This window comes from Hemitrygon akajei, chromosome 11 (genome assembly GCF_048418815.1).
Source record: "Hemitrygon akajei chromosome 11, sHemAka1.3, whole genome shotgun sequence".
NCBI classification, from domain to species: Eukaryota; Metazoa; Chordata; class Chondrichthyes; order Myliobatiformes; family Dasyatidae; genus Hemitrygon; species Hemitrygon akajei.
Window position 1 is genome coordinate 123,325,891 of NC_133134.1, and position 72,089 is coordinate 123,397,979.

Genomic DNA, 72,089 nt, shown 5'->3' on the forward strand with positions numbered 1-72,089 from the left:
TAATCAACATATGTTTTAACTAGAGAGAGTATGATACTGGATCTCCTATTTTGGAATGATACAACACAAGTGACAGAAATTTGTATAGGGGAATGCTTTGAATCTAGTGAGCATAATTCCATTAGTTTTAAGGTAATAAATTAAGAAGGATAAGACTATTGTCTGGTTGAGATTCCTAATTGGAGAAAGCTCAATTTTGCTTGCATCAGAAAGGAACTGACAGGTGTTGATTGGGATAGGTTGTTTTCTAGCAAAAGGATGCTTGGTAAGTGTGAGGTGTTTGCATGTACAGAGTTTGTATAAGACCAGAAGACTTAGAAGCAAAATTAGGCTATTCAGCTGCTGAGCCTTTTCCGCCATTCCATCATGGTGATCCCAGATCCTACTCAACCCCATACACCTGCCTTCTCGCCGTATCCACTGATGCCCTGCCCAATCAGGAAGCTATCAATTTCCACTTTAACTGTACCCATGGACTTGGCCTCCACTGTAGTCTGCGACAGAGCATTCCACAGATTCAGATTCACAGATTCACTTTTTAAAAACTTCCACCTTAGCCCTGTTCGAAAAGGTTACTCCTCAGTTTTGAAGCTGTGCCCTCTAGTTCTGGATACCCCCACCATAGGAAACATCCTTTCCACATCCACCCTATCTAGTCCTTACAGCATTCGGTAGGTCTCAATGAGATCCTCCCCACATAGCTGCCAAACACTCCTCATATGTTAACCCCTTCTTTTCTGGACTCATCCCCATGATACTCCTCTGGACTCTCTCCAATGACAACAAATACTTTCTGAGATATGTGACACAAATCTGTTGACAATACTCTAAATGTGACCTGACTAGTGTCTTATAAAGCCTCAGTATTATCTCCTTGCTCTGATATTCTATTCCCTTGAAATAAATGTCAACATTGCATTTGCTGCCTTTATTACAGACTCAACCTGCAAATTAACCTTCTCAGAGTCTTGCAGGAGGACTCCTAAGTCTTCTGCACCTCATGTTTGCATTTTCTCATTATTTAGATAATAGTCTGCACTATTGTTCCTTTTACCAAAATGCATTGTCATGCATTTCCCAACACTGTATTCCATCTGTCACTTTTTTTGCCCATTCTTCCTATTTGTCCAAGTCCTTCTGCAATCCATCACTTCCTCAGCACTACCTACCCCTCCACCTATCTTAATATCATAAGAACATAAGAAATAGGAGCAGAAGAAAGTCATCTGGCCTGTTGACCCTGCTCTGCCATTCAATAAGATCATGGCTAATCAGGCCATGGACTCACCTCCACCTACCTGCCTTTTCCCGATAACCCTTAATTCCCCTGTTATGCAAAATCTATCCAACCTTGTCTTAAATATATTTACTAAGGAAGCCTCCACTGCTTCATTGGGCAGAGAATTCCACAGTTTCCCCACTCTCTGAGAAAAGCAGTTCCTCCTCATCTCCATCCTAAATCCACTCCCCCAAATCTTAAGACTATGTCCCCTAGTTCTAGTCTTACCCACCAGTGGAAACAACTTTCCTGTCTCTATCGTATCTATCCCTTTCATAATTTTATATTTCTGTATGATCTCCTCTCATTCTTCTGAATTCCAGCGAGTATAGTCCCAGGAGTCTCAATCTCTCCTCATAGTCTAACCCCCTCATCTCTGGAAATCAACCTGGTGAACTTCTTCTGCAATGCCTCCAAAGTCAGTATGTCCTTCCACAAGTAAGGAGACCCGAACTGTAAGCATAATCTCCCTGCTCTTGAACTCAATCCCTCTAGCATTGAAGGCCAATATTGCATTTTCCTTCTTGATAGCCTGCTGCCCCTGCAAACCAACCTTTTGTTACATGCACAAGCACTCCCAAGTCCCTCTGCACATCAGCATGCTGCATTTTTTACTATTTAAATAATAATCTGCTCTTCCATTTATCCTTCCAAAGTGGATGAACTCATATTTACCAACATTGTACTCCATCTGCCAGATCTTTGCCTACTCACTTAATCTCTCTCTCTCTCTCTGCAGACTCTCCAAATATTCTGCACAATTTACTTTTCCATTAACTTAGTATCATCAGCAAACTTGGGTACACGATACTTGGTCCCCTCTTCCAGTTTGTTAATGTATATGATGAACAATAGTGGGCCCAGCACCAATCCCTGTGGAACATCACTCACCACTGATTGACAACCAGAGTAACACCCATGTATCCCAACTCTCTGCTTTCTATTAGTTAACCAATCCTCTGTCCATGCTAATACATCATCTCCAACCCTATACCTCCTTATTTTATTGATAAGATTTTTATGCAGCACCTTATCAAGTGCCTCTAGAATTCCAAGTTAATAACATCCATCTGTTCCCCTCTATCCTCTGCGCTCCTCAAAGAACTCCAGTAAACTTTGCAAATCTTCTGCAAACTTTGCCACAATGCCATCAACTTCATTATCTAAATCATTGACAAACAATGAAAAAGGTAGTGGTCTCAATACTGACCCATGAAGAACACCACTAGTCATTGACAGCCAAACAGAAAAGGCCCCCTTCAATCCCACTTGTTGTAATGTGAGTATTATTAAAAGTAAGTTAATGCTAATCGGGAAGCTGTTTGTTAAAAGAGGCTGGTTACGGGGTTGGCAGTGTTTGACTTCTGCTCTTTTTTACTTACGGTATGCATTGTATATAGATCCATCACCCAGGCCGTATGAGGGTCCTGAAAGCCTCTGTATTGTAAATATAATTTGCTGTTCCAGATAAAGATGTTCTTTTGGCCAGGAAATTGTCAAGTGGTCCTTTTTTTTTAAAAGTAGAAGTTACCACACCACTCACTGCCTCCGGCCTGTCAGCCATTCCTCCATCCAGTCCATCTTTTCTGTAACACTGTAGGATCTTATCTTGTTAAGCAGCCTTATGTGTGCACCTTATCAAATGCCTTCTGAAAATCCAAGTACATTACATCCACTGCCTTTCCTTTGTCCACCCTACTTGTTACTTCCTCAAAGATCTCTGACAGATTTGTCAGGCAAGATTTCCCCTTACAGATACCATGCTGACTTTGACTTGTATTGTTCTCCAAGTACCCTGAAACCACATCCTTAACAATAGACCAAGATTTTCCCAATCACTGGCTATAATTTCCTTTCTTTTGCCTTCCTCTCTTCTTAAAGAGCGGATTGACATTTGCAATTTTTCAGTTCTCCGGGACCATGCCAGCATCAGGTGTTCTTGAAAAATCATGACCAATGCATCTGCTATCTCTTCAGTGACCTCTCTCAGACTCTGGGATGAGTCCATCTGATCCAGGTGACTTATCCACCTTAAGAATTTGCCTAGCACTGTTTCCAATATAACAGCAATGGCATTCACTCCTGCTCCCTGACACTCTCGGACCTTTGGCACACTGCTAGTGTCTTCCACAATGAAGACTGATGCAAAGTACTCATTAAGTTCATCTGCCATTTCTTTGTCCCCCAATACAACCTCCCCAGCATCATGTTCTTATCAGAATAAAAGACAAAGCTAACAGATTTACAGAACCTTGGTTTTAAAAGAATATTGAGGCCCTGGTTAGGAAGAAAGAAGTGCATAGCAGGTACAGGCAGCAAAGAACAAATTGTTGTAACTGTGAGTGAAGCCACTGGAGAGACACAGCTGGTAGATATAAATTTCTTTATTCAGGACATACATGAGCTGACAGCTGTTGAAGTCACTCGTGGGACTCCTGCATATTACAACACATTTTTATATGTTAACAGGACAATTCTGTGGTTACAATGCTCTTGTAATGATTCTTTTGAGTTGTATGTAATTTTTCAAATCCTGGATCTTCCCACCAACACACCCACAATGAATGTTAGTTACTGTGGTCTCTGAGTTGTATTCATGCAATGGAATGTTGATTTCATTCATGCATTGGAGATCTCTCAAATCAATTAAACATTTCCTCATCTAAAATGCAGCGCCAGGATGACTATTGTTTTTAAAATTCAATCTGAAATCCATTTTTTTTGTTCTGAAGACAGGCTGCTATTGCAATTAGTATTTGCTATATACTTTAATTCCAGAATATTCTTCAAATGTCCCTCCTCTTGGCCCTCCTGAACAGTTTTTTTTCTCAGGAAAGACAAAATTTTGAGGATCCAATAACTAGGTCAGTAAAATGTCCCTGTACATTGGACCCCCTTCCCCAATCACCTATCATAACCCTATATATATATCTATCATCCCTAATGGTTACCCCACAAAACTCAAAGCAGAGATATTTCCAGAGATTTGACCAACTGTTTTTTAAAATGAAGCTTTGTCACTCGTATGCCTCTTCTTACTGCTGCCATCAGGAAGAAGGTACAGGAACCGCAGGATTCACAGCACCAGGTTCAGGAAAAGTTATTACTCCCCCCCCCCCCCCCCCCGACAATAGGGGATAAATTCACTGAACTTCATTTGCCCAATCATTAAACTGTTCTCACAACCTATGGACTCTACAGGGACTCCTTGGTTCATTCTTGATATATATATCTTGCTTGCTTATTTATTTATATTTCTGTTTTTGTTTTTGCACAGTTTGGTGTCTTTTACACAAAACTTGAACACCCAAGTTGGTCCGGTCATTCATTGATTCCATTGTGGTTACTATTCTATTATGTATTTATTGAGTACACCCACAAGAAAATGAATCTCAGGTTGTATATGGTAACATATACATCCTTTGGTAATAAATTTACTTTGTACTTTCTACTTTATGGTTGTTATTGAACTATAAAAATGCGTGCCTAATACCATTCACTAGCTTTGTGTCTTAGACCAGCCAAACCTCAAGTATATTTCTTGCCACTAACTTACCCAGTATTAGAGCCTTGAGGGTTGATTTGGAAAGTTGAAATGACCAGCCTTTTCCGCCATCCAAATGTGCATCTGCTCTGCACTAGGACTGAAATCCAACCATTTAGGCTTCCTAATAATTTGGGCTTAATATTAATGCCAGACTTGAGACAAAAGAGCAGTTCAATGACAGCTTGTGGCATTCAGTACGACAGTTTGCAGAGAAGCAGTAATGTAAATAAAACAATTATATAAGTGTGGTTAAACCAAACTGAAATTTTAAAAGCAAACTTGTTTTTTCACTCATTACCCAAAGCAGAATCAATGCCGAAATCAGATTAGCATTAATACCTGTGGCTGTTTAGGGTTTAGCTTAAGCTGAAATATAATTACTTTTATCATCTTAACATCATTTACACCACTCACTGTGCACGTTATTTAATACAGACTCAGTACAGTTCGTCATTGTTTTGATGCAATTCAAACTCCATTTAAATATACCCCGTCACTTTGTTTTATGCAAAAATTATTCAGTGTAAATTTCAACAGCTTGTTTTCTCTAAACACTTCAACTTAAGTTCATCACTCACTGAAAATAAAGGCATTTCTGAATAATTGGAATAAAGCAAAAAGAACCAAGTTAAATTCAGTATTGGAATCGTATGATGTTGCGCATGCAGACTCTACAGCTTTAAGAACTGATAACATTTATCACAGATATAATTACATTATTTTCTAGGCATACAGCAGATGCTCCTTGCAGTTTTTGTGGTGCTTTCAAATTTGTAATGCAAATTCCTTACAGTCATCCCCTGTGAAATAATATTAACACTGAGAACCATCTGTCTAGGAGCAGGCTTTTCGGCAGAAGTCTGATGCTGCTAAGGTGGTTTGCTCGCTTAGTCAATAGAAGAGACAGAAGTGGTGCTTCTTTGCAGAGCAACATGAATAAAAAGAGACTATTAAAACTGGAAAGCTAAATTATAGGTGATAACATTTCCATGGAACTCAGATGTTAACAGCAAGGGGGATGTTACTGAAATGTTCCATCAGTTTGGAAATGCTATTTTAATAATTCTAATTTCAGCACCTGAATTTGAAATAAAAGGTCTATTTATCATGTGATCATTCTATTCTCATCACTACTAATTGTGTTTTTTATATATTAAAGAGTATTTGAAGTTTTATTGCAGATTATTGGTGCAGAGAAAACTACTACAGCCTAAGTATGTCCTGTGTCAGAAAAATCTTTGTGGGTCACAACCAATTCAACCTAGAAGGCTGTGTCATCATTAGCATCTGTATTTATATGTCAGATGTGATACAGGATTTAACTATCAAGTAAAGCACTATTGCAGATCAGTAAATAAGAAGCAATAGTCCAGATGAATCTCAATATGAAACGTCAGTTGTCCATTTCCTTGCACTGATGTTCCTGGCCCACAAACTTTCTTCAGCTTCTTAATGCTGAAGGGGAGAAGGAAGCTGGGTTATGAAGCCTCATATGTCTCAGCTTGGATACTCTTATTGTAATGCCCATTGTTTGAGGATTTTTTTCTTGATGACCAAGTGTGTTTTGCTCAGGTGATCCAGTTTCTTCCAAGACCCAGAGACGTTGGTTGATTGGTTTATTGGCCACTATAATTTGTTCCTAAATTAATATAAGGGTTCATTATTTTCACTTGTGCCAGGATACAGTGAAAAACTTATCTGGTGTATTATTCATACCGATCAATTCATTACAATAGTATATTGAGGTGTTACAAGGTAAAGCAATAACAATAGAGAATAAAATGTTATAAAATGTACAGACAAATAGCAGTGCAGGAAGAAAATTGATGCCAAGTCATAAAGAGTTAGATTGTGAGGTCGTGTCTCCATTTTATTGCACCAGGAAACCATCCAATAGTCTTATAACAGTGGCACAGAAGCGGTCCTTCCTCCAAGTGGACCACAACTTTCTCCTACGGTTTGGAATCTTGCTCGCCTCAATGACCTGGAGAGCTATGTCGGTTGGAGTCAGGGCCTTGTGGTTTGGCTCTTGGTAGGGTCTTCCATGCCAAACAGGTCAAAGGGTAGAGGCTAGACTAAGAGTAGTGCATCCGTCCTCCTGGTTCTGGGGTTCCGCTCAGGGCTAGCAACCCCAACTGGTCAAAAGAAAATTATTACAAAATCAGCAAGGAAGAATGAATAAACTGATCTTGGGCTTCCAACTGGTACGAGCATCGATTATAATTGCTGCTTCGATGACAAACTCTGCCATCTTCATCAGGGTAGTTTGTCATCGAAGCATTGGTTATTATTGATGCCTGTACCCAACTGAAAGCCTGAGAAGGGTTTATTTGTCATTTATCATGAATAGGACTAGATCCTTTTTCAGCAATGAAGTATCCTTCTATGTCTATTTGTGATAGTATGGACAAACAAAGATGGAGGCCCTTCAGTGCTGCCCTAAATGCCAGTGGTGTAATGTTCAGTAAGAAGCAGTCCTTAAGCCTGGTGGTGCACTCTTTCAGGTTTTATCGTCTGCCCAATGGGAAAAGGAGAATCTTTAATTATGCTGGCTACTTTACTGGGTTCGTGAGAAGTGTAATAAAGTCTATGGAGAGGAGGCTGCTTTCTGTGATGTGCTGAGTTGTGATCTCAACTCTCTACAGTTGTGGTCACATCTAGAGCAGTTATCATACCAAGTAGTGATGAATCCAGATAGGTGCTTTCTATGGTGTGATAAAAATAGGTGAGGGCCTGAGGGGACATGCCAAATTTCTTTGGCCATTTGAGGAAGTAGAGGCACTGGTGAGTTTTCTTGCTCGTGGCATCAACGTGGTTTAACCAAAACAGGTGACTGGTGATGTTCACTTCTAGAAACTTGAAAATCTCGACCCACTTGACCCCATTTTATTAATGTAAATAGGAGCAAGTGCACAAACCTCCTTCCAGAACTCAATCTCTACTGTTTCAGGGCAGTAATGGAGGGTGAGTTTAATTTCCCCTATATTGATTGAGATATTTTGGAAACATTCTCCAAGTAGTATGTTTATGAATCTGACTGTACCTTGGAATCAAGTGTTAAATTGGGAAGAGGCAAGTGCTGTATTTGGCAGGAACTGAGGAGAGTAGATTGGGAGCAGTTATTATCGGATATGTTCACACCTGATGTGAAGGAGGTTGTTTAAATTCCAGTGAGTCATAATTCAGGACCAACACATGCCTGTAAGCAAGACAGATTAGGATGACAATTTTTGGGAACCTTGAATGGCAAAATATGTTACAAAATCTCCAATGCAAAATAATAGGTAAAGGAAGCATATGTTAGGTTAAGAAAACTGAAATTGAACAGGAGTTTTGAAGAAAATATGGGAATCATGAGAGAATTTACATAAGCAATTAGGAGAGTTACAAGGGGTCATGAAATATCATCGGTAAGACAATGCATTTTATAGATATATGAAAAACAAGAGGGCAATGAAGGTAGGAATACTCAAAGTCAAAGGAAGGAATTTACCAGAGAAAATGGGCAAGGAACTAAATGAGTATTTTGTATCATTATTCACTAAATAGAAGGACACAAGGTGGTAGTGAAATCAAGGAAGCCTATGTCAAAGTTCGAAGTAAATTTATTATCAAATTATATATATATAGCACCATAAAATAGCTTGAAATTAGTTTTCTTTCAGGCAGTTACAGGAAAATTAAAAACAACAAAATTTGAACAACTATGAATAGCAAATACTGATAAACAAAACTAATGTAAATAAATAATATTGAGAAGTAGAGCCCTTGAAAGTGATTCTACAAGTTGTGGCAAGACACACAAAATGCTGGAGAATTTCACAAAGGCAGGAAACATCTGTGGAAAGCGTACACTTGATATTTTGGGCCAAAACATCAACCGTACTCTTTTCCATAGATGCTGCCTCAGCTGCTGAGTTCCTTCTAGCAGTTCTGTGTGTGATACTTGAATTTCCAACATCTGCAGATGTTCTCTTGTTTGTGCTTGGATTATTACAGTACAAGTCATGGAGTCAGTTCAGCATTGATGTGAGTGAAGTTATCCATGCTGGTTTAGGAGCCTAATGATGGTAGGGTAATAGTTGTTCCTGAAGCTGGTGATATTAGGCCTAAAGCTCCTATACTTTCTGCTCAATGGAGGTAGCAAGAAGAGAGCATGGACTACATGATATCATTGATGATGGATGCTGTTTTCTTGTGGCAGTGCTCCTTGTAAATGTGCTCCAATGATTGGGAAGGCTTTACTTGTGATGGAGTGGACTGCATTCACTACTTTTTGGAGGTTTTTCCATTCCTAGGTTTTCATTTCTGGCCATGATAAAACCAGCTTGGATACTCTCCACTGTGTATCTGTAGAAGTTTGTGAAAGTTTTAGATGATATGCCAAATCTACACAAACTTGTAAGAAAGTAGAGGGGTTGCCACACCTGATTTGTGATGATACCTGCGTTCTGGTCCCAGGATAGATTCTCTGCTATGATAGTACCAAGGAATTAACAGTTACTAATTCTCTTCACCTCTAATCCCTTAATGTGGACTGGCCTATGGACCATTGGTTTCTTCCTCCTGTAGTCAATAATCAGCTCCTATTGAGTGAGGGATTGCTATTACGGCACCAATTAACCAGATTTTCAATCTCCTTCCTTTATGCAGATAGGTCACCACCTTTGATTCTGCCAACCACAGTGGTGTCATCAGCAAAGACAGGGGATGTATGGATATTGATGTCATGCAGGCTGAGGGGATATGGTATGACAGCATCGTCAGCACAGATGTTAAAGGCCGAAAGACCTCTTCATGATGTGCACGATGTTCTATATTCTACAGGTCAATCTAAAGGCAAATTTCTATTGCTGAACTGCTTCTAGACTGGAAAAAAACTGCCATGCTCAAAGCAGTTGGCTCTTCTCTGGAATTTAGATTCTCAAAACTCGAGCTTTAAAACAAATTTCACAAAAATGAGCAGCAAACAAACTAAGGAACATCAAAGTACATATTATGTGTCCTGCGGGCATTGAAAGGGAAATGAACTGTGGCAGAGCTGTGGGAAATATATTATTATCTGTCATCAGGTGGTGTCCCTTGTTCAGCATCCCAATTATATTACACTAGACTTGCCAGCAGAAGCAATAGTGTGATATCAGTTGTGTCATAACTGTCAGAAAACGGTGCAGATTTAGGAGTGCTTCTTAGCTCTAGTAATAACAAGAGCTGATATAGGTAACACCCCACAGCACAACATATCTATAAATCTTCACTGGCAATCCAGACAATCCATGTTATCATGTAGCTGTTTATCTGTCCTCACTTATTGATAGCCAGCTAAAACCACAAGGAGGGATACTATTCTGTTGACCTCAGACAGCAATCACCTTGTCTTGTGCATTAGTGCTCATTATTTTTTACATAGCTCTTAGACTGTGTGGCTAGGCATAGCTCAAATACCATTTATAAATACCATCTATAAATATTGGTAGAATCTCAGATGGACATGAGAGGGCGTACAGGAGTGAGATACACCAACTAGTGGAGTGCTGTCACAGTAAAGGCCTTGCACTCAATGTCAGTAAGATGAAGGAGTTGATTGTGGACTTCAGGAAGGATAAGACAAAGGAACACATACGAAACCTCAGAGGGATCAGAAGTGGAGAGAGTGAGCAATTTTAAGTTCCTGGGTGTCAAGATTTCTGAGGACCTAATCTGATCCCAACATATTGATGTAGTTATAAAGAAGGCAAGACAGAGACTATACTTCATTAGGAGTTTGAAGAGATTTGGCACGTCAACAAATACACTCAAAAACTTCTATAGATGTATCGTGGAGAGCATTCTGATAGGCTGCATCACTGCCTGGTATGGAGGGGCTACTGCACAGGACCAAAAGAAGCTGAAGAGGGTTGTAACTTTAGTCAGCTCCATCTTGGGTACTAGCCTACAAGGTACCCAGGACATCAAGGAGCAGTGTCTCAGAAAGGCAGTGTCCATTATTAAGGACCTCCAGCACCTAGGGCATGGCCTTTTCTCACTGATACCATCAGGTAGGAGATACAGAAGCCTGAAGGCACACACTCAGCGATTTAGGAACAGCTTCTTCCCCTCTGCCACCCGATTCCTAAATGGACATTGAACTCTTGGATACTACCTCACTTTTTAAATACAGGTATGTACTACTTGTTTTTTTGCATGATTTTTCATCTATTTAATATATGTATACTGTAATTTATTTTTCCTTTTCTATATTATGTATTGAACTGCTACTGCTAAGCTAACAAATTTCATGACACACGTCAGTGATAATAAACCCGATTCTGATTCTATAAACAAATCCCAAGTCCTCTTGCTATTATAATGTTTCATGAATAAAAGAAATGCAAATAGGCCAGTGAAGAAATAAAGCTACAATACAAGTTTGAGTGAAAGCCAACCAAAGTAGGAATGCAAGTTCTGTTGTATCACACTGTATCATCTACTGGCTGCAATAGAAATTTGAACATACAAGTTAGAAATTGTCATTGCTATACTCTGTGCTCTCGGTCTGTTCCTGTTCCAAGTGAATATGCCCCTGGGATGGGTTTAATTGTAGGGCCATCATTCACGTGATTATAATTCCTATTTCCACAATCTTTTCTAATCTTCTGCACTTCATTTGCAAACTTATTTTCTGCTTCTAGAATGATTTAAAGGAAAATCTTTGTCATGTTTATAAAAGGATGGAAGTTCACATATCCTGCAAGGAAACCAAAGATGTACTCTGGTTACATATTGGAATGATCATCAACAATTAGTGACTTGTACCTAATGTACATCAAGTTCTTTCAGCATTTCATGCACTGCTCAATGAGCAAGACAATATCCATGGAGGCAAATGGATAGTCCACGTTTCAGGCTGAATACCTTTCTCTGAACATATAAGGGGTCTCAAACTAAAATGCCAACTGTCCATTTAACTCTATACTTGCTGTCTGACAAACTAAGACCCTACAGAATCTTGTGTGGGTACCTCCTGTACCTAATTAAGTGACCACTGAGTGTATGTTTATGGTCTGCTGCTGCTGTAGCCCATCCACTTCAAGCTTCAATGTGTTGCTGTGCATTCAGAGATGTTCATCTTCACACTACCTTTGTAATATGTGGCAATTTGGGTTACAATCAGCTTCCTGTCAGCTTGAGCTGGTCTGGCCATTCTTTTCTGACCTCAGTAACAAGGCATTTTTGCCCACAGAACTGCTGCTCACTAGATGCTTTTGTTTTTTTTTATATATATATATATATATATATAAACAAAAGCATCTAGTGAGCAGCAGTTCACTAGATATAGGTGTGTACACCATTCTTTGCTCAATTTGCCATTAAGCATTCATGGGCTAGTGATTCCCATGAGATGTACTTCATATTTCATTTTTCTTACATTTTCTTCTGATGTAAGAGGGCATTTGGTTCAGAGTCTGTGCCAGCTCTCAGGGCATGTCCACCAATCTCCATTTAATTTCTGCAACCCATTTCTCTTTCACATGCACATCTGCTCCACCACTCACCAAGTAGTGATTTCCCACCACTTCCCCACCCAGTCTTCACAGTAGCCAATATAATGTTCAACCAGCATACAGTATATCTGGGATGTGGAAGAAACTAGAGCACCTGAGAGAAATCCACTTGATTGTATAGAGGATGTGTAAATTCTACATAGACAGCATCAGCAGTCAGAATTGAACTTGAGTCACTGAATCTGGGAGGCCAGCACTGCCTGCTGTGCCACTGAATGGCCACTAAGTATCAAAAAGGTCATACTTTTTTTTCTGGGGCTTCTGAGAACCTCCTTGACTTGCTCTTTCTCCCCTTTCCTCCCAGTAATCTCATGGCATGATAGAGCTCATTGTAGAGGACCTGGTGTCCATCATACAAACATGGTCAACCTGATTCAAACACGAAAAAACCTGCAGATGCTGGAAATTCAAAGCAACACCAACAAAATACTGGAGGAACTCAGCAGGTCAGGCAGCATCTATGGGGAAAAGAAGTAAACAGTTGATGTTTTGGGACAAGGCTCTTCTCCAGCACTGGAAAAATAAAGAAATTGAAGCAAGAAAGGGAAAATTCACCTTTGAGTCTGTTGGCATCAACTACTGTATCTAGTTCTCCCAGCATGGCCTCCTGTACATTGGTGATACCTGACATGGATTGGGAGAATGCTTTGCCGAGCACCTATCAGAAAAAGCAGGATCTCCTGGTGTCCATGTATTTCAATTCTATTTCCCTTTCCCATTCTGACATGTCAGTCCATGACCCTCCTCTATGACCATGATAAGGCCACAGTCAGGTTGGAGGAGCAACATCTTGTATTCCATCTGGATAGCCTCCAAACTGATGACATAAACACTGACTTTTCAAACTTCTGGTAATTGTCACCATTCTAGTTTCTTCCTCTCATATCTCCTTATCTGCTCATCACTTCCCTCTGCTGCTCCTCCCCTTCCCTTTCTTCCATGGTCTTCTACCCCCTGCCATCAGATTCCCCCTTCTCCAGCCCTTTATCTCTTTCACCAATCAACTTCTCAGCTTCACCTATTACCTACCACCTTCAACCTCTTCCTATCCTCCCTCCCACCTTCTTGTTCCGACTTCTCATCTTTATTTCCAGTCCGATGAAGGGTCTTGCCCCAAAACATCGACTATTTACTGTTTTCCATAGATGCTGCTTCACCTGCTGAGTTCCTCCACCATTTTGTGTGCTGCATAGTCAACCTGATGGAGGCAGCTACAGATAATCAATTCCTTTGTGCTGGGGATGTCACAACACTAGAAAGATAGATGGTGTCATCTTGGAAGAGCTTTGCAGTGGGTGTTGTGCATACTACTCATCTCTGTAGAGTACAGAAAGGCAGAGGTCACTGTTGTCTACAGATCAGGAACTAGCACCAGATTTGATGCATTATTGGAAATTCTTTCCAATAGATCAAAGGGCAGTAGCTGTTGGAATGCATGCAAATAGCTTGAAGCATTTTTTTAAGGATACAAAATGCTTAATTGTTGAAGCTACTGCACAGAATGGATTACAGGTAATGTATACAGTAAACAGGTTAAGCAACTTGACACTGACCAGATCAGTTTGAAGTCCAGTAAGCTGTCACATTCAGTCATGAATGTCAATGAGCAATTACATTTACAGGAAAAGTTAATGAAACATCAATTTCAGCTTCAGAGACAGAAATTTAAAAAAATGCTGATGCTGGAGATCTGAAATAAAGACATAGTAAATGTTGAAAACACTTGGCAGGTCAAGCATAATCTATGGAAGAAGAAAACAATCAGCACTTCAGACTGAAGAATGTAAAATTTCAATGGTCGTTCAAAAACACATCAACACTAATCTGGACCATTATTTTAGGAATTTGTTAGGCATTATAGTTAGATGGCATATCACAAAAGTCTGGGAGGAACTCAAAGGGTCAGATGACATCTATGGCAGTAAATAGACAGTCAATGTTCTGGGTCAAGACCCTTCATCTGGATCAGATCAAGGTTAATTAACCTTCCATTTAAAGATTAATCCATATGAAGGGGCCCATCCCGAAACAAGCGTTCATTTTCTTCCATTAATGCAATCAGATCCATTGATGTCCTCCAGCTTTGTAAGTACGTAACACACTGGGAAAGGTTTCACTGCTAATGTAATGGTCTTTCTATAGAAGCAGTGTTTGGGTTATGGTTAGAGATAATGGGTGCTTTGGAATGTGAGCCTTCCAATGAAGAGAGTATGTTCTTGTGCCTGACACTGGAATGAACTGGGTCTTTTGTTCAGCGGGAGAGGGAGAGAAGACATGGGAGAGGAGAGGTCATTGGAGTGGCAGCAGGAGTTGACGAAGCCCGGGAAGATCAAAGCGGAAACCATGAGCTCCAATTTGTACACATTAGACTGTTTCATTAAAATGGGCCCTTTTCTATTTTTTTTTTTAAACTTTATCTTTACTAGCCCTTTGGTCAAATTAAGAATGATAAATTGCTTTATTGTATATGCTGTTCTGTCTGTTATTTCATGGTACTGATTTATACGGGTAATAAATCACACAGCATCCACACGAACAGGGGTTTCAGGTGAGCTTACACCTCAGTCTCACATATTTGGTGGGGCCAGAGATTGTCTTCCCTAGACTTCCACAGCCAACAGAACCTAACAACTGTGGGTGTATCATCCAGGATCAATTTTGTTGGATGCAGTGTGATTGCCCTGAGCATTGATTCAGTGGACTGTGTATTTAAGTCTGTGTTAAACTATTGTCTGGTAAAGTGATTACAATACGTGGGTATGGATGCCGCTGGGGTCGAGCTGCGGTGTGAATCCACGGGGTTACTGGGAACAAATGCGTGTGTGTTGAGTGGGGTAGATATTTGTACTCCTGATGAATGTTAATTTGAGTTTTAAGTACTGTTTAAGCGGTAGGCAAAGTTACAGTTGTGGGGTGGAGATTTGATTAAATGGCGGGCAAAGACTTTGTTTTAGTTCAGACTAGTGCTGATGTAACAGCGGTGGAACTGCCTGGTACAATTGGGGTCCCAGGAGAGAGGGAACCATGTACCGTCAATACATTCCAGGAGGAGGACAATCGCAGGTAGAGTCTCCGGCGCTGGGGTGGAGACTTCAAAGACAGGGTTCTCTCGTTTCTGCAGAGCGAAGGGAAGGAGTGGTCTGATTTGGAATGTCCAACGAGTCCATCTGAAAAGTGAGAATTCTGAGTTGCTATCAGCCATTATTTCTCTGCAAATAAATGCCCCAGTGCACAATCTGAGGGTCCTAGCTATTGAAAGCTGAGCATGAAGACCACCCCCAAGGGGGAAGAGGAGTACGAAACTTGGGCGGAGTAGACCTCTCCATTGTTAGACAAGTGACAGTGCTCTCATAATGTAAAGAGACAGCAAGTGGTTGAGAGCCTGAGGAGGCAGGCTGCCGTAATGTCACAGTACCCCCCTTGCCACTGCTGTGGCTTACGTGCAGGCACTGGAAAAGGCGTTTGGCACGACAGGAAGTCCGAAAGATCTCATGATGAGGTTTCAGAACATACATCAGGAGAAGGGGGAGAAGCTTTCTGCCTATATCTTTCGGCTAGAGAGGCTGCTAAATTGCTTGCGATGTAGAGAGGCCATTCAGGTGGCTGAGATGGATCAATTAAGAATGGACCAAATAGCGAAAGGCACCCAGTCACAACATGATCACTTGAGTTCTTCTACTGTCTTGTAAGATACGCCCCCCCCCCCCCCACCAGGTTGTTGAGCTGATCAGTGAAGTACAGATGGAGGAGAACATGTCCCAGGCATGGGAGGGCTCCGTCAGCAGTGTACAGACCTCGGTAGTAGCCCTCTTGTGTTGAAGTGACCATGGATAGCCCAACCCGAGGAGTGGCAAAGGAGATTGTGGCAAAGTTGAGAAATGAGATGTTCCGGTTGTTATCAGTGGGTGTAGCCCCCCTCTCCCATATGATGGAACTGATAGGGAGGCGGAGCCCCTAAGGGGGCAGACTACGTAGAGGGCTGCTAGTGGCCAGAGTGTTGTGAGAAGGGAAGCGGCCGGTATTGACTGTTATAACTGCGGTGAAGAGGGACACTTCAGCCGGGAGTATGAATGACAGGAAACCCCTTGGAGAGGGGTCCCCAATAGTAGTGGCCAGGAAGAAGGATGGGAAGGTACAGATTCTGAACAGGCATACCGTCCCCAACCAGTATACAGTCCCAAGGATCGAAGACACACTGGCCTGTCTGAGTGGTGCAAAGTGGTTCAGCGTGCTGAACTTGAGTGATCCCCATGAGTGAGGCCGACAAAGAGAAATCGGCATTTATGTGTCCACTGGGATTCTTCAAGTTCGAAAGGCTGCCCCAGGGCATATTGGGAGCCCTTGTGACCTTCCAGCATGTCATGGAGAAAACAGTGGTGGATAAGTTGAGTGACTACCTCTATGATGCCAAGTTTGAGGTGAGGATGGACCGGCTCCCTCAAACTTGGGAGTTTGAGTCCCAAGTTTGAGTTAGAATTAGGGGACAAGTTATGTCCCCTAACTTGTATCCTGACATCAGCAAAATTGGATGCCGCTGGTGGTTGGCAGTTTTCTCTGCCTATGATTTCAGCCTGAAGTACCGGCTGGGAAGAAGGAACATTTACACTGATGTTTTGTCCCAACATGCGCATAAAGGGCTGGACAGGAATGAAGACTGGGAGAGCATTCCTGCCTGGGGACTGGAAGCCATGAGTCAGTTTTTCCATCACGGTGAAGGCAAAGGGAGGTCAAGGGCAAGGGCATGCGATAGATCAATTGGGAGCTTCGGATGGTGCCATTCCACAAGCTTACTGTAATCTGACTGCTCTGAAGACAAACCAGTTACCGGAATTGTGTCCTGGGGAAGCGGCAGCTGCTCAGCGAGATGACCTGGGCATCGGTACCGTTTAGTCAACAGTCGAAAAGGGAGACCTGGCCAAAGCGGAGAAGATGAAATGTGCTGCGGTGCCTCCATTACTGAGGGAATGGCCCGGATTGGAGTTGAGGAACCAGATCTTATACCGGGTCACATCACCTCCGGACCGGCCTCGGTGTTCCCCGATGTCTGAAAATTATTGGAGGATAGTGCTGAAGTTACTTCATGATAATTCTGGACATATGGAGGTTGAAAAGACATATGGATTACTCAGAGATCAGTTCTACTGGCCCTGAATGAAGCTGAAGGTCAAAGAATACTGCAAGTCGTGCATTCAGTGCCTATGGAGGAAGATGCTGCTTACGAAGGCCGCTCCATTGTCCCACTTGCAGACTATGGGGCCCCTTGACCTGGTGTGTATGGATTTCCTGCCAATAGAGACAGGTGCCAGCAACATGGTGAATGTCTTAGTCATCACAGATCACTACACCAGATATGCACAACCTTTTCCTACCGAGGATCAGAGGGCATCCACAGTGACCAAAATGTTATGGGAGAATTATTTCATTTATTATGGCCTCCCCAGGTGGATTCATAGTGATTAGGGACGTGATTTCGAGAGGAGGCTCATCCACGAGTTACTGAGCATGCTTAGTGTCGAGAAATCAAGGCTTATGCTTCAATCACCCACAGGGTGATCTCCAGACCGAGAGGTTTAATCCAACCTTACTAAACATGTTCGGAACCTTGGAAATCAGTAAGAAGAATAAGTGAAGTCGACATTTTGGACATCTTGTCCATTGCTACAACTGTACATGAAATGAAGCTACTGGGTACTCACCATATTATATGATGTTCGGGCATGAGGCAAGGTTGGCCATCCACCTCTGTTTTGGGACTGGTGAGGAAGACCTAAGGGATCTGAAAAAGGCTTATGAATTAGCTGAGGTCATGGCTGCCAAGCAAAATAAAGGAAATAAGAGGAGTTACGATCAAACAGTTAGGTTCTCCGAACTCCTGACGGGGGACTGAGTCCTCATAAGGAATTTGGGGCTACCTGTGAGCATAAGTTGGCTGACCGCTGGGCAGTTACACACTATGTAGTGGAGAGTCAGATGCCAAATGTACCAGTTTTCTGGGTAAGCCAGAGGATGGAAATGGGCCTGTCAAGATCCTCCATCAGAACCACCACCTGCCTCTGGGACAAGAGGTGCGGGTTGACCTAGAGCTCAACCTGGAGCCTACATCTAGTGAGAGGACTATGCGGCAACATAGTGACTGAAGGATCAACAGGAGAGATTATGCTGGCCCCCACCCCGTATGGGATATGGACTCGGAGGAGAAGAAATGGGAGAGTGGTATATGCTGCCTTTTGCTAACTGCCCACTGATTGAGGAAGATATTCTCAGCCCTTCTCATGTTGAGTCAGATGAAATCGGGTGAGGAGGAGGGCTATCTGTGGACAGACTGAGTTGTAATGGGGCACTGGAAGGGATGAAGTGGTGCTCAGCCAAGGTGCAGAGGGGTCCGAGTTGTTGGAAGGTACGAGTGATAGACTAGGGGAGGCCTTGCCATGTAGACCAGAAGTATCCCAAGGAGTGTCTGAACCTGAAGTAGATGGGGTAAGGAGGTCTCAAAGAATCAGGAGACCACCAGATAGACTGGCCTCCGTAGCACTGGAGGAAAAGAGTGTGGCACCTGTCATCTTGGGGAGCTATGTCACTGCCATTTACACCTGGGTTGGACTTAGTGCTTTGCATGAAAGGTTGGCAAATTATCTCAATGTCATGAGGACATAACTAATTTTGGTGGGGGGGTGGGGGGAAAGAGTGTAACACGTTGGTAAATTTTCACTGCTAATGTAATGGTCATTCTGTAGAAGCAATGTTTGGATTATGGTTAGAGATAACGGGTGCTTTGGAATGTTGTTTGGCGGGAGATGAAGAGGGAAGATGCCAGAGAGGAGAGATCATAGAAGTGGACTTGGAGTGGGGTAGGGAGTCGACAAAGCTTAGGGAGATCGAAGGAGGATCAGCGAAGGGGAAAACTGTGAGCTCCAACTTGTGCACATTAGATTGTTTCATTAAAATGGGCCTTTTTCTTTGTTTTTTTTATATAAACAAACCCTTTAGTCAAATTTAAAATTATAAAGCTAAATCATTTAATTGTATATGGCATACTGTGTCATTTTGTGGTACTGAGTTGCAGCATCTACACAAACAGCATTTTGGGTGAGTTTACACCTCAATCTGACATTTGGCAGGGCAAGAAATTGTCTTTCTTAGACTTGTACAGCCAGTTTCTCTAGGTTTCAGCATCTGCACTCTAGTATCTCTATTATAGTCAGATGTTTCAGCAATCTTGAACTTCTGTTACTTCTTTGAAGGCAAACAGCAGGATACTTGCCAAAGACTGCAATGCTCGGTTCTACTCATAGCACTTCAAAAAAAATGAAGCAATCCACATATGCAAACAGTGTTATTTGAACAATTATGGACTTGGACTAATAAGTGTCAAGAAGCATTTGCACCTCATAATTTCCAACAAAGACCACCCTCAAGAAGAAAAAGTTTGAACATCTCCTGTTGACAATAATTGTAATTACCATCATCAAATGCTCTGCTGCCCTTTTGGTAGAGACTCAGTACTGGTGACAGATTGATTGAGACAACCATAGTGACTATAAGTTCAGGACAAAAGCTGGGTATTTTGTAATGAGCAACTTGCACTTGAAATTTGACAGATTGCCCCTGATATTGTGTATTTAATACTTCAGCAATATTTGTGTAATGTAAATATTGCTTGATTAAGCATGCTTTGTTTACATAATTCATTAAATTATATGTATGAAGTACATGAGTGGCATTCATCATTGCACTATTGTCATATTTGCATGCCTCACTAAAGTAATTTTTTCCTCCCAATTAAGACTTACAAAACATAACAGTAGTGACAAGTAAGCTTTAAAATGAACCCAAGATGACTACCTGCGTCTTGATGCACAGGACGCTTTTTCTTCACAAGGGAGAAAGATGCTACAACTGATTTAAAAAAAAAAAAAAAATCAAAATCATGTTTTATTTTTTGGAAGGTAAAAGGAGGAAGGTTGAGTTTTAAAAAAAATGGAAGAAAATGGATGAAATTCATGGGTTTGTAGACTGGGCAATAATAATAAATTAAAAAAGCAGAAATGGCTGGTACATCAGAAGGATAGATATGTTTGATTAGACCACAGATAAATGATTCATGCATACTGAATGAATTGAACAATATTTTAAAGCAAATGGAATATTCAAAAAGGAACAAGTGCCAAATTTGCTAAATGCAATTGGAGGACAAGCATACAAATTGTTTGTTTAGAAATTTGACTGCTTTAGCTGAACCTACCAAAATGAACTTTGTTGATATCTTAACCATGATGCAGGAACATTTATAAACAAAACCATTGTTAATTGCAGAACTCTTTAGATATAAGTGAAATCAAAAGGTAGGGGAGTCCGTTTCGGCATTGAATGTATGAATTGAAGACATTATCTGAGCATTGTCAATTCAGCAAAGGGCTTAATGATGCACTGAGAGATTTTATAGTTTGTGGAATATTAGAAGCAAGCAAAAAAAAGCTTCTAACTGAAGCACAATTCACATTTAAGAGAACAGCTGAAATAGCTGTATCAATGGAAACAGCAAACAGAGGCAATTAAGTTGCAGTCAGGAATGAAACTAAGTGAACAAAACTGCAACACCTATACAGATACATGCCTAGCCAAACAAATCGTGTTACTATTGTGGTATGGTCTGATCTATACCAGACCAATGCAGAATTAAATGCAAAACTTGCAGAAAATGCAATAAAGTAGGTCACATAGAAAAGAGCATGTCAGGCAGACAAAAATAAATGGACTGCACGGGGATGTCGATTATTAAGGACGAGGTCTCAGAACTTGGAGGCACGTAATAAAATAGACCATATTCAACATTGTTTCCTCAAGGGAAAATTTTGGTTGACAAATCTGTTGGAATTCTTTGAAGAAATAACAAGCAGGATAGAGGAATGGAAAGAAAAAAAATCAGTTTATGTTGTGTACTTGGATTTTCAGAAGGCCTTTAACAAGGCCACACACGAAGCTACTTAACAAGCTACTATCCCACAATATTACAGGAAAGATTCTAGCATGGATAAAGCAGTGGTTGATTCACAGGAGGCAAAAGGTGGGAAAAAATGGTGCCTTTTCTGGTTGGCAGCTGGTGACTAGCAGTGTTTCACAGGGGTCCACATTGGGACAGTTTCTTTTAATGTTATACATCAATGATTTGGATGATGGAATTGATGGCTTTATTGCAAAGTTTGCAGATGATATAAAGATAGGTGGAGGGGGAGGGAGTTTCGATGAAGTAGAGATGCTACAGGAGAATTTAATCACATTAGGAGAATGGACAAAGAAATTGCAGATGGAATACAGTGCTGGGAAGTGAATGGTCATGCACTTTGGTAAAAGAAATGAAAGGGTTGATGACTATCTAAATGAGAAAATACAGAAAAAAATGAAAATCAATAAAATTGATGAGCAGTACAAGGGTTCAGGGAACAGCACCAATGCAGTCATTGATGTAGCGTAGAAAAAGTTGGGGAGCATAACCAGCGCAGGCTAGGAATGTGAACTGTTCTACATAGTCAATGAAAAGGTAGGCATCACTGGGACTGATGTAGAAATGAGAACCATGTAGCTTTGAATCAGAAAGTTAATAAATCAGGAAACAATATGCTGAAAGGGCTACAGTTACCATAGAAACACCTAGACCTACTTTGTTGGTTTCATACCACTTGGGTGCTTTTAAGAAAAAGTGTGGGTATGAATGTCATTCAGAGCAGAAAAAGTTCCAGCTTATGTATTTTTATGTACTGACCTGTAGGATTTGCCCCATTTACTTACCAGATGCATGTCCCAAAACCAACATTAATCATTACATATGTATATTATAGAACTAAAGAACAGTAGATTCAGAGGTGCTTCATAGTAATGAGCCATGCAAGGGGTTATTAGGAGAAATGAAAACAATTTGGTTAGTGAGGAGGGTTTCAGAGAGAAGTAATGAGACAGAAATGCTTAAGGGACAGAATTCAAGAGCTTAATGCATGGTCAATTGAAGTCTCGTCCACTGCTGCTGGTCAAATTAAATTCAGGAATGCTCAGTGGGCTCGGTTAAGATTGCTGGAGAATGTATTGCTTGTGAAAATACACAATGTTTCAAAGCAAGGCACAGATACAGACAGAACAATGAAGTTTCAGTCATGTTAATCTACAACCACAAATGATGTGAAAAGGCTATACACTTATTATTGATTGCAAGCTTCGACTACAAAAGTGTTTTGATGGCATTTAATGTTTTAAGCATTGTGTTAGAATAAAATTCTCTTGGATAAATGGTTAAAAAAAGCAAAATATTTGAATGAAACTTGGAAACATTTAGATTTTACAATTGCATGATTCCTCTAATGATGGGCAATTTTGCAAAATAATTGTCTTTGTGAATACAGTCAAGATCTATTACCTCTTTCTTCGCTGTGGAAGGATCTTGTCAACTTCATCAATTTTGCCTTCAACTTTCACACTGCCTTTAAATTCTCTTGGTCCATTTCTGACATATACCTCCTTCCCCCACCCCCCCACATCTCTATCACCATCTTTAGAAACAAATTATCTATCAACATCTATTATAACCTACCAATTCCCACATCCATTTCATCTATATCTCTTCCCACCCTGCCCTGTCTCCTGTAAAAAAAACTATTTCTTTTCCTCAGTTCCTTCATCTCCAACACATTTGTTCCCAGGACAAGGCTTTCCTTTCCAGCACATCCAAGATGTCCTCCTCCTTCAATGGATGGGTTTTCCCTACTACCACAATTGATGCTGCCCTCACCAGCATTTCCTCCATTTCCCTGACATCTGTCTTAACAGGGATGGGGTTCCTCTTGTCCTAACCTACCACCCCATAAACCTCTGCATCCAACACATCATACTCCAACATTGGCCATCTCCATAGGGATACTACCAGGAAACATCTTTAAACCCGCCCCCCCAACCCAGTCTCCTCTTTCTGCAGGAATCATTCCCTCAGTAATTCCCTTGTCCATTTGTCCCTCCCCACTATTCTCCCTCTCTGTACTTATCTGTGCAAGCTGCCTAAGTGCTGCACCTGTCCATTCACCTCCATTCAGGGCCTTAATAAGTCCTTCCAGATGAGGCAATACTTCACCTGCAAATTGGTTAGGGTCGTCCATTGTATCTGGTGCTCCTAATATGGTGAGACCCATCGTAAATTTTTGAGCACCTCTGCTCCATCTACCAAAAGCAGTATTTCCTGCTGGTCAAACATTTTAAATCCTATTCCCAATCAGACATGTTTGTCTCCTGTACCACAATGAGGCCATTTTCAGCAATAGCTCATAGTCTATCTGAGCAGCCTCCAAACTACAGCATAAACATCAATATCTCTATAATTCTTTTAAAATCTTTTTATTAATTTTCAAACATGGGCATAATAACAATAGAAATAGAGAGATTGGGAATGCATAGTTAATAAACAGTATAAGCTATAGATAACACAAATGTACTAAGCCTCCCAACCTCATACTGTATTTAACGTGATGAAAAAACAAATTAGAAATAAAACTAAACAAAGCTGGGCTATTACATTACAATGGATATAAACAGTAATGTCAATAACTCCACTCCTCTATCCAAATATTTAAGAATAAAATAGGATTGGGAAAAGGTCAAGTTAGCTCATATGAAAGCATTGAATAAATGGTCTCCAGGTTTCTTCGAATTTAACCAAGAGATCAAAAATGACACTTCTGATTTTTTTCTAAATTTGAACAAGATATAGTTTGGGAAAACCATTGGAATGTAGTTGGAAGATTAATCTCTTTCCAGTTCAACGGAATGGATCTTCTAGCCATGAATGTAACAAATGCAATCATCCGACGAGATGAAGGGGATAAATAACTATTTTCCACCATTGGTAAACCAAAAATTGCAGTAATGGGATGAGGATGTAAATTATTACTCAAAACTGTTGAAATACTACCAAAAATATCTTTCCAATATTTCTCCAAAAAGGGAAAGACCAGAACATACGAGTCAAAGAGGCTACTGCGGAATGGCATCTATCACAGATAGTATTTATGTGGGAGTAAAAATGAGCAAGCTTGTCTTTAGACACGTGGGCCCTATGCACCACGTTAAATTGTATCAGCACATGTTTAGCACATATAGAGGAGTTAACTACTTGAAAAATTTTCTCCCATTTCTCTGTAGGTAAGGAAAATTGAAGTTTTTCCCCCATTCATTCTTAATTTTATTTGATATACCTGGCTATATTTTCATAATCATATCATAGATTGTTACTATTAAACCCTTCCGATAAGGGTTTAAACCTAATTATTTCCGTGATGTCAGTTGGGTATGAACTTGGAAAAGTCTGTAACATATTACTCAGAAAATTTCTAATTTTAAGTATCTAAAAAAATGGAACCTGGGTAAATTATATTTATTAGACAACTGTTTAAAAGACATGAAGCAGTTATCCGAAAATAAGTCACAAAAACATGTTATACCCTTTGTTTTCCATATTAAAAAGTCTTGGTCCATAACAGGGGGTTGGAAAAAGATTAGATATAATAGGGCTTGATAGAATAAACTTAATCAAACCAAAAAATTTACAAAATTGAAACCATATTCGTAATGTATATTTAATTATTGGATTAACCATTTGTTTATTCAATTTAGAAAGAACAAAGGGAAATGAGGTCCCTAAAATAGAAACCAATAAGAAACCTTGTACAGATTTACATTCAAGGTTTACCCATTGTGGACTTTGTATTACATCCAACATTGTGTCCAAAATCTTAAATATCAAATATTAATTGCCCAGTAGTAAACTCTTAAATTCGTCAATGCCAAACCACCGTCGTTTTTAGACTTCTGTAATTTTTTTATTTTTTTTTATTTTTTTTTTTAAAACTTAACCTAGGATTTTTATTCTGCCATATATGAAGAAATTGTAGAGTCAATATCAAAAAAGGATTTAGAAATATAATATCTCTGATAACAAATGTTTTCCTTCCCCTTCCCTCATCTTCTATTCCTCAACCTGGCCTCTTGCCTCTTCTCACCTTCCTATCACCTTATCCTTCTTCCTCTTCATTTCTGCAGCTCTTAAGGACCCTCATGTGATTGCTATAACTTTAAAAAACATGTAGTTTATAAACTAGATAACTACCCATCATGGGTTAGAGTTGAAGAAGCCTCTCAAATCAGTGGTGAAGAATCTTCTAGACAATACAGCAAGTCTAGTTGACTGGATTTACTATTGTTTGATAGCCAGTTAGAATGCTCGTCATGGTACATCTGTAAAAAAATTTGCACGTGTCTTTGGTGATGTACCAAACTTCCTCAAACTCTTGATGAAATACAACTGCTGTCATGCCTTCTTTGGATATTATGGTCCTGAGATAGTTATAAAATAGTTGCATAACAGCTAATGTTGGGAATTAATTATTGAACAGCAGTTAACCATTAGGAGGGTCAGGTGAAATTGAAAATGAGATGGTTCAGCCTAATGACAAAGATTGGGATAAAGTCAGTAGAAGAAAAGCTTAAATCAGAACGACGATCAGAAGTAGGATAAGTTTATGTGGAGTTAACAATTAGTTAAGAGTTGGGAAATATTTTCTGGATTATCTGTAGTCCCCCAAGCAATAATAGTGGTAATGCAGTGGATGATATACAGCAAATCAAGATATCAGTGGTACATGTGACAAGGGCAATAAAATAAACCTGGGTTTTAATCTACCCATAGAGAAGGCAAATTAAATTTGCAGTAGCAATGTGGAGAACAATTTCAGAGAAGTAAAAAAAAAAAAGCTGCTAAATCTTTCAAAATAACCTTCTTAAAAAGAATCAATCATATTGATTAACAACAATGGAACAGTCTACTTTTGATCTGGTATGTGCAATGAGAAAAGAGTAATTAATAGTTTGGCAGTTAATTGGTCTCAAGGATATAAAGTAGTTTTCAAAACAGAATCTTACATCAAGATTCAAACTGATTTCATTCATTCTGAAAATGAGTTTTAAGTGTAAAAGCAAAGTATGAAGCAAACACATGAATTGGCTGTAGTAAATTGTGAAACAACATTAACATTTGTTGCTGTTCCTTTCTGTGCCTTATGGTGCATTGGGTGGCAACCTTAACATTTCTTTGGTATTTTTGTTTCTTTTTTAAAATGAGGCTGAGTTGGTAGCTTGATGCTCAACCCAATACAGATGGAAACCATGCAAGGAACTAGCTGGATTCAAACCCATGACTATCACCACAAAGTCCAGATGACATCTCATCACTCACCAGCAAAAATCACTAAAATGTGATGGTATAAAAGTGATGATCAAGATGTAAAGAATTAACAAGAGATACATGCCCAAGAAGCACAAAAACTTAACAGGGAAGAAATCCTTTTGTGGCTAAGAAGTTGAATATAATATTCAAAGGAAATGATTTGTAATGTTGACAAAAGTGCAGTAAGTTTGAGAATTCAGAAAATGTCAGAATTCAGAGGACCAAGAAATTGATAATAGAAAAGCAGAATATAATCATAACCTAGTTTTATAGAACTAGTTAAGGTAATTATAAAATGCTCAATATATGTGTTAAATTAATGGTGAACAACAGTGAATCCCTTACAGATCAGTACGGGAGAAATCATATCAGTGGAAGGAAATATCATCAATAAGAAAGTTGCAGCACAATCACATCCACAATCTCCATCAGCACAGATGCACTAAAAGGCTATGTGTTTAGTCCTCTGCTCTACTCACTTTATACTTATGATTGAGGCCAAGCGTAGCTCCAATGCCAATTGTAAATTTGCTGATGACACCACTGTAGTTAGCAGAATCAGAGATGGCAATGAATCAGCATATAGAAGGGAGATTGAAAATCTGGCTGAACGATGCCACAACAACAACCTCTTACTCAATGTTAGCAAGACCAAGGAGCTGATTATTGACTTCAAGAGGAGGAAAACACAAGTCCATGATCATGTCCTGATCAAGGAACAGTTGTGCAGGTGGTCAGTAACTTAAAATTCCTCAGTATTTTCATTTCAGAGGATCTGCTCTGGCCCAGCATGCAAGTGCAAATTATGAAGCATGGCAGCTCCTCTACATCTAAAACTTCGACAAACTTCTACAGAAATGTGGTGAAGAATATAATGCCTGGTTTGATCACTACCTGGTATGGAAGCACCAGGTCCATTGAATAGAAACTCATTTAAAAAAAAACAAACAAACCGTGAATATGTCTCAGTCATCAGGGTTAAAGCCCTTCCCATAATTGAGCACATTTATAGGCATCACTGTTGTTGGAAAGCAGCATCGATCATCAAGGACTCCAACCACCCAGGCCATACTTCCTTCTCACTGTGGCCAACGGGAAGGTGGTACATAAGCCTCAGGAGCCACATAACCAGGTTCAGGAACAGTTATTATCCTACAACCATCAGGCTTTTGAACCAATGAGGATAACCTCACTTGACCCATCACTGAACAGTTCCCACAACCTATGGATTCACTTTCAAGTACTCCACATCTCATATTTATTGCTCATCTTTTCTTATTAGTAGTATTTCCTTTCTTTTGCATTTGCACCATTTGATGCCTTTTGCACATAGGATGTTTGTCTGTCCTGTTAAGTTTCTAAGATTTACTGAGAATGCCTGCAAGAAAATGAATCAGGGTTGTATATGGTGACATATACTGTATACACACTTTAATAAATTTACTTTGAAATTTGAACCTTCACATAAGATATAGAATGCCTCCCAAAAGTATGTCATACTGTCCCTTGTCCAAGAGAAGGTTGTGGCTATTGAAGGTCAATTGACATCCAAGCAAACACAGTCTTTAGAAAAAGACTGCAGGGTGTCATCAGGGTAGTATCAGAGTCACAACCATCTTTTAGCTGCATCAAAAACATTTGTCACGTCTTTTTTGGTCATTAGACCTCTGAGAATCTCATCTGTGCCTAGGCATTGCAATCAAGACTTTTAATGTGAGAAATAATGGGGTTGCAATGTAGGTCCCAAGGATGAAGTAGACGTAGCTAGTGTAGCACTCGGCTTTCAGGTTTTGCTCTCAGGATGACCAAAGGGCACTAATGTTGTTGAAGTAATTCAACAGTGCTTCAAAAAGTTTTGCAAAGGCAGTCATGCTACCCCATATGACCAAATGCAGAAATTAGTCCAGGGTTGCAATGATAAAGGAAGTTGGGAATATGGTACTTCAATTTCTAGAATGAAGCAAACCACTTTGGAAATAGTCAATATAGATATTTGGCCACAGAAAGGAAATTGATTTCTGCAGCACAACATCTGAAAGAATAAAATTGTTCAATTGAATTTATGGACCGTTTCAGGTATATGCACTAATTTGAATGTATTTGACCCATATCGACAGCCTGGATAGTGAATTTCGACTTCTACAAAATGAGTGCTTCCTGCCAGGCATATTGAATACTACGGAGCTTGTTTAGCTCCTGACTAGAAGATGTATGCTGAATTTCTAGACTAATCATTCTGGCCTATCATTGACATAGAAATGTTCCTCAGTAGTGTTTTACTGAAAGATGAACTGGCTGTGTTACCACAGAAATAGTCAGAGATTTAGATTTTTGACAGACAGGGAAAGAAAAATAAATCTGAAACAAGTCATAAATTGTTGTTTTGCAGCAACAGTACAGTTCAAGATACAGTAAGAGTTGTTACATGTCACAAAATTAGTGCAAAAGATAACGACAATGGTGTTCATGGACCATTCAGAAATCTGATGGCAGAGATGAAGCGGGCATTCTTAAAATATTAAGTGTAGGTCCTCAGCTCCTGTACCTCCTCCCATATGTTAGAAATGTGAAGGAAGGATGACCCAGATGGTGAAGGTCTTTGGAGCCACCTCTGTGAGGCTCTATTTGAAGATGTCCTCAACAGGAGGAAGGATTGTGCCCGTGATAAAACTTAATGTCTACACTCCTTTGCAGTCTGTTATAATCCAAAGCATTGGAGGCTTCATACAAAGCTTTGATGCACCCAGTTGGAATATTCTTCATTGTACTTCTGTACAAATTTGTTGGAATCTTTGGTGATATACCAAATGATCTTAAAGTCCTAATGGCATAGAGCCTCCATGGTTGCATTAATATGTTGGGCAAGGGTAGACCTCCTGAGATGTTGGCCAGACACATGAAGTGCTCATCTTTTCACTGCTGAGCCCTCATTTATGATGGCTGTGTGCTCCCATCTTCCCCTTCCTGAGACCACAAGGAATTCCCCAGTTTTGCTGACATTGAGTGTGAGGTTGTTGTTGTGACACCACTCAGCCAACTGATCTATCAATAAGTGGTGTCATCTGTAAATTTAGTGCTTGAGCTGTGTATAGACACAGTCATGTGTAGAGTAGAGAGCAGTGGGCTAAGCATGCATCCTTGAGGTGTACCCATGTTGATTGTCACTGAGGACAAGGAGTTATTACCGATCCACACTATGTTCTCCTGATAATGAAGTCAAGGATGCAGTTGCAGAAGGAGGTATAAGCAGCCGATTTTTAAACCATGTTAATTAGTGGTGAGGATTTGATAGTGTTGAATGCTAAGATGTAAATGATAAGCAGCACACTTGTGTATGTTTTAGTATTATCTCGTTGCTTCACAGCCAGGTAGAGAGCCAATGAGGTTTTGTCCCTATTGTGGCAAGAGGCAAATTACAGCAAGTCCAGGTCTTGTCACAGATGAGAGAATTCTAGATGTAACCAACTTAAAACATTTCATCACAATAGATGTAAGCGATACTTGCCTAGGCAGCTGTATCACTTACTTGTATTCAATTGTAGAGAGAAAAAACCTTTAGACTTTCAGTTAGCAAGATGTTTGTAAATTAAATCAATGAAAAAGATAGGGGAACCAAAAAAAAATGCAATGAAACACATTGTTATCTGAAGTTTCATTGCCTTCTTGTATGACATGGATGGGAAGCAAACAAAGGCCTTTCACTGATTCACAGTACATATAACAATAAACCAATGCCAAGGTTCGATCACAGCTTAATCCTACCCACATTTATAATCAGTAATCCCTGCTTTATGTACTTTGGTTATAGGATGGACCTTGAAATTGAGAGCTGGGAAAATAACAAAAGTGTGCATGTTGTTAATCATTTGCTTTAGTTCATTGAGACGTGTGAAATAACAAATGACAACAGTACTTATTCTTAACATAGAGTGAAGAATTTCAAACTATAACAACTATTTATCACACTGCTCCCCTATAGCATTCATAGCATTGAAGTCTGATTGTGATTAATTAATCTTGCACTGTGTTCAGTCTGAAATAATGCACAACTTTAGTCACAACTTAATGACTTCCTTGTATTCAAGTCAGCAGAATGGATCAAAACCATTGACTGAATTCTTTGATAATGGTCAAGTAAGTGCTGTGCTAGTTTTATTTATACAGTCCCATTCATGACCATGTGAATGGTTTTGTTAGTGAAGCCACTGATGAGGTGGCATTCATCACTTGTGTTATCTGATGGCTATATACCTGGAAACAATGATTTTAGCACTTTTCGATAATAAATAGTTATACAGCACAAACAGACTTGACAACCCAACCATCAATTTGTTTACACTAATCCTACAGTGAACCCATTTTATTCCCTCCATAGTCAGATCAATACTATGGAACCATCACCTATAAAGGAGGCAATTTACAGTGCCTAATTAATCTAACTCCCCTGTTGAGATAGGGAAGAACACAGGAGAACTTGGAGTGTGCCTCTATAGTCACAAGGAGTCCATCTGGACAAAACTAGAGGGCAGGTTTCAAGTTGAGGCCGATTTATACTTGTGCATCACGTCAACGCCGTAGGGTGACTCGCACCTCCCCAGAAAAGTAAACTCACACATCACGGTGACGCAGACTACAGCAACTGTGATTGGTCTGTTTAGTAGCATCACATTTCCTCCTATGCATTTCCGGTTGCTTCTTCTCCACCATGTCTGCAAGCTGTGCATACACTGATGCAAAATAGATGAACCAAATCGTCAAATCTACCTGCTGACATGTGTTACATACTCCGTAACTGGGTCACTTACCAGCAAAGATAGAGAGGTCCGTTGAAGTCTGATGATACTATTTTTAACAGTATTTATTGATAAAAATACAAAATAATAGCAATGCAAACAGATAATATACGTCGTCAATACTGAATCTAAAAGCATGGGTATAATAATAATCAATAAGAAATAACTATTGTTGTCTAGGGGATAATGTATTGTCCGATAGAAATATAAAAGTCACTCAAGTTCGTTCAAGCTGCAGCTTTTGGTTGGAGAGAGAGACGGAGTTTTAGAACTTGCCAGGGTTTCCGTTTTATGATGTCGATCCTTCGAAATGGCATCGGTGGTGATCTCTTCCTTAGCTAAGCCGCCTTCCATGGTAGGGCCTCAATCCCGGGGCAACGGGAAAGGACACACGTGGGCCCTCCACCGGCTGTCGCTATTAAACGCTGTCACGGAACTTCTAGCGTTTTTCCTGGTGCGTGTCAAGGGGCTGTTCCCCAGACCCTCTTTTATCCTGACTCACAAGGTCTCAGATGTCAATCAGGTCGGGATGATGCAATCCCTCAAGCAACCCCCTCTGATCACTCCCTGAGGGCTTCCATGAAGTACAGTACTCAATACACAATTCCATCTCCAAGAGACAATGACCTGTTCCGTGGCTTTGTATCGCTGAGGGCCAGGACATTCCAAACGTCTCTCTCTCTCATTTCCTGGGTCTCCTGACCTGACTTAAAAGTGATCTTGCGATTCTCAAAAAAAGGGGGGGGGGGCACAGGCGCAACACCCCCTTTCTTCAACGTGTTTTTTTACCATCGGAAAAAAAACGAAGTAATACAGAGTCTTACAGGATTTTAGAATCTAACACAATACCAAAGTTTTTTTCTACTGAGTAATACAGTTATACATTCAATTCAGTATCTAGATGGTTACCGATTACATTGTCACTCCCTTTAATATCTTAACCTCTTGTACCTTACTAAAGTCTTGTAGCATCAGACTCCAATTTAATAACCACCTATTTTTAGGTCTTATTTTTCTTTAGCAAACAAAAGCTAAAGAGTTGTGATCTTAGCTTACGGGTATACTACAAAGTTCATGCAAATACTAATCTTTATGTGGCTTTCAAACTTAACAGGCAGGCGTCCATGTGGGTTGTCTTTTATTATTCACATGCTGCGTCAAAATCCCTTAAAACCGGCTTCCTCTATTTAAAAATGGCGTCCCCATTAACCCTTGCCTCTTTGTTTGAAATGTTTGGAATGCATTTCTTCGTCCATGTCTCTCACGAAGAAACTCAGTGGCATAGAAATCCCACCGCCAACTAGCGTTTTGGTGCACCCCAACGCATGCTCGCTACGGCGCAGAGCGACACAGAAGTGAAAATCAGGGCTACGGCGTAGGCTGCGGCATAGCCCATACACACAAGTATAAGTCAGCCTTTAGGTCACTGGCATTGTTATGCAGCAGTTCCAGAAACTGCTGCTTTAATTTCTTTCCATTATCACCTTTTTTGAAGAAATATTAATCTTTCTTCACCCCTCTCCCATCAGGCAGAAAATAAAACCTGAAAGCACTTATCACCAGGCTCAAGAACAGTTCTATCCCACTGTTATAACACCATTCAATGGTTCCTCAAGTACAATAAATGAAACTCCTGCCCTCTCTATCAACCTGGTTAAGATCTTGGACCTTATTGTCTACCTGCACTGCATTTTCTCTGTAATTGTTGCACTACATTTGTTTTAGCTAATGCTACCACCAATGCACTGTGCAATGAATTCAAACAATCTTGGGATGTGCTCTTGTGGAGGAACTATGTGGCTGATGCATTGTGATAGAACGTGGAAAATAAATTTGTTCTCCATCACTTCAACTAAATATCTGCATGTTCTATCGGCTTCTGAAACTGGATTTTATTGGCATCAATGGAGTTGAAGCTTACTATTGTAGAACAAGGTGCAGCTGCAATTAAAAATGTGTATTTTGCATATGCAATGGAGAATAACTTACAGTGTAGTCAGCTTGCAAGTCCAGTTCCAAGGAGGCTTCAGATTGTTTCTAGCCTTTAAGCTTTACACAAGGGCACACTGGCATATGAATAGTGACTTCCTGAATTTCAGTCAGGATACCAACACTCTGGGAAATGAAAAAATGCCTATCCGAATGTTTCACTTTGAAACGTAAATAAAGCTGTCCCCCGCTTTACGGATGTTCGCTTTACGCCACTTCACTTTTACAAAAGGCCTACATTCGTAACTGGTTTTTGCATTACAAAGAAGATTTTTTGCTTTTATGAAAATTTTTCCATACAAGTTAATGGTTCTTCACTTTATGCCATTTCAGCTTAAAGGTTTCATAGGAACGCTGTACATTTGTAAAGGGGGTGGGACACCTGTAATTGAAAACAATTAAATCACGATTTTTCATCTTTTTAAACTTTTAAGATCACTGAAAATAACTATTCAACAGATTTCAATGTGACTAGTTGTAGAAGACCTACAAGAATTGGTACATTCCCTGAGCTGTTTGTCAGGGAGTTCTCAGGAGCTGGCTGCAGGATATACTTCCATGAGGCTTATCTGCTGCCTGGAGGCCTCTCTCACTGTTGGGTGCATAAATTGAACATTCATAAGACACCAGAGCAGCATTAGGTCCTTCAGCATATTAAGCCTGCTCCACAATTCCAGCAGAAAGTATACAGTCATCTAGATAACACCTGCTCACTGAAACCATGGTGAACTTAATCTAGCATAAATAAACCAGACTTGTTCAAACGAATTGCAAAAACTGGCCTCCTGGTGCAGGCAAGAGGACTTTTTGTCGTCATTTAATTAAGGTTGCTTTAATGTTTTAAATTGTCAGTAAGTGTATGATAATTGTACTTAATTTTAAAATTACCTGAAAAAATCTTTTTCAGAAGTCCAGATTGAATGCTTTTGAATGCTAAAGAATTTCAGTGATAGTTATATCCTGATCTTGGACTTTGAGCTAGTCCAGTGCGTTTTGTCCATGTCGCCGGCTGTCTCAACCATATTGCAGTACAGCAACAGAATCCCATAAGAATATGCCCTGGGCTACAGTGGGGTAAAAAAGCAGCATTGCCCCAAGGCAAGCAAGCAAGGGACAACAGTGGAAAACCTGCTCTGTTTATTTTTAATTAAATCTGATCTTCATGTTTAAATGGGCCTTGTGAAAGATTTCTATGCAGAACGCAAACTTGCCCTGTACTTTTTAGGCATACCATTTAGAGTACACGGTACCTGATAATTTGTTATAGTACAAAGAATTAATGAGGGAACAGGCTCATCTTCATCAGCAAGATTACTGCATAGTGAGAGGTTTTCCTGGTTTCAATTATTGTAATTCATAATTGAAAATTATGTGCAAATATACAGGATTAATAGATGATAGCAGTTTCACTTCAAAATAATTATCAGAATACCTGTAATGAAGAAAGTGGTTCAGCTCTGAGAGTTTGTAGTGATTCATTACTTCCTGATTAAGAAGATTAATCAAGACAAGCACATGGAATTTTTCACAATAACTGAGAGATGAACATTTCAATTACAGTGTCAGCTTATTTAAAAGGCTGTTTACCACTAGTATAGACATGCCCTATGACACCTCAAAGTTCTAAGTTCAAAGCTCAAAGTGAATTTATTATCAAAGTACATATGTCACCATTTACAGCCCTGAGATTCATCTTCTTGAGAACATACAGTAAAAACAAGAAACGCAATAGAATCAATGAAAGACTACACCTAACGAGACAAACAAACATGCACAAAGAAACAAACTGCAAATACCAAAGAAATGGTAACAAATTAATAAATAACAAGAACAAGAGATGAAGATTCATTGAATGAGAGTCCAAAGGTTGTGTGGAGATTTCAGTGATGGGGCAAGTGAAATTATCCCTTCTGGTTCAGGAACCCGATGGTTGAAGGGCAAGAATTGTTTCTGAACCTGGTGGTGTGGTCCTGTGGTTCCTGTACCTTTTTCCTCATTCCAGAAAACAACAATCAAACATTGTTGTTGGCTTGGATTTCTGCTCAATAATAAGCCTTTCCTTCAGACTACTTTGATTAGAATTGATGTAATTAAAACAAAAGTTTGAATGATCTTTTATCAACAAAAGTTTTTAAATACTAAGTTTAAAAATGTTTAGTCTCTTTACTTAGAGAGGAAATTTGTGCTATAGGAAGAATGCAGGAGAGATTCACAGAAAATTTCCTGGGCTGCTGTATGAGGAAACTAAGGAGTTGAGAAGAATGAAGCAATAATGATTGCTAAATTATATTAAGTTCTCACAAGGCTCAGGGCTTAGACAGGGAAGATGTTATCCTAGGCTGAGGAGTTTAGAACCAGGAGTCCCAGTTTGAAATCAAAACAGATTTAGAACCAAAATGAGAAAACACTTTCTATGCAGAGCTGATGAATCTTTGGAAGTGTGCAGATGCTCAATCATGGATTTAATCTAAAACTAAGATGGATAGATTTCTGAATATTACAAGTATCCAGGGATTTGGAAAACATTAAGGTTGAATTTCAGCCATGACTTTCTTGAACGGTAGAACAAGCTTTAAGACTTATGCACATCCTGTATTTCTCATGCTCTTATTTATGCTGTGGTGGAAGCAATTTCTATGCTTAAAACTTGTGATTACACTGGGCAATATTTTATATATATATTTATATATATTAAAAAGTATTATGTCTCCAGATTTTTTTTGTGACTATGATAGACTGGTTGAAGCTGAACACAATTTCAGACCACTTATATCATGAAGGAATTTGGAGAAACAAGAAATCAACTTTTATTAAATATAATGCTTTCAACTGCATAAAGGGTGCTGATACTTTGCAATAGTTCAACAAAACTAAAAATGTTTTGATGATTTTCATTTGTACTTAATGTCTGAGGTTGTGTCCAACAATAATCAGCCAGCATTTATGGATTTCAGTTGCCCTGATACATGGCCACAATGTTCTGGTGAAACCTTTCAACATGCTCTTCATTGACAGCACCAAGATTTGCAGGGAGGTCATCTAAATGGGAAATTAGGAAATAAATCTTCAGTGACATGTTGCACTACATGGTTTTGTAGGCTTGAAAGATGTTGACAACCAGCTGCACATTGTTTGGTGCTCTGTGATTGCCAAGAAAATTTTGAACAACATCCTTGAATGCCTTCCATGCAATTTTCTCCAGTCCCACTAGAAGATTTTCCAAATTGCCTGTCATTGATGATCTGTTTCATTTGTGGACCAACAAAAATGCCTTCCTTAACCTTGGCATCGGATATTCTGGGAAATACCAGTCTCAAATATTGAAATCCTTCACAGAATTTTTGTGCCAGGTGACAGCAGATTCCATCATTGCTGTCTTGAACCTAATCATTTTGCTTTTTGCCTTTGTCAAACCCAAGTCTCTGAGCAAGACATTTAACTCCGATTGTGTTATCGCGAGGTTCATTTGACAGAAACTTTTCAAAATCTGTATCAGCATTGTTTTCCATTCCTGGCTCATGCATCATGGCATCTTTGTCTACTTCCTAGACTGTTTCTGGTGTCTTTGGTACTTAAGACTATCACCATGTGTCAAAAATCTCATAGCTGAAGGAAGATTGCAGTATTTGATGGATTTCTGGATTTGATTTTTTTTTTAAGCAGTCAAACTAGACACACTGGTTATACAGAAGTAGCAGTATGTCACATGATCCTCCTGCTCTCTCCACGTCATTGGGACAGCGAGCGGCATTGACTTCCAAGTACTTCTGATCCATGCGCCAAGATCGACTGTGCATGTAGAGCAACAAATGTGAGGAGCCATTTGTCTTTATCATCAATTTTACACCAAAGTAAAACTCATGGACTGTCTTGAGGAGTCATACTTAATCTTTGAGAAGAAAGTGTATACTCACAAGTATAATAGAAATTATCTTCGCTGTTGCAAAATTGGTGAGACATTTTGCTATCACAAATACCCCTGAAAATACAATTATGAGTACATACAATGTTATGTGCATAAAATATATGCATCAACGTGATTGCCAACCTTTTTACATGTGTGCATGTGATGCTTTTATAGCCTTTCTAAAACATGACTTGTTATGCACCATCTTACACTGTGGGCAACATTTCAATTTACTTGAATTATGCCTTGAAGTAACAAATATAGACGATTTCAAAACAATAATGTATGATGCAGAAAATTTCATGTTGATTTTCAAGATCAGCAGCCCAATATCCACAAGATACAACCAAAAGTATTCAGGAAGCAAAATCATTGTTGTCTAGTGTTATCATTGTCTAATCACCATTGGGAACTTCTAGCTAATTGTATTTCTGGAACTTGGAGGTGGATATGTTCTTAGTACACAGGTAACTGAAAACTACTTTTAAAATTTTACAAATTTGTTTTATTTTACAACCCATTAGAAATAGAAAGTTATCAATTTTCAGTCATTTTTAATCAACCTGCTCAAATTTACTGTAATAATTTGTTATTAAAACCAATTCTACATAGAAGTATTATATGTTAAAATATTGCTTGTTTGAAAGCAGGCCTTATATTTGGTGACGTATAAAGATACATTGGTATGAAAGCCTATACTGTATTGTGCTTTCAACACAATATCTGAATATGACTTGAAACCAAAATAGTAATTATGCTCCAAGTCATAGCTTCACCTGTAGTTCAGACACAGGTAGACATCGGCTTTCTCTATTGAAGATTGGCAACAAATCAACAGATTAAAATGCCTTCTTTAACCTTCAATGTTCTTTTAGACCCTCTTTAGCTGTGGAAAGCACAAAAACAGCAATGGCACTATTCTCTTTAAAAAAGTAGTTCTTGAGATTTAATCATTTGGAGAAGTGAACTCAAAAAAGGTAACAAGACAGATAAAGACAGGCAAATTAATCTGCAGATTAGCCCCAGATGACTGAAAGAGCTGGATAACTCAACTTTTTAAACTAAAGTTTATGTGTAGGAGTTTGTGTAATCAAAAACAGAACTCCCTGCTGCATAACTATTTTACAATTATTATTCAAAACTACATGCATTCTATAATAAGTATCAAAGAGGCAACAGATTCTTTAGATACAACACACAGGTAGCTAGTGGAACACAGTTGATCAGACAGCATCTATGGAGTGAAATGGATAGTTGACATTTGGGTCAATGCCCTCATCTACACTGTTGGGAAGGGTCTTAATGTTTTGTACTAAGATCCTTCCCAACAGTTCTTTTGAGGGTATCGACCCAAATTGTGTCTGACCCACTGAGTTCTACTAACACCTTGTGTGTTGCTCCAGATTCCAGCATCTGCAGTCTCTTATGTTTCCAGATTATTTGCCTAATTTGAGGGGGGTGGGTGGAAGGGGTGGTGGAAGAGTTAAAGTTCTGCTTGGAGAACTGGGTCCAACACATAGTTCAAACCAAAGCTATACTGTACCAATTGATTTAAACTGATGGCCTCTGCTCCTTGCCATTGAAGGTACTTAGCTTCCCCACACCCCCCATTCTCTAGATGCTGTCTAACTGCCAGAATAATTCCATTTTATTTTAGATTTATGGCAACAACTGCATTTTTAAAAAAAAAATGTTCGATTCTCTATTAAGAATTTCCATTCATCTATAAACTAGACAACTTTAACTGGATGATCTTTGCCTCCCCTCTCAAGGATAGTCCCTTTGTTCTCTCTACTCTTCTCTCTTGATACAACTTAAAAAGACATCTGTTCTTTTTCACTTTTGCAGTACTGATAAAGAGTCATTAACCTGAAACAGTGGAGTAGCATAGCATACAGAACTACTGTTCATAGACCCACTGCCCTGCACTGTATGGTGTCCTCACTGTAACTATGAGAATGTCCTCCAAGGTTAATTGGTTTCTGCAAATTGACCCCATTAGCTAAATGTGGTAAAAAAACATGGAGAGATTGAGTTTAACTATTGGTGCAGATAGGTGCTTGTGCTGCCACAAACTTTGTAGGCGAAAAGGCCTGTCACAATGCTGTGTTACTATGCCTCTTGATTCTTTCACCACAGAATGCTGCCCAGTCTCCTGAGTATTTACAGCATTTTCTGCTTTTATTGTTGTTTCAAATTTGTTTGACAGTGGGGGCTGGTAGTATCCTTCTGTACACAATGTAAAGACAAATTAATAAAGTACAATCTTTCATACAATGAATAAGGAATCTAAATCAAGGTTGGTAACAGCTATGGACAACCTTAAAATATATACAGTAGAATAGGAAAATAAAACTGGTATTAGTTGGCAAAACACCATTTATTTGAATACCCTTCATTCTGATGCCTTTAATTGCCAAGGGAAACTATTATGGAATAGTCTGACAATCCCTTTACAATAGATAGGTTAATCCCCATTTATGGACCCAGGGACTGAGATATCTCAGAGGCCTGTTTGACAGGATCAACATTCTCTCTAATTTTTGATTTTTACAGCTGCTCAGACAAAAGCTCCAAGTAGGATTTTTAATTATTTTTTTTTTAAATATACATGGTTTGAAAACTGTGCTGCATTTTAAATGTTTAAATGTTAAGAAAATTCCAGCTGTGTGGCAATAAAGACTGTATGCGTGGGAACATTTCCATTACTGCATCGACACGCACCTATACAGCTTAGAGGGAGCAATGGATGACTTGTAAGATGCACAGAGTTCACATTACTGCCCATATCTAAAAATTTCTATGTGTCTATGCTCATTCATACTATTGATTTGCTGCATGGAACAGCAAAAGTTCAATATTGCTTGAAACTTGCACCAGAAGTCATCCAGCATCTCTGAAGAGGGAGGTGCTTGCTTGCTGTAGTGGATAAAGGTTGTCTTCTGCAACAAAAGTTGACTTGAGAGAGCAGGCAAAACATGGGAGAAAATGCATTATTAGGTGCTGCACTGGAAATTTGTCTGAAATATCACCAGATCTGAAATTTTCAGTGAGAAGAGGCAGAACCTAAAGCAAGTTTCTTTCTTATTGCACCCTTGGAGCAGTGGGAAAGACATTCAGGACAGTGAAGTGCTCTTCTTGTGGGATATGGAAGACAAGGCAATCTCCAGTATCCCTGACAACTACACCTTCAAGTGTATCCAGATGCAGCTTCTTACAGACCATGTTAAGGAACTGAAGCTAAAGCAGGATGACCTTCAGATTATTTGGAAAATAGTGGGGTTGATTAGCAGGAAATACGGGGAGAATTTCACCTAAGGTACAGGACATAGGTAGCTGAGTGACCATTTACTTTAGGTCACATCTGGAAATTCCAGTTGGTCGACAATTTCCCTCTAAGCCACTCTGACATATTGGGAAATCATGTACTTGGCAGGTTACCGCAGTGGTTTGCCTTTGCCTTCTGCTGGGAGTTTAAAGAGATCACCACCTCTTGCAGTGGATGACCAGGACATCTAAGTGTCTTGTCATGCTCTTAGCGCTCCACCAATGCCTGCTGGCCTGCCTTGACCATTGGACCATTAATTGGTCTCCTCCGCTCCATCTGCCAGGGCCAGACTTCACACGCTGGGATAGGCAGATCCCCTACCTCACCGAAGGTCAAAGACCCATCGGCTACCCTCGCCTGGTTTGGCCCATTCTGCCGAGACAGTTTACCGGGATGTGGCCCCTGCACGTGCTACAGCTACTTGGAATCACAGGTGAGAGCCAAGCGCCAGGTGGGAACCAAAGGTGAACGAGCTGCCCTGAAAAAGGGCATGGCAGATCCCCCACCAGAGGTGCTAACCCTTCCTAGACACCCCACACACCCTGAGTGACCATTAGGAAGGGGAAAGGGATAGGCAGTTAGGCAGTCATTACAGGGAATGCTTGTGGCTTTTGCCCTCAATAACAAACAGATTGTGGAGGATGCTATGGGGGGGGGGGGGGGGGTTTGCTAGAGAAGAGAAGCTGTCCTAGTAGAGGAAATCCACACCAGTCATGTCTCCTGCATTGAGTCTGGCTCTGCAACTCAGAAGGGAAGGGGTAAGAAGAAGTGACCAGCAATAATAGGGATTCATTGTTTAGGGGAACAAACAGGAGGTTCTGTGGATGAGAATGGGATTCCCAGAGAGCATGCCTCCCGGATGTCAGGGTTAGGGACATTTTGGATCGAGTCCATTGCATTCTAAATGGGGAGGGTGAGCAGTGTGAAGTCAGTACCAATGACATAGGCAGGAAGGGTGATGAATACCTACAAACTGAGTTCATAGAGTTAGATGCCGAGTTAAGGGACAGGACCTCCATGGTTGTGATCTCAGGATTGCTATCCATGCCGTACAAATTGAACTGACTGTTTCTTACATCCTTCACTTACATGAGGAGTAAAAATCTTTACATCTGTCTGAATGTGCAAATTAATTTGTAATAAATAGTATGCACAGCAAGATACACAACAGAACAGTATAGCTTAGAAATACATTTGTGTCAGCATTAATCAATCAGTATGATGGCCTGGTGGAAGAAGCTGTCCCGAAGCCTGTTAGTCCTGGCTTTTATGCTGCAGTACCGTTTCCTGGATGGTAGCAGCTGGAACAATTTGTGGTTGGGGTGACTTGGATCCTCAATGATCCTTCAGGCCTTTTTACACATCTGTCACTGTAAATGTGGTGAATTTCCTTGCAAGAAGGTTGGCTAGTGCTGTTCTACAGGGTTTAAGCTAGAGTTAAATCAACACGTACAAACAAGCTGGATGAACTCAGCAGGTCAGGCAGCATCCATTGAAATGGGCAGTCAACGTTTTGGGCCGAGACCTTTCGTCAGGACTGAAGGAGGGGGCAAGTTCCAGGGCAACTTGTGGAGCAATTGTGAGGAAAAGTAAGTGTTCAGTCTACATAGAAAGACAGGGACCAAAAGATTGAGCATGGTGGGAGTAATGTTCTGAGTTGCAGCTATTTCAGTACAAGGAGTACTGTAGGTAAGGCAGATGAGAACAGAGTAGGAATCAGCACATGGAATTATGATATTGCAGCCATTAGTGAAACTTGATTAGAGGAGTGGCAGCACTGGCAACTCAATGTTCTGGTTTTCTGTTGTTTTATATACATGATGAACAGGGAAAATATTTTGACACATTGCCCTTCTTAAATCAGACTACAAGTGTAGGGATGTTACATTGAAGTTGCACAAGATGTTGGCAAGGTCAAATTTGGAGTAGTGTGTACAGTCCTAGTCACCTATTGACAGGAAAGATATCAGAGAAAATTACAAGGATGTTACTGGGATTGTAGGACCCGAGTTCTAGGGAAACGCTGAATAGGTTACGACTTCATTCTTTGGAATTCTTAAGGAATTGGATAGAAATATACAAAATTATAAGGAGTACTGTATAGATGGTGTAAATGAAAGGAGTCTTTTCCATTGAGGTTCAGTGAGACTAGTATGGGAGGCGATAAGTTAAGGTGAAAGGTGAAATATTTAAGGGGAACTTCACTCAGAAAGTGGTCCTAGTGGGAAACGAACTACCAAAAGTGGTGGATGCAGGCTCGATTGCAACATCCAAGAGAAATTTGGGCAAGTCTATAGATGGAAGGGATTTGGAGGGCTATGGTTCATTTGGACTATGTAGTGCAGGACTAACAGTGTGGCATGGGCTAGGTGGGTTGACGGGCCCGTTTCTGTGCTGCAGAACTGTATGATTCTATTACACATCAGGTACCCTTGTGTGAAGCTATTTCAGAAGGTAATGAGAACCAATAGTTATGGAGGTATTTTCCAGGAAGTTAAATTCAGGACCTAGCTACATTGCTATCAGATGTTTAACTACCTCAAATGATCTGTTGTAAGTAATGATTGCATCATTAAGTATGGTGTCTTTTTGATTGCACTGGCAGTCCCAGACACTTCTGAGTTTTCTGTACCTTATTAATTAAGACACGCAAGTTTACCCCATTTTCATATTCTTAAGTCCAGCTATGTCTCACATAATATTGCACAGGTCTAAATATTCAGCTATGGTGACAAGCCCCCACCCCTGGAAAAAAAATGCACATTTTCTCCATCTTCTTTGCAGGTCTAGGGCAGCACCAGCTAACTAGAGGCAAGATGTGGAGCTCTATGTGTGAATGGGTGAACAGCCATAGCGGTAGATTTGCAAGCCATTGTGCAAAGTGTTTGTATTATTGGCAGGCTCCATTGAAAATGACAACATCTGAATCAGATTTCTTTCTCACATCACATTTCCTCCTCAAACTCAACCCCCTGAGTTATAGGGAAATGTTGCATAGGTTAGGACTTCATTCTTTGGAGCACAGGAGAATTAAGAAATTGGATAGAGATATACAAAAATACAAGGAGTATTGTATAGATAGGGTAAATGTAAGGAGGATGGTGTAAGCCTTATTCTTTGCTTTCCCCTCAATGCAATCTCATTCTTGTCATTTATTTCTATCCACTTCAGATGTGCAAGTTTTCCCCAGGCAGGAGTGGAAGAGTACAAAGAGGAAGACAAACATCATCACTTGTTGCCATGGTTACAGCCAACAGCACATATATTGACACAGCATAGAATTTAAAAGATAGGACAAAGGAAGCAGGCAATTAATGCAGAATTAATAACCCACTCAATGTTAATTAAAATGAATTTTGTACATTGTGAAAATGGTTTTTATAAAGATCAATTGTGAAAATGATGGTTTTTATAAACATCAATTGAATAATGTAACAAAAATTTGTTTTCATTTTGCTCATAATATATTCATATTTTATATAGCATGCTGTTAATAGCAATCATGCTTTTGTCGGAAAGCAAGGATTTCACGCCATTATCCAGAGACCCAACTTCAAGACAGACAGTGGAGGACAATACTTTCAGAGGAGACATTATACCTAGATCTTGCTTGCTTAACAAGATATAAAAGTTCCCTTTAGACTTTTACAAAGGAGTAAAAGGGGTTTATTGCACATGTCCCTGCCAATATTCATTTCTCAATTAACTTTGCCAAATCAAAATGGCCTGGATGTTGCTGGACAAGAGTCCTGTGGACTCCGCACTTCAAGACCAGAGCAGAAAGACAGTGAAAACTGAGCAGACGGTGGGCGAAGTGGTACTGAGAGCCCATTTCCAGAAGGCATTTGTGAAGACTGGAGGAGACCTTGGCTCTCTGTGAAAGTAGCTAATGAATTTACATCTGCTGTATTGTACAAGTCTGTGACATTCAGAGGGAATTAAAACCCATTACATTTGAATAAAAAATGATACAATAAAAATGATAAAAATGTAACGTTATTTAAAAATGTACAAATACTCTTGAGTTCCAGTGGCTTAAGTTAAATCTGTGTAGGGTGTGAACATTCTTCCTGTGACTGTGTGGATGTTTACTCACACATCCTAAGTTGGTGGGTTAACTGACCATAGTAAAGTACCCTCCCTGTGGGATAGTGAAAAAGTAATTAAAGGGGATTTGATCGAGATAACAGAAAAAGTAATTTGTAAACCTATTGAGGAAAAGGAGAGGGGTATGTATACAACTAATGGGATTTCTTTGCTAGAAACTTAAATGCAAGTAATGGACTAAATTGCCTCCATCTGTGGCAAAAGGCAAGTTAGTAAATTGCATTTAATTAATAGTGCTAATTGGTAGATAGTGCACAAAGCCACCTGCTGTGTCATCTACTGATACACAGTAACTAAACATTTATTCAGTGGTTTCTGTAGGTGCTGTTCACAGTCACCGCACATATGATAGGTCCCCAGTCTGAGTCTTGGTCGGAATAGAATTTTGGGGTGGCACAGTAGCTTAGTGGTTAAGTGAAACATGATTACAGTGTCAGCAACTTAGATTCAATCACGTCACAGTCCATAAGGAGTTTGTATGTTCTCGCTGTGGCCACATGAGTTTCCTCCAGGTGCTCTGGTTTCTTCCCAAATTGCTAAGACATACCTGCTAGCAGTTTAATTGCTCTGTGGATATAATTAGGCAGCGCTGGGTTTTTTTTTTAGGCCAGAAATGCTTCTGTGTTGTACCTCGAAATAAACAAGGACATAGAACTAAGAAAACCTGCAGCAAAATACAGGCCCTTTGGCCCACAAAGCTGGGCCGAACATATCCTTACCTTGGGAAATATTTAGGAATACCCAGGAGTCTCCTAAAAGACCCTATCATTATCTGCCTTCACCACCATCGCCAGCAGCCCATTCCACACACTCACCACTCTACATAAAAATATTACCCCTGACATCTCCTCTGTACCCACTTCCAAGCACCTTAAAACTGTGCCCTCATGCTAGCCATTTCAGCCCTGGGAAAAAGCCTCTGACTATCCACACGATCAATGCCCCTCATTATCTTGTACACCTCTATCAAGTCACCTCTCATCCTCAGTTGCTTCAAGGAGAGAAGGACGAGTTCACTCAACCTATTCTCATAAGGCACTCTCAAATCCAGGCAACATCCTTGAAAATCTCCCCTGCACCCTTTATAGCCATATACCAATTAAAGCACAGAAGCAGGCCATCTTGGCCCTTCTAGTCTGTGCCAAACACTTACTCTCACCTAGTACCACCTACCTGCACTCAGCCCATAACCCTCCATTCCTTTCCTGTCCATATACCTATCCAATTTTTTTTAAATGACAAAAATCGAACCTGCCTCTACCACTTCTACTGGAAGCTCGTTCCACACAGCTACCATTCTGAGTAAAGAAGTTCCCCCTCGTGTTACCCCTAAACTTTTGTCCCATAACTCTCAACTCATGTCCCCTTGTTTATCTCCCCTACTCTCAATGGAAAAAGCCTATCCACGTCAACTCTATCTATCCCCCTCATAATTTTAAATACCTCTATCAAGTCCCCCCTCAACCTTCTACGCTCCAAAGAATAAAGACCTAACTTGTTCAACCTTTCTCTGTAACTTAGGTGCTGAAACCCAGGTAACATTCTCGTAAATCTCCTCTGTACTCTGTTTTGTTGACATCTTTCCTATAATTCGGTGACCAGAACTGTACACAGTATGGTTTCTATGGTTTCCTCATCCTTCCTGTAGTGAGGTGATCATAACTGAGCACAGTACTCCAAATGGGGTCTGACCAGGGTCCTAAATAGCTGCAACATTACCTCTCGGCTCCTAAACTCAATCCCACGATTGATGAAGGCCAATGCACCGTCTGCCTTCTTAACCACAGAGTCAACCTGCGCAGCAGCTTTGAGTGTCCTAAGGACTCAGACCCCAGATCCCTCTTATCCTCCACACTGCCAAGACTCTTACCATTAATACTATATTCCGCTATCATTTGACCTACCAAAATGAACCACTTCACACTTATCTGGGTTGAACTCCATCTGACACTTCTCAGCTCAGTTTTGCATCCTATCAATGTCCTGCTATAACCTCTGACAGCTCTGCACATTATCCATAACACACCCAACATTTGTGCCATTAGCTAATTTACCAACCCATCCTTCCACTTCCCAATCCAGGTCATTCATACTTCTTCAATAGCCTTGCATGGGGTACCTTATCAAATGCCTTGTTGAAATCCATATACACTACATCTACTGCTCTTCCTTCATCAATGTGTTTAGTCACAGCCTCTAAAACTTCAATCAGGCTCGTAAGGCATGACCTGCCTTTCACAAAGCCATGCTGACTATTCCTAATCATATTATGCCTCACCAAATGTTCATAAATCCTGCCTCTCAGGATCTTCTCCATCAACTTACCAACCACTCAAATAAGACTCACTGGTATATAATTTCCTGGACTATCACTACTCCCTTTCTTAAGGGAACAACATCTGCAACCCTCCAATCCTCTGGAATCTCCCCCTTCTCCATTGATCTTTGCATCATCATCGCCAGAGTCTCAGCAATCTCCTCCCTTGCCTCCCACAGTAGCTTGGGTTACATCTCGTTCAGTCCCAGTGACCTATCCAACTTGATGTTTTCCAAAATCTCCAGCACATCCTCTTTCTTAATATCTACATATTCAAACTTTTCAAGCCGCTGTAAATCATCCCCATGATCACCAAGATCCTTTTACATAGTGAATACTGAAGTACTCATTAAGTACCTCTACTGTCTCCTCTGCTTTCAGAGAACTTTTCCACTGTCACACTTAATTGGACCTACTCTCTCACACATCTTATCCTCTTGCTCCTCATATACACTTGTAGAATGCCCTGGGGTTTTCCTTAATCCTGTCTGCCAAGACCTTCTCATGGCCCCTTCTGGCTCTCTTAACTTCATTCTTAAGCTCCTTCCTGGTCACCTTAATTTTCTAGATCTCTATCATTACCTAATTTTTGAACCTTTCATAAGCTTTTCTTTTCTTCTGACTAGATTTACAACAACCTTTGTACATCACGGTTTCTGTACCCTACCCCTTTTCCTGTCTCATTGAAACATACCCATGCAGAACTACAAGCAAATATCCCCTGAACATTTGCCACATTTCTTCTGTACTTTTCCCTGAGAACATCTGCTCCCAATTTATGCTTCAAGTTCCTGCCCAATAGCCTCATATTTCCCCTTAATCCAATTAAACACTTTTCTAGCTTATCTATTCCTATCCCTCTCCAATGTTATGGTGAAGGAGATAGAATTGTGATCACCATCTCCAAAAATGCTCTCCCACTGAGAGATCTGACACCTGACCAGCTTCATTTCTCAATACCAGATCAAGTACAGCCTCTCCTCTTGTAGGCTTCTCTACATACTGTCAAGAAACCTTCCTGAACACACCTAACAAACTCTACCCTATCTAAACCCTTCACTCAAACATGCAATCAATATTTGGGAAATTAAAAGCTCCCACCACAACAACCCTGTTATTATTACACCTTTCCAGAATCTGTCTCCCCATCAGATCCTTTATGTCCCCGTTACTGTCATTGCTGTCCCTATCACTGCAGCCATCCTCTTCCTTTCCCTAGCCACAGGGTTGGCAAAGGACTTCCTAAAACACCTTTTAATAATATTATCCCTTCTTAAACAAAGAAGTTGTGTACCATAAAACAATTTACAATGAACTTTAACATCTAGAGTCAAATTGAGTTGTTGTATTAAGATGTTAGCACAGGTAAAGAATACAGTAAACAGCTCACTGTCCTAATGACAGGACGTCTATAGTGGCAGGTTATTCAGTAGTCTCAGCCTGGATGAAGAAACTTTAGTCTGGCAGTCCTAGTCCTTATTGTACTTCCATCCTGATAGTTGTAGGTCAAAGAAATTGCAGGATGGGTCGTAAGGATCCTCAACAATGCTTCTGGCCCTTCAAATACAATGCTCCTGCTAAATGTCACACATAGGAGGAAGACTGATTCTCTTGGTGGTTACAACTCTTCTTGGTGGTGATTCTCTTGTAGTCCAAGACCCTTACAGCTTCCACATCACATGATGATGCAACCAGATATGACCCTCTCAATGGCGCTCTTGTAGAAAGTTGTTAGAATGGGGTCAGTAAGTCTTTCATGCCTCAAACTCCTCAGAAAATGTAGACCCTGTTGTGCTTTCTTAACTAACAATGAGGTATTGGTGGTCTAGTTTAGATCTATCATTATGTACACACCAAGGAAATTTGTGGTTTTTCTCCACATGGCAGAGCTATTTATGTGCAATATAGAGTGGTTGACTGCACCTTCCTGAAATCCATAATCATTTTCTTTTGTCTTGTTCTCACTGAGACTCAGGTTGTTGTTATCAAACCAGTTGACAGCCTCTCTACACCTTCTCTATATACCAACTCCTCATTGTTGTTGATGAGGACAACCACTGTAGTGTCATGAGCGAACTTGATGGTGCAGTTTGAGTTGGATCTGGCAGTGCAGTCATGAGTAGGAAGCCTGAACAGCAGTGGGCTGTACAGAATAATGTGGAAATTTAAAGCATATATCTATCTTTATTGAGTTCATTTTTGTTCAACAAATTCCCTGACAGCCCTGATATTTTCGGTATTACCCTAGTTTGTGTTGCATCATTGATTCTTTTCAAGGCATTGAGTTCTTATTAAGATTTTTTTTTTTTTTTTTTTTATAAATGCTTATACTTTATAGGTTTTCTTTCTATTTTATACAGATTCTGCTTCATCACTTTTTCCAGTGATCCTGAGATTTATTCTGATAAAAACATCAAGTGCTCTTTATTTCTGACTTATGCCAAAATATGGATACACAATATAATTTTTGATGTGTAAAATTAGAAGGAAAGTGGTAATTATCAAAAACATGGCAATAAAATTGTAGCCTAACTGTATGCAAAGCATTGTTATAGACATTTCTTTGTAAATGCAGGTTAGTAATGGGAACATGGGTGGCTTTTAATTAGTTCAGTTACAACACTTCATTGTGACAAAGGGAACACAATAAAATAATATTGTGTTCATTATTTTATAATTACCTTGTCTTAGGATGCAGTTACACTGGAATAAGTGCATTAACAAAAAGTAGTTTCGAAAGCAAAGTAATATAAATGGCATTAATCTGTTTGAAAATCCATTTCCTGGGTAATGAAAATAACTGATTATTAACTCCTTAAAATATCAACATGTAAAAAGACCACTCAGCCCATTACTTGGCAGATATTTGATACCACAAAGGAATTGCTCAGATTTAATTAGCACTCATCCAGAATACTCCAAAGTGTTGAAAGGTCAATGAAGTATTATTGAACTTTTAGTTACTGGTGTAATGTAGGAAACATGGCAACCCATTGGTATACAAGCCTCCATAAATGTCAATGTAACTAAACAGATGTATTTTTCTGACATTCATAGTGAGATGTTGGTCATTAGACTGTGGTTAACTTCTCCACTGTCCTCTGAAACTATGCATTGAGATCTTTTGTATTCACCTGATAGAACAGGAGTGTGTAGGACAGAGGGGTTGGTTTAATACTTCATTTAAAAGATAGGATTCTGACAGTGCAGCCTGGATTTCTGTACTGAGGTCTTTGGAATGAAACTTGTATATCTGAGATGCATTTTCTACATATAATAGTGCAATTTTTTTCTTTAATATCTTATGTACACTTTATATTCTCCATTCTCTGCCAAATTCAGCCATATTCATTCTTGTACAACACCGCAGCTCAAGCGACATTCCATCTAATATCTATTTTCTTCCTCCTTCTTGTATTGCTATTTTCCCCATGTTTGTTCATAATACATAGACATTCAACTTGCTACTGCATTCCATTTTTAAGGTTTGATTTATTGAGTATTATGGAATTACAGTGGAGTAAAGGGAATTACAGAGTTATGAGAGGGGACCTGGCCAGAGTTGATTGAAAGGGGATACTATCAGGGACGATAGAAGAACAGCAATGACTGGAGATTCTGTAAGCAACTGAGGTGGTGCAGGTTAGATACACCCCAAAGATGGATTAGTATTCTAAAGGGAGGATGAGGCAACCAAGGCCAACAAGTCAAAGACAATATAACAGCAAAAAGGGGGGGGGGTGTATATAATATAGCAAAAATTAGTGGGAAGTTAGAGGATTGGGAAGCTGTTAAAACCAACAAAAGGCAACTATAAACAGAAAAGTTGAAATATGAAAGTATGCTAGCCAATTATATAAGAGGATACCAGACGTGTTTTCAGATATATAAAGAATAGAAGAGGAGAGTGTGGATATTGGACTGCTAGAAAATGATGCTGGAGAGATAGTAATGGGAAACAAACAAATGGAAGATGAACTTAAGTATTTTGTGTCAGTCTTCATGGCAGAAAACAATAGCAGCATGCTAGAAATTCAAGAGCATCAGGGACAGCAAGGACAGAAGTGAATGTAGTTGCTATTAATAAGGAGAAGATGGTTGGGAAGCTGAAAAGTCTGAAGGTAGACAAGTTACCTGGACCAGGTGGACTACACCCCAGGGTTCTGAAAGAGGTAGCTGAAGAGATTGTGGAGGCATTCATTGTGAACTTTCAAGAATCATTAGATTCTAGAATGGTTCCTGAGGAATGGAAAATTGCACATGCCACTCCACTCTTCAAGGAGGGAGCAAGGCAGAAGAAAGGAAATCATAGGTGAGATAATCCAACTTCAGTAATTGGGAAGTTGTTGGAGTCCATTATTAAGGATGAGATTTTAGGGTACTTGGTGATACATTTTGTAGACCAAAGTCAATACGGTTTCCTTAAGGCAGAATCACACCTGACACATCTGATGAAATCCTTTGAGGAAATAACAAGCAGAGCTGGCAAAGGAGAATCAGATGGATGTACTTACTTGAATTTTCAGAAGGCCTTTGACAAAGTGCCACAATCAAGACTGATTAGCAAGATAATAACCCATTGTATTACAAGAAATATTTAGCTAGGATAGAAGATTGGCAGACTGGCAGGAGGCAAAGAGTAGGAATAAAAGGGGGCCTATTCCGCTGGTGACAAGTGGTGTTCTCCAGGGGTCAGGATCGGGACTGCTTCTTTTCACATTACATGTCAATGATTTGAATGCAGGGATTGATAGATTTGTGGCCAAATCTGCAGACAATACAAAGATAGGTGGAGGGTCAGGTAATGTTAAGAAAGCAGGGAGTCTGTAGAAGGTTTCGGACAGATTGTAAGAATGGGCATGAAGTGACAGATGGAATATAGTGTAGGAAAGTGTATAGTCACACAATTTGGTAGAAAGAATAAAGGCATAGACTACTTTCTAAACACTGAGAAATTTCAAAATTCACAGGTGCTAAGAGACTTGGGAGGATAACCTAAAGTAACTTGCAGGCTGAGTTGGCGGTAAGAACGGCAAATGCAATACAAGTGTTCATTTTGAAAAGACTTGATAAGAGCAAGGATGTGATGATCTGCTCACAGTATTGTGAGCTGTTCTGGGCCTCTTATCTCAGAAGAGATGTGCTGAAAATGGAGAGTCCAGAGGAATTTCATGAGAATGATTCCAGGAGTGTTTGTGGGTCTGGGACTGTACTCACTGAAGTTCAGAAGAATGATGAGGAATCTCATTGAAACCTATTGAATGTTGAAAGGTCTTGATAGAGGGAAAGTGGAGAGGATGGTTCCTATAGTGGGGGAAGAATAGGACCAGAAGGCACACTCTTAGAATACAGTGGCATCCATTTAGAACAGAGGAAATATTTCTTTAGCCAGATGGTTGTGAATCTGTGGAATTCATTGCCAAGGTAGGCAGTAGATGCCAAGTCATTGAATGTATTTAACACTGAGGTTGATACGTTTTTGATTAGTCAGCATGTCGGAAGTTATGCAAAGAATGCAGGAGAATGTGGCCAAGGAGGATAATATTTTGGAATGTCAAAGCAGAAATAGCCCGATGTAAACAGGCATGTGTGGGCATATAACTAAGACCAATATATTCCTGTCTTTATTCTTGTACAGAATACATTGGACCATTTAAACTATTTAATCATATAAAAATAAAATTTAATTCTTTGCTCCTATATTAGTTTTAACAAAAAGTAACCAGGAAGCTAAAGAGATTTAGTATAGCTGGTTTAGTCAGAATATCAGACTGAAAATTTGCACAGGGAACAAGAACCCCCACTACCACAGGAGTACTATAAAGCCTATTTTATATTTAATTGAGAAGAGGGCATCATCTAAACTCAAACCTTTTATACATCCAATAGCACTGTTAATTATATACAGTATAGATTCACTCCTTTGAGTTGAAGTTAATATCACCAACCATCTGCATCTTTCCATTACTAATAAAAGCACTAGCCAGAGACTTGAAATCCATTGTTAACTCATTTTCCAGTCATGCAGTGTTCTGCTTTGGGAGGCCAGCCTTGGAAATTGCCCTAATAGGAATCCGTAACTAAGCAATGGACTTTTACTGGGCCCAACCTAAACATGCAATTTGTTTTCATCCTTAGTCCCAGGTGATATCATTTCATGGGTTTTCTTGAAAAAAACAATATAGTTCTGGCCTAGCTACAACATACACAAACAGACAATTCACAAAATACAAGACCACTGGAATTTTTTTATATTTATATATATTCAAAATATATATTCAAAAATATATATATTTTTGTTAGACTTTTATCATTAAATATTCCCGGTGTCCACTAATGCAACAGAAACAATTCATGCAACTTTAATTTGTAATACTTTGCAAAACCCTTTTCTCATTATTGTTGCCTCCACTGTGTATGGCCAGAGAAACTGGTCTTTAAACTGTTTTTAGCTTCCTCTGGGCTCTTCAAACTTAGTATTTAGGAATACGGATTGAATTTCAGAATAAATTATATTTGCAAGCTCTTATCTAAATATATCCCTTTTTTAATTTCACAGTTGAATTGATAGCACTCATAAATGGGCACATGAACTGTGATGCAGGAATAACCCTTACAAGTTTGCCCTTGTGCAAAACAGATGCCAAATTCATGCTGCCTTCTAAACATCATTTCCTCCCCCCCCCCCCCCACCCCATTTAGCCAGAACAGAGCCTCGTATGACAAGTTTTACAACAGATACTTGGATAATCCTTTTATGAATAGCTTCTGTTACTGCATGTTAGTACCCTGCTTTAAGACAGATTTGACTCTATACAAGAGTGCAGACACCTATGGACATGCAGTTTGAGAGCTGAAGTGAATTATGTTCTCAGTTCCCTGGAGACATTCATGGCAAAAGATAATAGAATCAGCTGTGAATGTTAAGAGTTAAGGTTTTAGCAGGTCTATATAGTACTTCAAAAGATTAGTTGGTATCACAAACATCAAGATCAGCAAACATGATAGTCCAACAGCATCATTCACCTACCAACATTCTCTATTCATTATGTCTCAGGCCAAATGCTCTAACATAACTTCATACAGTTTTCAGTATGTACTTTACTGCCACAGTTTGCTCTTACTACCAGCTATTGAGCAACATTATGCATTCTCAATAGCACAGCTCCCCCCTCCCCTTGCAGAATACAAGGAAAAGCTGTGATATTATCCCAAGACGACAGTAATAATCTCAGTGGACGAAGAGCATGTTAAATGCCATAGCTGAACCCCTTCTCACATCACTGCCAAGGTTCACTTAATATGCAAATGGGGTAAATCTCCTTTGCTTTCTTACCTCATCCTCTACACCATACAATTTACTCTTGTGACTTCTTCTCAGAACTCTGGTCAGCAACTAAAAATAGTTTGAGAACGATTTTGAACTTTTGGTGACCAATACAAACACTGGCATCAACAGAGTACAACATTTGTTTTAGAGGAAGTCCAGACATTTGGGGAGTTATCATGCACAAATGGTCTAAAACCAAACTAAGAAAGATGATGATGCAGGTGCAGCTCCATGTTGCAAGGTTCTGCTGCAGAGAATCCACTGAAGCCTGCCATGGGAAAAAATACAGCAGAAGTTGATGATCATCCATAATCATCAAATCTTGGAGCACTGAGAAATCCATCAGAATAATTGTGTACAATGTAAAGGGAATTGGAATCCAGCACCAAAGTGGTACAGGACAGGCACACACTGAAGCCCATCAAACACAGTACTGAAGTAGTGGCAACTCCATCTTGCCACCAATGTACTTTTCTCTTAACTTTCTATATTTTCCACTGTCCCTTCATACCACTATTTAGTTTAACACCTTATCCACTGCCCTTGCTATTGTACTCACTACAACATGATGTTCTGTCCAATCCAGATGAACTTGTTCCCTCCAAGTCAAAGTAAATTTGTTTTCAAAGTCTGTATATGTTACCATATACAACCCTGAGCTTTACTTTCTTGTATGTGTTTACAGGGGAAGAAGAAATAATTGCAACCAGGTGACCATTGAACATCATTTCTTTATTGTTAAAGTGCACTTACATATTCAGCCTGGTAATGCAAAAATAGCTGCCTGTGACTAAGAGAAAACAGTGACATTATTTTGGAGTAGAAAGAAGAGTTATCATGTTCTAAAGAGAACGATGTTTGAGTGCTTTCCCCAGGTTTGGTGAAGAAAGGTGAATAATATTTGATAATATCCAGAAGAAGCACTTGTTTGTAAATCTAGAATATTGTCAATTTAACATGTGGATGCTTTTTTCTGTGCGAGTAATATAATCGGTGCTGGATAGTGTGGTTGTGCCAAGTTCCTGACCAACCTAGCAGTACGAGTCCAGCTTATTTATTTGGAAGTTAAGCACGTGTGCCAAAGTGAGTGCATCTCTTAGTTAAGATGAGATGTATTTATGCACATTTTTGATACTGTGTATAAAGTACAAGGTTGATGGGATTCTAATGTTGTTTGTATTGGGTTTTTTTAAATTGCCACTACTATTGTTTTTGTACATTTTGTTTTATTTATTTTCATACTGCATACATAACAAGTGTATGGACCAAAATTACGATGAGATTGCAACAGAAGGAACTGGTTTTTTAAAAATTCATTTTGTCATTTTTATTTTGATACCCTCTTTCTGCATGAAAACATCTAAAACAGATAAAGGAATTAAAGACCTGAAAAAGTATTTGTTGTCCTGTATGTGCATTTTTCCCCAGGCTACAAAATAATAGAATTTACAAAAGTCTATACAACATAAGCAAAGACTGACAAACAACCAATGTGCAAACAAAGATAAACTGTGCAAATACAAAATAATATTCAGAACACGAGTTGTAAAGAGTCCTTGAAAGTGAGTCTGTAGATCATAGAAACAGTTCAGAGTTTTGGTGAGTGACATTATCCATGCCAGTCCAAGAATGTAATGGTTGTCAGGTAATAACTGTTTCTAATCCTGGTGGTGTGTGTCCCAAGGCCTCTGTATCTCCTGCCTAATGGTAGTAGTGAGGAGAGGGTATGGCCTGAGTGGTGGATGTTTTTAATAGTGGATGCTGTTTTCTTGTGGCAGATAGTCATCCTGCTTTTTAAATTTGGACCCCAACTACCTAGAGTCATGCCACTGAACTTTCTTTTAGCACTACCAATGTTGTTAGTTCCTGCAAATGGATCTTTCCCCACCCCACCCAAAGATTCCTCTACAGCTGAAGGGATATCATTATACCTGGCAATGGCAGGGACCATTGCCTTCAGTACTTACATTCTTGGCCACTATCCTCATTATGATATATCCCCTTTCGTCAGCATTTCTTTCCTGTTCCATATCTGGGACAAACATTGTAAAACAGGGTTGTGGTTAGTTTACTCATCCTTTGAGTCAGAGGTGCACCAGTTCTATCATCTGGATCATCTCGACAGCCTCATTCACACTTCCATCCCCAGTTGTTTGAGACAGGCCACATCTATGCTATTTAACCTCCGAATTGTGACAGCCTCTTGGGCTTTTTACTCTCCCTGATGCATTGATGAGTCTCTGTCTCAGCTTGCTGAATCTGGACTGATTTTGACAAGCTGCAAATGTGGTTGTCATGTGTCAGAGGTACACTTGGACACCAACAACTGATCAATAAGGTCTGTACATTTGTCTCCTTACCTATTCTCTTCTGCTACTTCCTGTTCTACAGCAGGGGCAGAACTTTAATGGTTGTGAAGCTGTACACTATGCAGCAGAGAAATCACACAAAAAAACCCATCTTAATACTTAAGAGCTTGAGACAGCAAAAACAAAGTTTGAGTATTGTGGACAGTTAGATGGTACATGCAAAAATCATACAGAAATCAAGAGTAACATTGTCAGTAAGTGGTCCTGCAGTCACCATTTCATCTATAATGGAATTGACTATAGACAGATCCTATCAGGACCTGCACAGCAGTTTGGATACATGAGTAACCAAATGTAGAACACTGACTGATAAATATCCCCTTTGGGCTACAGTTCCTTCCTAAATTCAAATTAAATGCCCAGAATGATAAAGATAATCTTTTAATGTCACATGTACATCAAAAAGTGTTGCTGCAATGGAGGTACAGTCAATAGCACCCCACTTTGTCCAGTCTTAATTCCACATTCTACAAACTGTCCAGGCAAAATAAGACATATCCAGCTCTCTTAGAATAAATCACCTGTGATTTCTTATAAACTGTTTTGTGGCAAATCACAGTATGTTTCTAATATCTCTAGTCTAGTCAGAGGAAGCACAAGTCCTTGTTATTGATAGACATGTTGAACATTGAACAGTTACTAACAAAGCAATTCACACTTGTTTCTAAGATTCAAGTGCAGTTGGAAAATATAACACTTCTTAAAGAACTTCTGCAGATTCCTTACCGTTCTGTGCAATATACTCAGCAGAATTGTACTCTGAAGACCTTTGTTGGATGTGATTCACTACTGAAATATTATCTCCACCTCATCATCCTGCCTTTTCCAAATTTGTGCTATACTGACAGCTCTCTTTTCATTCTCTCTGTCAGGCTGCATTTTAATACAAGCAGCAACAAATGCAGCTATGGATGAGAGCCACTTTTATTGCCAAAACACAAAGCCAATTCCATGTAGCCTGATTTAACACAATACCTAGTAAAATATCAATCAGTAACATACCCACCACTGCTTAATTACCTTTAAAACCACACAGGTGTGGATCCTTTCACAAGTAAATGGTTGACATTGTGTCCATTGACACTAGCTGCATAGTTTAGCACTAATTTAATGAGATTGACTTTTATTCTCATTGTAGAGTGATTGTCTTCTTGATCTATTCATTTTGCATATTTGCTGTTAGAATGAGGTTTCACATACACTAATCTCTTTTAAATGACAGGTGAGCTGTAAGAACACTTGAGAATTTGTGGGCCACAAGTACAATAAATGAAATCAGGCATATCTAGAGGCAACAGGTATACCTTCAATCTATCAATTAACTGACAGATGGTTGAATATTAAATGAATAAACAGGTATCTAGTTAGTGCCTCAAATTGGCACTGAGGTACATGATTGGTCATTATTCTTGATAGATTCTTGATTGGCCAGGGCATGGAAGGATACAGGGAGAAGGCAGGAGATTGGGGCTGAGAGGAAAATTTGATCAACCATGATGGAATGGCAGAGCAGATTCAATGGGCTGAGTGGTCTAATTCTGCTCCTGTATCTTATGGTCTCATAGAGAGCTGAGTGACTTTCTGCTTCTACTTCCTATATCTTACATTACAATCAGGAGTCTTGCAATATTTATTACACTTAACTGTTAACCGAGAAAAGAAAGAATTGAGTGTGTAGTGGTGTCAAATGTGATCTACTCAGAGGCAATCACAGTGCATAGATGAAATGATTGAAGAAGCCATGAATAATGAGCTGTCATCAAAAACACAGAACTTTTATACTTGGGCTGAAGAAACTGTATTAACAGCTCCAAAATGGCAATTTAATCCACCAAATTCAAACAGTTTCAAGTCATCTGGAAAATGTTGTGCATCGTTATTTTTGTTGATAGATCATCTACTATATATATTTATGGGTGCCATACCACATTTGCCTTTCAGTTACATAGCAAATTTAACCAAAAATTAGCTATCCAATCATCTACAGGTTTAAATGAATCAATTACCAGGAAATAAACTACTTTACTTTTATTAAACAATTGACAAAATAACTTTAAAATGCAATCCTGTTACACATTCCAGAAGACACTAAGGCTAATCTACTAATGCAAGAAATTTTAAAACTATTTAAAGCAACTTTGGAGTGAAAAGATGCTAATTTTACATTTTTTACGTGAAAGTAAAAGATCGGTGTTAAAATACAAAAAGAGATTCTCACCTTTCAGGTTTTACTATTTTTAGTTGTATGTGGGATGACAGTGGATCAAAACCTACAGCAAGGCAGAAAGCATTTACTTCAAGTCAACAACCAAACCCATTGGATGTACATTGATGTCAAATTACAATGAACTAGTTTTGGCATCAAGAATAATTGTGATGTTGACACTCCTCTATTATACAAGCAATTTGGAGAGTAACTCTAGGTACATACATATGTAGTTTGATCCAGAAATAAGTCAGTTGCAATGTAATTGATCCTTCTCACCACAAGCTCAGCCCACCAGTATCTTACCAAAGATGGTTGATGCTACAGAGATAAATTTGGTTACTTATCCAGAAAATTTTCAGAAAAAATATAGCTGATATATTTAGGTTCAAATGAATTTTCCATTAAGTGATGCCTTAATTACTACTGTGCAAACTCCTTGCCCTTGAGAATTTATTTTAATGATAGAGTCATAAAAAGTATAGCACAGAAACAGGACCTTTGGCACATGTAGCTTATGCCAAACCATTTAAACTGTCTACTCCCATTGACCTGCTCTGGGACCATAGCCCTCTATACCCCCACTCTCCATACACCTGTCCAAACTTCTTTTAAACATTGAAATCAAGCTCACGTGCACCACTTGTACTGGCAAATCATTCCACACTATCACAAATTTCTGAGTGAAGAAGTTACCCCTCATATTCCACTTCAAATTTTCACCTTTCACTCTTAACCCATGAGCTCTGGTTGTAACCCCACCTAACCTCAGTGGTCAGCTTGTATTTACCCTATCTATATCCCTCATAATTCTGTATACAGTACCTCTATCAAATCTCCTCTCAATCTTCTATGTTCCAAGGAATAAAGTCTTATGAATTGGAGGATTTTTTTCAGAATTTTACTCTTAAGATTTATTTTTTTAAATCACTTTACACTTTTAGCCTCTTATCTATTCCTCTTCTCCTGTTTAAATTCCTGAGTATGTTTTTGTTCCTTTTCTTGTCTTGTGGTACATCAGGCAAGATCATTTTGCTGTTTCTGTAGCATTTGACTGTTTTTTCTTTACAAAGGTGAGTTGCTAGCTCGGTGCTCAACCCAGCACATATGGAAACCATGCAAGGATCGAGCTGGATTCAAAGTCGAAACCATTCGCCTCGAAGTCCGGTGCTGATTCCACTTCACCACTGGATGGCTATTATGTCTGTCTTTTCAATTAATCAGATATTTCTATCTGTACCTCTGCTGAAGATATTGAAGGGCTCAATTATAAGAGCAATTAACCATAGCCAAAGGCTAAGCTGAGCCAATCCTTCATCCTACTGAGCCACTTGAAAATGAGCCCATAATTTCTGTTTGGTTTACTAATATGCCAACAATTTGATTATGTAAATGCAATCATATTTTCCATAGTCCATCCAGTTTAGATCTTCAAATTACTTTGGGTTCAGCATTGAAGCTTCACAGCATCTACACAGGTGGTTCTGTTAAACATTAATTATTCATTGGATGCCGAAGTTTTGACAAGTCCTGACGAAGGATCTCAGCCCGAAACGTTGACTGTTCGTTTCCATGGATACTGCCGGACCTGCTGAGTTCCTCCAGTATATTGTGCATTGTGTCTATTATAGCTGGCCTGCACTGCTTGAACATGGCTTTACCTTAAATGTGAATTGTGTTAAATCTTTTAAAGGGAGTCATGCAGAACATTGTAGTTCCTTTGGAAATACCAAAGAATAGCAAGCTATGTGTGAGATACTTGAAGTTACACTGGAAATGTTACTGATAGTTGTATACCTTCAATGAGGGTGGGGTAGGGTAGCACCAACAGAAACATGCTTTGATATCAACGTGATCAGATGGTCCTTAAGATCAATAACAGGAAGCAGGTCTAAATTATATGAATGCATCTTTGCAGCTATTTCAATGTCAGGGTAAGTCAATGCATCTGTGTTCACATCCTATCAATATATTATTGAGCACTGATACTACCCAGTTTGCCACACTCCCAACAAAATGCAGCAATAAACCCTAGCAATCACTGCTAATGTTCAGACACCTCACAGTACCTTCATACACTTAGACTAAACCAAGATCCATTTCTCAGAGCTTGCCTTTGCTATCAGTTACTCAAACATTAGAGCCACATTTCCCATTTAGGCACAAGTACTCACAGACTTACTTTTCTTTCTCATGTAAGAGAAGGGTTTGAAAAGACAATGAATCACTCAAGTAGACATGGCAACAGCTAACTGCAATGGAATAGGTGCATCCATAGTTTCCCATCCTCCACAATGAGATGGTGTTGGCCATTTGTGAGGAGGGGGTCACAGCTGAGATCTCCATACAGAATGGTCTAAATGGATTTATTCCCCCTTTCTTATATTCCCATCATATTCTCTTCTGATTTAACAGCAATGGGTGAAGGAAGCAGTTACCTCATGCCATTTTCTCTTGAGATTCTTGGCTCTCCATGGTCAGGAAATATACTGTTGAACAGTCAAAGACACAGGTATTCTATTGTACCTATAAGAAGAGCCGCTGCAAATTATTTGGAGAAGAATATAAAAGAAATGGATTTGGCAAGGTACTTGTGTCCTGCATTCAGGGTTGGGACATTTATGCCAGCTTGCCAGAGATCATTGTTAAACACATTTTGAGTTGCAGATGACTTTTCTGAAGATTTAAGTGGGACAAACTACAAGGAAAACTATTACATTTGCATAATAAAATGCTTGACATTTCACAAAAATATGTCCAAAATCATGGACTTAATTTCGACTGCCTCAGTGGGCTCAAGGATCAGGTCGACATAGCTTTTGGTAAAGTCCTTAAGAATACATCCTTTTCAGCATGTTAGTGGTGAGCAACTCTGTCCACACACTTCAGGATCACACCATGATGTAGCATCTGAAAACTGATATTGGAAGTTTAACAACTAACTGCTGCTTAGGAACTCATTCCTTGCCATCATGGGTGAGGGTTACAAAGGGGGCCTGCAGGACCTCATACTACACTGAGTCACTGCCCCAAGTGTGTAGATGTGTGGTAGAATTTTGAGATAATGTGTCAGAATAAAATGAATTAGTATATGATTGTGTAATGATGTGTGCTTGATGGACCAGTCGGATTAAAGGACCTTTTGCTCGACTACATCTGTCTACTACTGATTGGAGAATTGTAGGTTCAAAAGTTTATTGACAAAATCACAATGAAAGTCTCAGCAAATTCATTTGTTGCTCTGCTTCGAGGTCCCAGCAGGGTGCTAGATTTCTCTGTAGTTCTTGGAATCAGAACCAGAATCAGGTTTAATATCTTTGGCATACTGTAAATCATGAAATTTGTTGTTTTGCGGCAACAGTACAGTGCACCTGTGGCTCCTCATAGCTGTTAGCATGCGACAGTGGCCACACTCCAGGCAACGGCTTTGATAGGCCGGCTAAACCAGGTGAAGGTAGCTAATGGGTCTGAAACCCTTGGTGAGATAAGAATTTGCTCATCCCAGCATGCGGAGACTGCTTCAGTGGATCAGGTGGAGGAAACCCCGGGGGTTCAACGGCTGAGAAGGCGTTGCAGCAGCGCATTGTGGAGTGCGTAGGGCGTGGCAGAGCATTTAAGGAGACGTGGCGATCCAATGCAGTCGAGGAAGTTGCCGGACGTGACAATTCTTCATGCCGCTGAATCCTGACTTCTGAGGCTGAGAGAGTGGGATCGTCTCTGTGCAAGGCTTTTCCACTTTAATATCTTTCACGCACTGGTTACATTGTGCAACATTCATGAGGTTCCGAAGTTCAATCCAGTGACAGGCCACCCCTGAGGACACTCTCAGGGGTGAGGTAGTATTCATGGATTCACTCTCCTTGACATATTTTTTGTACTTGTTGTACAATACCGCAAGGACATTGAGCAAGTACTTGTGAAACTGAAGTACAGATGTATCTTGTAATGTTCAATGCAGAAGTTTGGGTAGGACAGCTTCTTCTGAAAAACCTTCAACAGATATGGCGTCTTGTTAAAAGCTGTTCTCCTCTCTTAGTTGTGTGCTTTGCTTCTGAATGCCCACACTCATCCCCTCAGTCACATTCTGCCCAATAGAAGTCAAACCCATCCTCCATGTTCAGCAGTAATTAACTGCTTGTACAAATGCCTAGAAGTCAGGTCATTGTCCTTCCACACTAGACGCTCCACTCCTTGTAAAATTTGGAAGCTTCAAATACAAATATTAAAAAAAATTATAACCTTGATTAATAATACCAAGTGAGCTTGCTTGCAATGACAGCATGTTTTACTCTGCTCCCAAGGCAGATTACACTGACACAATATTATGTGTGTGGCTCTATTAACTGAACAAGAATTTTCAGTCAATAAAATTATAATCACGGGGAAAAACAATTGTTCTGTAATTTGTTTATATTTGCTTTACATTGTGCTTATGTGTAGTCTTTCCTGCTGTGAATGCATGTTCTGGTGTCTGAAATTAAGAGATATTATGTGGAAATAAAACTCAAAAATGTTAGTGCCGGCCTGCGGTTACCATTTTGTAACCAAATGTTAACTGCTTATTCCTCTCAGTAAATGCTACTTGGCCTGCTGGGTTCCTCCAGCATTTTGTGTATGTTGCTGTGAATTTACAGCATCTGCTGAACCTTTTGTGTTTATGGTTTTCAGCACCTGCATTTTTAATGGTTTTCCCTTCTGAATCATTTAAGCCAATGGATGTATTTGGTTTTGATGTCGCACAGTTGCTTGCTCTGTTTTCTCAATCTACTGATACTCTGTGGTGAATATATTGCAGAAAATGGTCTCCAAGTGCTCACACCCCTGGAGAAAGGAGTTAGGGAGGTATATGTATAATGTATGGCAATAAGGGAATCATGATGCTCAAACCTTAACAATGACAGTTATAGTGCTGTTCATAAATATGAAACTACTTTATCACAAAGAAAAAAATAACATAGAAGATGAATTCTGCAGCAGTATGCATCAAGTGCACAGTTCACTAATGCACCTATAATTCAGTCTTCTCCCTCTCCCAGGAGGCAGAGGTTACAAAAGCTTGAAAGCATGTATTGTCGGGCTCCTATACCACTATTCTAAGACTATTGAATAGTCTCCTAGTATGATGAGATGGACTGTTGACTTTACAATCTACCTCGTTATGGCCTTGAACCTGATTGTCAGTCTGCGCTGTGTTTTCACTGTAACTATAACACCCTATTCTGCATTCTGTCATTGTTTTCCCTAGTAATACCTTAATGCACTGTTGTAATGAATTGAACTGTATGAATGGTATGCAAGACAAAGATTTTCACTGTACAATGTAAAATGATAAATCAATTTATTCCTATTTGTTTGTAATTATTTTCATATCATTTGCTAAATCTATTTCCAATGTACATATTTCTCAATGGTACATTTAGTGCGTATCACCCAGGGTGATTTTCCACTAGTATCTTTGCTTAGTTGTTAATTCATGAGCCGTACAAGAAATACCGCTTCTGTTAGCCGAACTACTGAGTAGTTAAGGCTTTTGAAGTTTTTAAATGCCCTCTCTCCTTTATAAGCTAAGATTACCTTTATTTGTTATATGTACATTGACATATACAATAAAAATGCATCATTTGCAGCAACAAACAACACATCCAGCCTTGGGGTGTGCTGGGGCAGCCAGCAAGAGTTGCATGCCTCTGGCACCTATACAGCATGCTCACAACGTATTAATCTTATCCTGCATGTCATTTTCAAATGTAGGAGAAAGCCAAAGCACCCTAAGGAAACCCATGCAGTCATGGGCAGAATGTAAAAACTGCTTACAGACAGCAGTGGGAATTGAAGCCCTGTCAATTTTAGAACTGGTGCTGTAAAGCCTTGCACTCATTGCTACACTGTTATGAAGAGATCCTTTCCAATAAAACAATGACACTGCCAATTAGCACTTGGGTTCTGATGCACCATCAATAACTCTCGGAGACGGGAGTCAAACAATAGGCTTTTATTAGCTGCAAGAGACCACCACACAACATCCTGGAGACTGAGGGAGGAGCAGTGCCTCCAATTGCCTTTATACAGGGGTCTGTGGGAGGAGCCACAGGAGCAGTCAGCAGAGGGGCATGTCCAGACAGGTATATGTAGTTCACCACAGGTTCTTTGGGTCTTTCATTACCTTAGAATTCCCACATAGTCATTCCAATGATCAGTTCTTTCTTGTTTGCCAATATCTAATGTTATTCATGACTGATTTACAGTTTAGTGTGATTATTTCATCATGCAGCATTTCAGTATTTTTTTAAGACTGAGGCAGCCCTTCAGCTGATACAATGGTAATACATGATTTGTCTTTAGTTACTGGCTTCCTTTGAGAGAGAATGCCTCTCAGATTTCTCTAATGGTGTTTGAAACATATTAAAGTCCAACATAAACTGTGGAATATTTTTTAAATGTTTAATTTTTGCAGTAAATCACAAAAGTCAAGAAGTGTATTTGTTTCAAGCAGAAAAATGGCAGAATGTACATAAGTATTTTTTCTAACATTTTTTTAAACAGTTCATGCCCTTGGTATGTTTTACCATTTTTAGCTATCACTCATTCACAGTGTACCGTTCTTGTGGAATTGATTTGCAGAAGTTAAGTTCAGACCAATGATTGATTTGGTTCAGGGGACTTGCCACAGAAGGTGATTGAGTCAGGGGTCTGAGCATGGGTGGACAGATATCAACATTTTGATATGCTGAGGGAGAGAACATTGACTCTCAGAATATATGACAGGATATGGCCCATTGCAATAGAGGTCTGAATGTTCTGCTTTGTGGGTTCTACAATAACGTGTATCAGTCCCAATTGTTCTTTTAATAGTTAACAGTTTCTTTCTTTGGCACTACTGAACATTAAGTTTCCTGTATTAACAAGTTTCACAGCATTCTTTTATATGTATGCTATAATTATTTTAAACAATTTAGAGGAAACCTTGCTCATATAATATTTCAACTTTTTAAAATTTAATATTCATAGTTCTTACATCATGTGGCAATTGCTTCATGTTCATAGTATTGGTAATAATCCATTTCAGCTGACAGACATTAATAATAATCAGTCTTACTTCCTCTGCCCCAACATCACCAAAAGACTCGATTCCTTGATGCACAACATTCATTTGGATTAATTTGACTATTTCCTTAAATTTCAAAAAAACTTCCATCTACAAAGCTTTTAAGCACAATATGCATTGATTTATCCTATCGGATACAATATCAAAGATAAGTGTGTTTTGAGTTTGGCGGTTCTACGCTAGAGTTGGAAGCCCTTTTCACTACTGCAGTTATTCTTCCAATTTCTCCTTAATTAATGTGTACAAATTATCTTTGAGTACTTGGTGTTAGCCAGATATTAAAAATATTCTATTTTTAATGTGATTCTCTATCTGCTTGGACTGAAAGATTTATACACAATTTACAAAAAGTTGAAATGTTACTGTGATTGCTGAGGAAGTCACGTTTACTCAATTTAACAGGTTAGTTATACTCTATAGCAGTATTTAATAAGATATTGTTCAACAGGATACAGAAATTACAATAAAGATTGTACAATACAATTCTTTCTTGAAGCAATTATCTTCCTTTAACTTTAAATTTACTTTACAAGTGGCTAATGTATTTCCTGAAGTAACTTCTTTATAACATGCATGAGCACGTTACAAGGGATAGAGTTTGTGGACTCTAAAGCATTTAAGATTGGTTTTGATCTTTTTTTTAGTGTATTTAGTACTAAATTTGAATCTAGTCACAGTAAAAAGTAACATAAAAGATCAAAAACATGTGTGTAGCAGCATGAGGATATCTTGTACATATAGGGCCTCAGCTGGTTATAAGAACCCAATTTATGGACACCCCATTCATAAAAAACAAGTGTTTGGGAGAACAACAGGATGGATGGAGAAGAATTTGCTGGTTGCTGTGGGGCTGCTGGTGTAGGGTAATGTCACATATTGTTCATAATACAAACTGTTTTACATAATTCACAAACACTCATTGAGTGTTCATTTAAGAGATGGCGTTTGACATAGTGACAACTGCTTTTGGTTTGTTCGTAATAGAAGTAAAGTGCTGTGGCTTCTGTTCAATACATAAAGCATGTTTTACTCCTTTGCTTGCATCTTCAAAAACAGTCCTATTTCCATCTTTAATATCTCTATTTCTCCCTTTCAAGGTTTTTTTGAAGACCCTGACCTGGAGTTACACACAGACTACGGTTCTTTGTGGGGATGGGACCCGCTCTCGAGGTTCCATAATCGGCCATTATTCGGCATGCCAAAGGCTTGGCCTAAGATTTTGGCACAGTTTCAGAAGCCTAGGATCTCAAGTAACTGGAGATGGGCTGTGGTAAACTATGTATACCTGTCTGGACACGCCCCTCTGCTGACTGCTCCTGTGGCTCCTCCCACAGACCCCTGTATAAAGGCGATTGGAGGCACTGCTCCTCCCTCAGTCTCCGAGATGCCGTGCTCCGTTTTGCTGCTAATAAAAGCCTATCGTTCACCTCCCGTCTCCGGGAGTTATTGATGGTGCATCACGGGCAAATCAAGATTTGGTGTCACCGCGGGAGATCGTGCATCGTTGGGGGAGTCGGAACATCTGCTGTGGGCCTGGGGTCCCGGGATCCTTGCAATCTTCAAGCACAGAGCTCCAGAAAAGCGACATTACGAACTTTGAACATCGTAAACCAGTGAGCTGTTTGTTATGTCTTCCCGCTCGTTGGAGAATTGAGTCACCTCTTTCTCCCTTATTAAGAGAGAGAGAGCCTGCAGCATGTCGAATTATCATGTGAACAATGTAGTCTTTGGGGTAACTGCTGGTCTGTGGCTTTGCTCACACTTGAGTGCTGGTAGCAGGTGCACTTTATTTTTGCCAGTGGGAGGAGGGGGGATTGTTGCTCGCTGCCACTTACACGTGGGGGTGTAACTGGGAGGAGACCTTGGGGTTCTAACATTTAACTGGCATTCATTCTTTGGGGCACTCCTCTGTTTTCGTCGATGGTTGGGAAGTAAAAGCATTTCAGGATGTATATTGTATACATTTCTCTGACATTAAATGTACCTTTGAACCTTTGAACCCCTAGATAGACAGCTTCTACTCTCTGGAACATGAGCCTTTTCATGTGCCTTTGATCCTGACCACCCAGATGAACTGCAACAGTTGAGGCTGGGTTGAGCCAAGCGGAGCTGTGAGTGTTGAGCAGACTCATTCAGTCACACACTGAGGCAATGAGGCCAGTTGCCAGCCACTCTTCCAGTACCCACCTGCTCTCCTATCACAGCTGCTTCTGTTATGCATACATGTTAATCTGTAACTGTGCCGCAAGTTCATCTGCCATATTCCATATACTGCGTGCATTCAAATATAACACTTTCAGTCCTGTATTCACCCCTTTCAATTTTGCCCGCCTTTAGCATTGCAGCTCGTTGTATTGACTGCAATTTTGCCCGGTCATCAGCCTCTCCTTGCTAGTCTAGCGTCTATGCCCAATTGACTCCTGTTCGTCTAGGGTAAACTGTAATCGTGTCGGTGTGGATAGTGTGTGATGCATCCCGGTACAAGCCCATAACATAAAATATCAGACAGTACACAATATGCAATTAAATGATTACACTTTATAATTAGTAGTTAGTTAATGGGCTAGTAGAAACAAATAAAATAAAGGCGCAATGTGTTGGAGCTCACGCCTCCGGATCCATCCACAATGACCTCTGAGCATCCGATAATCTTCAAACCACCGAATCCCGGTATCCGCCGTCCTGGGACTCCGACCGCTTTAGCACACATCCGTCCTCTTCACTCACCTCCCCAAAAAACCTGCGAAAACCCAGGTTCCCAGACATATGAAAGAATAACACTTCACCCATTGGGCAGTAAACCTGTTATCAGTAATTATAACCAAAACAAGCTGCTACCGAGAACAACAGAGGACCCCATGTTACTTTACATTACAGAGAAGCCATTTTATTAACCTTAGCAGTTAACATGGGAAAGAAATCTCACTACACTCTGCCTCTGTTTGTAAACCAACTACCTCATCCTCAGCACTATCACTCCATTTCCCACCCCTCTGCCAAATTAGTAAAAACCCTCCCGAACAGCTCTAGCAAACCTGTCCACAAGGATGTTGGTCCCTCTCGGATTCAGGTGTAAACTGCACCTTTTGTCAGGTCATATCTTCCTCAGAAGAGATCGCAATGATCTATAAATCTGAAAGCCTGCCCCTTGCACCAGTTCCTCAGCCACACATTGATCTGCCAAATCATCTTCTTACCCTCACTGCGCTATGGCAGGAAGCCAGAGTATATCCCTGGAAGGTCCTGTTTCTCAGCTTTTTACTGTGCTCCCTAAAATTTCTCTTCTGACCCTCAACACGTTTCTCTTCCTACCTTTGGCATTGGTGCCAATAAGTACCAAGACTTCCTCCTGCTTGCCCTTTAAAATGCCGTGAACCCAAACCTAGATGTCCCTGAACCTGACGTCTGGGAGGGAACATACCATCCAGATGTTCTACTGAGCCCACAGAATCTCATCCCCTTTCCTTTAGCTATGGAACCTCCAATCACCACTGCAGTCCTCTTCTCCTTTGTTCTCATTTGAATAGCAGCGCTAGACTCAGTGCTGGAGATCCAGTTGCTGCAACTCTCCCCCCCCACCTCACCCCAGAAGGTCCTCCCACTCAACGGTATATTTATTATTGAGGGGAACAGCTAAAGGGGTATTCTACACTGGCTGATGTAGGGTCTCGGCCTGAAACTTCGACAGTGCTTCTCCCTATAGAATCTGCCTGGCCTGCTGTGTTCCACCAGCATTTTGTGTGTTGATTATTTTCCTTCTTTATCCTGACAGTCTCCCAGTTGTCATTGTGTTGACAATGAAGAAAGTAAGGGTAGTTTCATGAGGATGATTCTGGGAATGAAGGAGTTAACATATGAGGAGCATTTGGCAGCTTTGGGCCTGTACTCACTGGAATTTAGAAAGTTGAAAGGACTAAATATGCTGGATGTGGTCAAGATGTTTCCCATGTTGGAAGTATCCTGAACTAGAGGAAACAGCCTCAGAATAGAGGGGCGACCTTTTAGAACGGAGGTAAGGAGGAATTTTTTTAGCCAGTGAGTAGTGAATCTGTGGAATGCTCTGCCACAAACAGTGTTGGAGGCCAAGTCCATGGGTATATTTAAGGAAGGTGGAAATTGATTGTTTTCTGATTGGTCGGGGCATCAAAGGATATGGCGAGAAGGCAGGTGTATAGGGTTGAGGAGGATCTGGGATCAGCCATGATGGAATGGTGGAGCAGACTCATGGACTGAATGGCCTAATTCTGCTCGCATGTCATCTGGTCCTATGGTCTCCTGCAACCTAGGGTGGCTACCTTGCTGTGGATCTTATCTATCACTTCCTCAGTTTCCCTTATGAACCAAAGGTTGTCAAGCTGCGGCTCCAGTTCCTTAAAACACTCTCTGAGATTCCTGCAGCTCTGTGCACCTGGTGCATATGTGGTTATCTGGGAGGCTGGAGGTCTCCCAGAATTCCCACATCTCACAGACATTTCATGGAATAAAACAGTATGGGCTCAAAGTTTAAGGTGCTAAAGAAATGGAAACATGTAGTTCAAATGTTCGCAATTAAGTTTCAGAAGAAGTAGCATAGGGGTAGAAACAAAGGGCAGGTAGCGTTGAGGAAGCAAGAAGGCTGCAGAAGGACATAGACAGATATGGAAAGTGACAGATGGAATACAATATAGAGAAGTGTATGTTCATGCACTTAGTCAGAAGGAACAAAAGCATAGACTATGTTCTAAATGTGCAGAAAATTCAGAATTCCAAGGTGCCGAGGGATTTGGGAATCTTCATGCGTTATTCTCTAAAGATTAACTTGCAGATTGAGTTGGTGGTGAGGAAAGCAAGTGCAATGTTCGCACTCTTTTTGAGAGGACTAGAATATAAAAGCAAGGACGTACTGCCGAAGTCTTACAGGGCACAGGTAAGGCCTCACTTGGAGTAATGTGAGCAGTTTTAGCAGTTTTGAGCTGACATTGGAGAGGATTCAGAGGAGGTTCACAAGAATGATTCTGGAATGAAAAGGTTCATCATATGAGGAGAATTTGCTGCTTCTCTACTGTACTCACTGGAACTTAGGAGAATAAGGGGGGATCTCATTGACACCTAACAAATTTTGCAAGACCTAGATAGAGTGGATGCAGAGAGAATTTTTCCTATGGTGGGGGCATCTAGGACCAGAGAGCACAGACTCTGAATAGAGGAACATCTATTTAGAATGAGAAGAGGAGGAATTTCTTTAGCCACAGCATGACAAATCTGTGGAATTTGTTGTCACGGGTGGCTGTGGAGGTTGGGTTATTGGGTGGATACAAGATGGAGATTAATAGTTTTTGATTAGCCTGGGCATGAAAAGTTATCAGGAATGGGGTTGAGAAGGAAAATAGATTAGCCATGATGAAATGGCAGAGCAGACTTGATGGGCTGAATAGTCTAATTCTGCTCCCATCTCTTATTGTCTTATGGTTTTATTCTGCTTTTATAATTATGAAAGGATCATGATTCTTACAATATTTTTCAGTTCTCTCCTGTGAAAGAAAATTAAAAGGACATGTCTTTTGTATACTTTATGTCTCAATGCCCAAGGTTTATTAATCATATTGGCAAGCAATGGATGAATAAAGCACCGAATTTTCAAGCTAACCCACAACAGACTTGATCCGTATTAGAAAAGCCTTGTGGAAATACAAATCAAGTTCATTTTGTAACGGCTGTGCAATGGCCATTGGAGATGAAAGTAACAGTGCCAGTTGTATCAAGCTCATGACCTTCTGTCTGCAAATGCTTTTCCAGCTCTATGTGCTTCTCTTCTGGTGAGAGACAAGTAAGATCATTCCTCATTCAAAGATAAAACATTACTTGACAGGTTTGTCATATCAGGAGTGTTTGATGGCTCTGGGCCTCTACTCACTGGAATTCAGAAGCTGAAATGCCTCGATAGAGCGGATGTGGAAAGGATGTTTCCTATGGTGGGGGAGTCTAAGACCAGAGGACACAACCTCAGAATAGTCAGACATCTTTTTAGAATT

The 72,089-nt window shown here is 39.8% G+C and overlaps 1 long non-coding RNA gene across 1 annotated transcript; it reads right to left on the reverse strand.

The window, feature by feature from the left end:
- Positions 1-6,612: 6,612 nt before the first annotated feature.
- Positions 6,613-57,659, reverse strand: LOC140735186 (uncharacterized). Its single transcript, XR_012100716.1, has 3 exons — positions 57,494-57,659; positions 18,067-18,146; positions 6,613-6,961 (listed from the first exon to the last, which is right to left on the reverse strand). It is a non-coding gene; the product is annotated as an uncharacterized lncRNA (long non-coding RNA).
- Positions 57,660-72,089: the final 14,430 nt, after the last annotated feature.